Raw genomic sequence first — 72,089 nt, 5'->3', positions numbered from 1 at the left:
ATAGCGCAGTATTTTACTTTATGGTTTTACATCTCCTCGTTCTGCCTAGTGACAGTGTCACTGATCTCTGCTCCCTGTGATCAGGACAGTAATAAGGAGAGCTGGCAAAACTGTGATCCTTGAAGTGTCATTTATTGGTACATCAGAGTGACAATAAAACAATAAACTGACGGGTTTCAGCAATAGTCTTAGTGGTAGCTGCCAAAACGTGTCAGCTTTTTTGTTTTATTGTCACTATTGTACCCATAAACGACACTTCAAGGATCACATTTTTGCCGGCTCTCCTTATTACTGTTGCATTGGAGTGTGTTGGGACACATCGAGCCTTGGCACCTGTGAGTGGATCTGGTGTATGGATTGAGTTGTCCCTGCAGAGAACGCTGTTACCTTTTTTCTTTCCCTGTGATCGGGAGCAGAGATCAGTGACGTGTCACATGTAGCCACGCCCCCCCACAGTTAGAATCACTCCCCAGGACATACTTAACCCTTACACTGCCCCCTAGTGGTTAACCCCTTCACTGCCAGTGTCATTTACACAGGAATCAGTGCATTTGTATAGCACTAATTGCAATATAAATGACAATGGTCCCATAAATGTGACAAAAATATCCGATGTGTCCGCCATAATATCGCAGTCACGATAAAAATCGCTGATCGCCACCATTACTAGTAAAAAAAAGACATATTAATAAAAATGCCATAAAACTATCCCATATTTTGTAAACGCAATAACTTCTGTGCAAACCAATCAATAAACGCTTATTGCAATTTTTTTTTTTACCAAAAATATGTAGAAGAATACGTATCGGCCTAAACTGAGGGAAAAAAAATTTTTTTATATATTCCACAGGGGTAATCACATACCACCAAAAGAAAGCTATATTTGTGGGAAAAAATGGACGTCATTTTTTTTTGGGAGCCACTTCGCACAACCGCGCAATTGTCAGTTAAAGCAACACAGTGCCGAATCGCAAAAAGTGCTCTGGTCTTTAGCCAGCAAAATGGCCCGGGGCTTAAGTGGTTAATATTGATATCTGTATGTGAATAGGTTTAGTAGAGTAGGTAAGAGCTAGAACCTCTCTCTGTCACCTTCTTGTTGTCATCCGTATGCCTATTGCAGATTTTACCTTATGTCTTGTCCACTGAAATATTGTCACTGAGACAGTAAAGCCAGGTTAGTTTGTACTTCTCTCTGTTCAACAGAAGCTGGTCTAATGACTGACTTCTGTCGAACAGTCCTGCTGGTAAACCAGCATTCAATAAGTGCTTGAAGCCAATGGCTGCAACTCTGATCTGTGTATTCTGATGGGGAGAGGTCCCTGCTGTCTGAATACAGTATCACAGTGGGGGAGATCTGTGGTGTTCTATGATGTCACATCCTTTTTCACTTGTAAACCAACTGCAGAGGCTATTGGCAGTCGAACAGAGCTCAAGCCAGACCAAGTATGTTCCTTGCTAGACCTTTGTCTTAACACCGCCTATTTAAAATGGAATTACACTGCATCTAAGCACCACAAACCAAAAAAACGCTGTTTAACCTCCCTAGCGGTAATCCCAAGTGTGGCTCGGGGGGGAATTTTCATTACCAAAAGCGGTAACCCCAAGCCACGCTCGGGATTGCATCCCAGGATCCAGGCAAAGTTACTTACCTTGTCCCCAGGATCCTGCGATGTCACCCCACTGTGTGTGCGAGCCGTCCTTCGCTTGATCTATCACAGTGCCAGGCTCCGTTTCCTGCGAGCGTCGCAACGCACGGGGACGGAGCCCGGTGCCAAATTCAAAAAGTAAAAAACGCAGAACACATATAGTACACTGTAATCTTACAGATTACATTACTGTATCAAATTATTTCACCTCCCCTTTGTCCCTAATGCTTTATCCAGTGCCCTGCATGTAGTTTTATATTATATATACTGTTCTTTCTGCCTGGAAACTTGAGAACTAGGCATGAACTCGAACATCAGGACAACATTTGTTTGCCAAATAGCGAACAATTTGGGGTGTTCGCGCCAAATTCGAAAGCCTAAAAGTCTATGGGAGAAATCAAAAGTGCTCATTTTAAAGGCTTGTATGCATGGTATTGTCAAAAAAAGTGTTTGGGGACCCGGGTCCTGCCCCAGGGGACATGTATCAATGCAAAAAAAAGTTTTAAAACGGCTGTTTTTTCGGGAGCAGTGATTTTAATAATGCTTAAAGTGAAACAATAAAAGTGAAATAGCTCCCCCCCCTGTTTGAAATGGTAACGGGTACATTGTACCCGTACCATTTTGCAAAAAAAGTGTCAAAATGTTAAAAAAACACAAGACACACCTTGGGACAAAGTCCTTTATTAAAAAATAAAAATATCCCACAAAGTCCATTCATTTTCTTCTATGGCTCCGCCGACAGACCGAAAAATAAAATAAAAAAGATCCGCCTCCATGGGAGGCACACGCCTTATGACGCTTCAGCGCGATGACAGTTCTTTTATAACTGAGGGCAGCGCCACACGGTGACGTACCCGGGTGACCCTGTCCCCCTCTGACACACGGGGACCTCCCAATGGCTTCTCGTGGCGTCAGAGGGGGCGGGGCCACCCAGGTACGTCAGTACGTCGGTGGAGCCATAGACGAAGATGAATGGACTTCGTGGGACATTTTTATTTTTTTGTTTTTTTAATAAAGGACTTGTCCCAAGGCGTGTCTTGTGGTTTTTTAACATTTTGACACTATTTTTGTGAAATGGTACGGGTACAATGTACCCGTTACCATTTCAAACAGGGGGGGGCCGGGGTCTGGGGGTCCCCTTGTTAACCTCCCTGAGGGTATTCCCGAGTGTGGCTCAGGGTTAAATTTCAGTCCCATTAGCGGCAACCCCGAGCCACACTCGGGATTACATTGCAGGATCCTGGTGTGGTGTTACTTACCTTGTCCCCAGGATCCTGCGATGTCCCCCGCTGTGTCTGAGGGCTCTGTCTCCTCCGAAGCCTCTCCGTGCCAGGCTCCGTTCACTGCGAGCATCGCGACGCAAGGGGGCGGAGCCTGGCGGCAAATTCAAAAAAATGTACAAACCATAACACATACAGTACTGTAATCTGTAAGATTACAGTACTGTATGAAATTATTTCACATCCCTTTTATCCCCAGTGCTTTCTCCAGTGCCCTGCATGCAGTTTTATGTTATATATACTGTTCTTTCTGCCTGGAAACTGGAGATTGTTCATAGCAACCAAAAAGTGTCCCTTTACGTCAAAAGTGGCTTTAGACCAGCTAGAAAACAGCGATAGTAAATTAGAACACTTGCAGAATTGAGCGATAGTGAATCGTGGGGAAATTTATTTTATTATTATTATATTATTTTTTTTTTTAATTATTTATTTTTATTTAATATATTATATTTTATGTTTTTGTGTTTCAAACTTCATCATACCCGGGATATCTACTAGACTCTTGTTTGGACAGATTTAAGTGTGTTATTGTTAAGAATTACAGGCCTACAATATAAAACGCCAAATTTCCATGCAAAATAATTGTACCGCTTTCAGCATCTAAAATCCGAAATAATCATACCGCCAGGGAGGTTAAAGGGGGCTTCCAGATTCCGACAAGCCCCCCGCCCGCAGACCCCCCCAACCACCGAGCAAGGGTTGTGGGAATGAGGCCCTTGTCCCCATCAACATGGGGACAAGGTGCTTTGGGGGGCTACCCCAAAGCACCCTCCCCATGTTGAGGGCATGTGGCCTGGTACGGTTCAGGGGGGGTGCTCTCTCGTCCCCCCCTCTTTTCCTGCGGCCTACCAGGTTGCGTGCTCGGATAAGGGTCTGGTATGGATTTTTGGGGGGACCCCAATGCCATTTTTTTTTTTTTTTTTGGCACGGGGTTCCCCTTAAAATCCATACCAGACCTGAAGGGTCTGGTATGGATTTTGAGGGGGACCCCTACGCCATTAAAAAAAAAAATTGGCGCAGGGTTCCCCTTAATATCCATACCAGACCTGAAGGGCCTGGTAATGGACGGGGGGATCCCATGCCGTTTTTTTCAATGACTTTTATCTGTATTGCCGAGACCTGACAATTCATTACAGCCACAAGTATTTTTAAATGACTTTTTTTCCTTTAGAAATGTCATTTTGTGCAGGGACTAATCACGGGAAAAATGCGCCACTTTACAGGCATACTATAGACACCCCCCAGGTACGAAATTTAAAGGAATATTTCACTTTTATTGTTTCACTTTAAGCATTATTAAAATCACTGCTCCCGAAAAAAAGTCAATTTTTAAAACTTTTTTTTGCATTGATACATGTCCCCTGGGGCAGGACCCGGGTCCCCAAACACTTTTTATGACAATAACTTGCATATTAACTCCTAAAATTAGCACTTTTGATTTTTTACGTTAGTGTCCCATAGACTTTAACACATTTTTTGCCTGTTCGCATGTTCTGCTGTGAACCGAACCGGGGGGTGTTCGACTCATCCCTAATAGCAACCAAAAAGTGTCCCTTTACGTCAAAAGCGGTTTTAGACCAGCGATAATAAATTAGAATCACTTGCAGAATTGAGCGATAGTGATTTGTGGGGAAATTCGTCATCAAACACTGAAAGTAATGACAGCAACAATTCTTCAACGGAGCAAATTTCTTTTTGATTTGATTACATTATTGAATAAATTGTATTATTGTTATATTATTATTTGTTATAATTATTTATAGTTATTTATTATATTATAATTTATGATTTCATTATCATACCCAGGATGTACTAGACTCTTGTTTTGACAGATTTAAGTGTGTTATTCCTAAGAATTACAGGCCTACAATATCAAAAGCCAAATTTCCATGCGAAACATTGTACCGCTTTGAGCATCAAAAATCTGACACAATCATACCGCCAGGGACGTTAATCATTTTTAATATTCAGAGCAAACTCCCCCATCCATCCATTTCTCCATGTTTTATTTTGCTAAGAAATCTGTTTGAAAAATCCCCCCTAGCATTTCAGGCCAAAGCCGTCTTGAGTAAGGGCAGATGATTCATATAGCATTTACTTCCTGAAATTCGTCTGCCCAGGTGTTCCGTCAGATTAGGCGACCCGTCAGAATGTGTAACAGAAGTGACGTCTTGTCGCCCCCATCATGCAACATCCAGCACTGCTCCTCAGTAACGATACACAAGAAGGGGGCAAGCTGACATCTTGTTACTCCCACCAGAGTTTTGCACTTCACAGTTATTTTTAACAGAAAACGGAGCATATATGGTGAAATACAGTATTTGGAAATCCATCAGACTGTTTACATGTTAAATTATAAAAGCAGCGCTGTTCTGTCACATTAGCAAACCTGTGAGATCAGAAGGTTTGCCGCTGCTTTTAAAATTCAACATCTAAACAGTCCGTTGGATTTTTAAATACTGTATTTCACCTTATAAGCCATGTTTCCTGTTAAAAATAACTGTGGGATGCAAAAGAAACAAAGGAAAAGAATGGGACTTTAAATGAGGCTTATTGCTGCAAAAATGAGTGTATGGAGTGAATATATGATAAAACCTTTATTGTATCAAAAGCAATTCCTTGGTCTAAAAATTCATGATAATGTTTTCAAAACATACATAACCATATACAAAGGCTGACATTTTGGTAAAAATATACCATGAACACATACGCTGTATACAATGATGATGCATAATTATACTTTTATTTATAACTGAGTACATGCTGTATAAAAGCTGAACTGCCTTGGCATCACATGAATAGAAAAACTCTACGCGTTTCGTGAATCACGTTCACTCATCAGGAGTATGGATGCAAAAATTCATTCACTGCAAGTACAGAAAAATCATATATATATAAATATAATAAACCCTTCATAAAAATGAGGGAGGGAAAACTTTCTGAACAATACAAAAAAGTTCCTTTGGGGAGTATTTAGAAATTCTAATGCTTACAGATCAGCCAAAGAACTAAACTGGCTCATGTGAGGATGAAGGGAGTGGAAGAGGGGGTCCCCATCACATGCCTGGCCCAGAGTTGAGGCAGGAAACCCAAACCAAGTCAGGGGGTCAGCTCCTAGGCAGGTCAGGTTATCACAATGCAATCCCAGAGAGGATAGATGATCTAATAACAATCCGCACCAGTCTGGAAGATTATGATTGTATGGTGAGTGCTGTGTGAAATTGATAAATAATGAAAAAGTGGAAAAAAGGTGAAAATTATATGCAAAAAATATGAAAAAAGTATGCGAATGTATAAATTTAAAAAAGGTTATTGTAAAGATGTGTGTGTTGTGTAAGTGAAATATATATATATATATATATATATATAATATAAAAGAAAATCATAAATGTAAAAAAAAATCCTAAACAGGAAATGAGAAAAAAGTGTCAATGGAGTCACAAAGGACTCCTGCCTACCTTGCATGCATAAAGAACAATGTGAAACCAGTGATGTGGTGTTTCTCTCATGGTGAAGGATTGAAGAGTGATTTCCCGGCCAAACCCCAGCTGATAAAGATCAGGGACGTGTCCCCACCTGCGTCATACTACACTCTGTTGGCTAGATTGGGCAAAGATACGGATCACATGTCCCGCTGGACACGGATTCCTACCCACCCGTCCTAAAGTGTAAGGTGGATACAAAGTATCCATGCCTCCCAGGGCAACTAGGACGCAGCTGGGAGGGCGCTGTGCATGGCACCGATGTGCAGGAGGACACCCCCCCGCCTGTGAGATGCAAAACTTCAGTGGGTGTAACAAGATGTCCGCTTGCCCCCTTCTCCGTATATCTTTACTGTGGAGGAGTGCGGGGTGTAGCAAGATGGCGGCAACGAAAAGTCACTTCCGTTACCAATTCTGACGGGTCGCCATATCTGATGGAACACAGGCAAGAAAGTGTACTTAACTGAGAAAACCCCCCTCCCCTCCTGAAGATTTATAGGATGTATGCCATCATTTACCTAGGCCTGCAAACCAGGAAGTAACTGAAGAAGCATAAAAAAAAAGTTTAAAACAAGTAGATATGATACTTTCCTGCCAATTTACTAATGGTAGCAGCATAAGGATTAAAAATAGTCAATGTTGATGGAGTGAAGTTCTGCTACTATAAATTCTATAGAAAGGAACATGGCTGTGTTTTGGGATCACCTGTAGCTAACCTGTACATGGAGGAGGTGAAGAAGAGAGCCTTGAAATCTTTCAGTGGAATAACCCCAAGCCATTGGTTCAGGTATGTAAATAATAAGTGGGTCAAGCTTAGAAAATCATAGTTGCTAACATTTCCCAAAAAATTTTAAGGACGCTTTTTTGCAGAAAGGCAGTGTAGGCAGAGCAGTATGTTAATTGGGGCGGGGCATCTTTTTTGTGGGCGTACCCGGTATTTAAAATGTTTGTGGCGCGCAAAGCATGGTTTAAATTACGCTAAATATTGGGTATGGCTTAAAGGGGGTGTGGTTAAATAGAGTCTGTTTATATCCACCTATCTACAGTATAGGGATGCATGGACCTTCCCATTAGGTCCGCCTGTAAAACTGACAGGCAGACCTGATCCGGCCTTCTGTGTGAAAGGGCCCTTAGTGATGGTGTCAGCAAGGAGTGACTGTGAGAATTTGGGTTTAAAATAGCACTGGCCAATTTCTCACAGTCAGGACAGTGCTGCATGAAAACAGGAGATACCATCTTTGTCAGCTAACAGAATTTTTTTTACTTCTAAAAGATAAAAGTAAAAGAGTGCTGTTACAATGCCTTGAAAAAGTATTCACACCCCTTGAAATTTTGCACATTTTGTCATGTTACACCCAAAAACGTAAATGTATTTTATTGGGATTTTTTGTGATAGACCAACACAAAGTGGAGCATAATTGTGATGTGGAAGGGAAATGATAAATGGGTTTCAAACTTTTTTACAAATAAATATGTTACAAATAAATATGTGAAAAGGGTGGTGTGCATTTGTATTCAGCGCCCCTGAGTTAATACTTTGTACAACCACCTTTCTCTGCAATTACAGCTGCAAGTCTTTTTGGGGATGTCTCTATCAGCTTTGCACATCTAGAGAGTGACATTTTTGCCCATTCTTCTTTGCAAAATAGCTCAAGCTCTGTCATATTGGATGGAGAGCGTCTGAACAGCAATTTTTAAGTCTTGCCACAGATTCTCAATTGGATTTAGGTCTGGACTTTGACTGGGCCATTCTAACACATTAATATGCTTTGATCTAAACCATTCCATTGTAGCTCTGGCTGTATGTTTAGGGTCGTTCTCCTGCTGGAATGTGAAACTCCACCTCAGTCTCAAGTCTTTTGCAGATTCTAATAGGTTTTCTTCTAAGATTGCCCTGTATTCAGCTCCATCCATCTTCCCATCAACTCTGACCAGCTTCCCTATCCCTGCTGAAGAAAAGCATTTCCACAACATGATTCTGCCACGACCATCTTGCTTTTAGGCCAAAATGTTCAATTCTGACCAGAGCACCTTCTTCCACATGTTTGCTGTGTCCCCCATATGGCTTCTCGCAAACTGCAAATGGGACTTTTTATGGCTTTTTTTCAACAATGGCTTTCTTCTTGCCACTCTTCCATAAAGGGCAGATTTGTGGAGTGAACAACTAATAGTTGTCCCGTGGACAGATTCTCCCACCTGAGCTGTGGATCTCTGCAGCTACTCCAGAGTTACCATGGACCTCTTGCCTGCTTCTCTGATTAATGCTCTCCTTGCCCGGCCTGTCAGTTTAGGTTGACGGCCTTGGTAGGTTTGCAGTTGTGCCATACTCATTTCATTTTCGGATGATGGATTGAACAGTGCTCCGTGAAATGTTCAAAGCTTGGGATATTTTTTTATAACCTAACCCTGCTTTAAACTTCTGCACACCTTTATCCCTGACCTGTCTGGTGTTTTCTTCAGCCTTCATGACGCTGTATTTTCACTAAGGTTCTCTAACACAGAGGTCTCCAATCTGTGGGCCGCGGCCCAACACTGGGCCATGGTGCCTCTGCTGCCAGGCCGGAGGAGACAAGTAATGTCAGCGGTGCGGCAGTGGGGGAGAGAGATGACATCATCTCTTATTGCCGCACCGATGTTCCGCCCTTACTTACAGGGCCGCGAAGGCTGCTCTACACAGAGGTGCAGCCGCGACCCAGGAGAGGGAATGACGTTATCTCTCACCACCTGCCCTCACTCTCATCTCTCCCTCACATGTGCCTGTGTTTCACCTGCAGCTCAGCTAGTTTACCCACGCTGAGGAGAGGCTGACAGCATTGTACCTGGCTGTAAGTACTCTGCAATGCTGGGGGGGGCTTGATTTTACATGTAAATGAATTAATGACAAACTGCTATTTTTTGGGTGGCAGACAGGTAACTGTGGCAATCCCCATGATGCTAGCAGGCAGCATGACAAGTGACATCTCCATCTGGTGGCAGTCTTAGTGGCAAGTTACATCCCCATCTGGTGGCAGGCATAGTGGCAAGTGACATCCCCATCTGGTGGCAGGCATAGTGGCAAGTGACATCCCCATCTGGTGGCAGGCTTAGTGGCAAGTGACATCCCCATCTGGTGGCAGGCATAGTGGCAAGTGACATCCCCATCTGGTGGCAGGCTTAGTGGCAAGTGACATCCCCATCTGGTGGCAGGCAGCGAGACAAGTGACATCCCCATCTGGTGGCAGGCATAGTGGCAAGTGACATCCCCATCTGGTAGCAGGCAGCGTGGCAAGTGACATCTCCATCTGGTGGCAGGCATAGTGTTAAGTGACATCCCCATCTGGTGGCAGGCATAGTGGCAAGTGACATCTCCATCGTGTGACAGGCATAGTGGCAAGTGACATCCCCATCTGGTAGCAGGCAGCATGGCAAGTGACATCCCCATCTGGTAGCAGGCAGCATGGCAAGTGACATCTCCATCTGGTGGCAGGCAGCATGGCAAGTTACATCCCCATCTGGTAGCAGGCAGTGTGGCAAGTGACATCTCCATCTGGTGGCAGGCATAGTGTTAAGTGACATCCCCATCTGGTGGCAGGCATAGTGGCAAGTGACATCTCCATCGTGTGACAGGCATAGTGGCAAGTGACATCCCCATCTGGTAGCAGGCAGCATGGCAAGTGACATCCCCATCTGGTAGCAGGCAGTGTGGCAAGTGACATCCCCATCTGGTAGCAGGCAGCGTGGCAGGTGACATCTCCATCTGGAGGCAGGCAGCGTGGCAAGTGACATCCCCATCTGGTAGCAGGCAGCGTGGCAAGTGACATCCCCATTTGGTGGCAGCATAGTGGCAAGTGACATCCCCATCGGTTGGCAGCCATAGTAGCAAGTGACATCCCCATCTAGTGGCAGGTGACGTGGCAAGTGACATCCCCATCTGGTAGCAGGCAGCATGGCAAGTGACATCCCCATCTGGTAGCAGGCAGTGTGGCAAGTGACATCCCCATCTGGTAGCAGGCAGCGTGGCAGGTGACATCTCCATCTGGAGGCAGGCAGCGTGGCAAGTGACATCCCCATCTGGTAGCAGGCAGCGTGGCAAGTGACATCCCCATTTGGTGGCAGGCATAGTGGCAAGTGACATCCCCATCGGTTGGCAGCCATAGTAGCAAGTGACATCCCCATCTAGTGGCAGGTGACGTGGCAAGTGACATCCCCATCTAGTGGCAGGTAACGTGGCAAGTGACAAGCGATGGTGGCAAGTGACACGCTCAAGGCTCCCACTGATTCTGCATTATGATGAGTTAACTATTTCATTTTATATTACAATGTAATGATAGAAATAATGCATTTCAATCATCCTGAGACCATACCAACCATGGTGGCGGGATGATTGAAGCACTAACACCAGCCATTGCCCTGACAAATTGCCAGCAAAAAAACGCTTACCCCCCCCTCCACCACCACCACGCGTGCCCCATGCCCCTTCCCAGGCCTTGGCACAATTTTCTTGCACACAGCCAGTCCCTGGTGCCAAAAAGGTTAGGAACTGCTGCTCTAACAAACCTCTAAAGGCTTCACAGAACAGCTGTATTAATACTAAGATTAAATTACACACAGGTGGACTCTATTTACTAATTAAGTGACTTCTGAAGGCAATTGGTTCCACTAGATTTTAGTTAGGGGTATCAGAGTAAATGGGGCTAAATACAAATGCACGCCACACTTTTCAAATATTTATTTGTAAAAAAAATTGAAAACCATTTATCGTTTTCCTTCCACTTTACAATTATGTGCCACTCTGTGTTGGTCAATAACTTAAAACCCTACTAAAATACATTTACGTTTTTGGTTGTAACATGACAAAATGTGGACAATTTCAAGGGGTATGAATACTTTTTAAAGGCACTGTAGCATTGTCCTGACTGTGAGAAATTGGCCAATGCAGTTTGAAACCCAATTTCACACAGTCCAGTGACCGCTGGATAAAAAAAAAAAACTTTACCGTTAAAGTCCCCCTGTAACATCAGAGCCCTCCTTTACCATGAGTACAGTCTTATCAGTGTCCATCATTGCAGCCTATCAGAGCAGCCTCATCACTGCAGTCTAATCGGTGCCCATCAGTGCAGCATCATCTCTGCAGTCTCATTAGTGCCCATTAGTGCAGTCCCATCAGAGCTATCCCATCAATGCAGTCTCATCAGTGCAGTCTCATCAGTGCCCATCAATGCAGCCTCATCTCTGCAGTCTCATCAGTGCCCATCAGTGCCGTCTCATCAGTGCCGTCTCATCAGTGCTGTCTCATCAGAGCCATCTCATCAGAGCAGTCTCATCAGAGCCATCTCATCAGAGCAGTCTCATCAGAGCTATCCCATCAATGCAGTTTCCTCAGTGCAGTCTCATCAGATCAGTAGCATTAGTGCAGTCTTTCAGAGCAGGCTCATCAGTACAGTCTCCTCAGAGCAGTCTCATCAGTGCAGTCTCATCAGAGCAGTCTCATCAGAGCAGTCCCATCAGTGCAGTCTATCAGAGCAATCAGTCCAGTGCAGTCTCGTCAGTGCCGTCTCATCAGTGCAGTCACTGACCTACTGAGAAAGACCTACCTGGTCCTAGCCACACTGTGCAGGGAGGTCAGCAGGCTGAAACTGGAACAGACTGGAGCAGCAGACTGGAACTGGAACAGCAGATTGCGGGGAGCTTCCCACTGGACGGGAACTCAGGAGGGTCAGACAAGCCAGGTCATACACAGACAGGAGTATCAGAGCAAGGCAGAGGCAAGGTCACTGGAACAAGCCAGGTTGGTATCAGGCGGGCAGCAGGACCAGAGAAGCAGGTAGAAGCAACGTCAAGACAGGCCGGGGTCAGATGCAGGCAGATAACTGGGATAGTCAGAGGCAAGCCGGGTAATATACAGGAACAGGTTCAGATGTCAAGGAATACATGGGAATGCTGTAGAGCAGACAGCAAAGTTCCTGTGTGTCAGTCTGGTTTAAATAGCCGAACTGGCGTTAGTGGGCATGTGCGTGTTCACTCGCTCCCGTGCACATGCGTGCATGTGTGTGTTCACGCATGGGGATTGGCGCCCACGATCGTGCACCAGCAAGTCTAGATCACCTGTTTTTGGCAGGATTCTACTGACACAGAGGCAGCTTTATGGGATTTTGCCCAGGATATGCTCAGACCCGGACATTGCTCTTTTTTCTGGGAATTTCTTGGGCAAATCAGGACTGTTGGCAACTATGAAACATCAGAAATACAAGATTTAGTGAACACATAAACTCAATGGACCAATACTTAAAGTTTACACAGAATAACGAATTACTATTTTTGGACTTTGTGTCATGGAGGGGTGTGACTTGGACATTGAGATCTATAGGAAACCTACCCACACAGACCAGAATTTGTTTTTGATTCCCACTGCCCACTGAAACACAAACTGTAGGTTTTTAGGGCTCTGCAACAGGGGGCTGAGATGATACCAAACAAAGAGAGAGTCTAAAGAGAAAGAGCACAAATATCTCAGGAGTGATTTGAAAGGTTGTGGCTGTTAAGACTGGGCCTTCAGTAAGACATCCACAAGGTCAAATAAAAACACAGGATCTTCAAACAAAGGGTAGACGCAGAACACATGGAGTATTATAGCCATCCTATAGGTAGCTGGAGTCTCAGAAAAACTCAGAAGGATCTTTAAGAAATCACTGTGTCCTTCAAGCCCAATAATACACTTAACACAGCAATAGATGGATCGAAATTCAGGCCAAATTTGGATTGATCTGTGAGCAGTCTGGTTGTACAGAAGTCGATCTCTCTTTCAATCAACTTCTGTACAGCCAGCCTGTTGGAAAATGTTTGCTTGATCAGTACCGCTGGATTTAGCTGGCAATGCTGATGAGTGTATTCTGACAGCGGGAAGCCTCCATGCTGTCAAAATACAATAACTTCTTGAAAGGAATTCCCACATCCAATTCGAGTGTGTCGATGGGGGAATCAAATCTTTTTTTTCTCGCCAACCCACTGGTTGAACGAAAAAAAATGAATTATGGCCTTAGACATCCTAAAGACCCAACACCCAAACACAAGAAAAGTAACTTGGTGTATGCAGAGCAGTGTAGTGAGGATTGCAAAGAACTATACATTGCAGAGATAGAACAACCTCTCTACAAATTAATGTCCAAATATAGGAATGCAAATTCTACAGGTCAAGATTCAGCAATCTTCAAGCGCCTTGAAAAGGAAAAGAGACATTTTTTTGAGGACAATGAAGTGCACATTTTGGACAGAGAGGGCAACTGGTTCGCAAAAGGTGTGAAATAAGCCATTTAAGTGAAAATGGAACAACCACCTCAGAATAGGGGTAAGGGGCCTTTGACACCATCTGTAATTCCACATCTAAAACCATTTTAACATCTCTACCCCAGTGATTTGAAAATATTTTACACCTTTAGCCATGTATATCGAGGAACTAACACCTATGAACCCTTTCCTGACATCAACAGTGGGGTTATATAACTAGAACAAGGTGATTGCACAACTTTCACACCTACCATCCTGTTCTTGGACAACAAACATCTACACATTCCATGGTGATTTGATTAAGACTCTTTAAGATGTGGATTTAAATGTCTGTGTTTCTTTTTGACTCTCATTGCAACCAAAGAAGTGCTTGGATTAGCTACGAAATGTCTTCAACTTTACAGAACAAATCTAGTTGAACGCAACTAACTGCTACTAGCTATAGACATTTAACATGTATGTAAAGCCTAACAATTTACGTTTTTTTCTTGCTTTTGGCCTGTTAAATATACAACTAGAACCATTTGTTTTATCTGTTTGATGTGTGCAAAAAAAACCTGTTGATCATGTCAAAAATTCAGGGCTGTCCTGTGTCCCACTGCACGTTTCCTATGCTATCTCAAACATTCCTACTTGTTCATATCTTGGACTACAGAATGATTAGGCTTTATGTTGTAGAAATCTGAGAGTGGGCGTGGCTAACGGGTTGATTTACTAAAGGCAAATAGGCTGTTCACTTTGCAAGGGAAGTTGCACTTTGTACAGGAATTATCCTCAGAGCTTAGTGAATGGGATGAAGTTTTGGTTTTTGAAGAATACCCAATCACTTGCAAAGAAAATGTTTAAAAAAAGCAATTTATCTTGCAAGAGATTGGGCGTTGGAAGTCAGCAGAGCTTCATCTCATTCTCTTACATTCTTTCATTCTCTTAAATATATGCCTCTAATTACTTTCTTTCAGATCATTTCTGGTCAGTCAATTGGACTCCGGCCGCTCTCCTCCCCCAATCTAAGGGCTGCAGTGGGAGGGGCTGGGATCTCCCTCTGACGTCAGCCAGGAGGTTACCGCCCCTCCTGCTGTAGCCCCTGCATATAACCTGACCAGAGTATCATGGATCAGCAGCCATGATTGACGTGGTCAGTTTACATAGGGGGAAACAGGAACATGCAGGATCAACCAGGTTTTTTACAGCACAGAAAGGGACAGATTAGACAGCACTGTGCTGTTTAACCTGCATTAAGCTTCGGGGCTATTTCTCTGCTAAAGGTACAAGCTGACTTTGCAGCATTGAGGGGACAATGGATGGGGCCATGTATTGTAAAATCTTGCATGAGAGCCTTCTTCCCTCAGCCAGAACACTAAAGATGGGTTGTGGATGGGTCTTCCAGCATGATAACGACCCAAAACATACTGCTAAGACAACAAAGGATTGGCTCAAGAATAGGCACATTAAGCTCATGGAGTGGCCTAGCCAGTCTCCAGAACTTAATTCTAAAGAAAATTATGGAGGGGGCTGAAAATTTGGGTTGCCAAACGACAGCCAAGAAACCTTAAGGATTTAGAGAAGATCTGTAAAGAAGAGTGGACCAAAATTCTGAGATGTGTGCAAACCTGATCACCACCTACAAGAAACGTCTTACCTCTGTGTTTGTGAACAAGGCTTTCTCCACCAACTACTAAGTCATGTTTCGCTTGGGGATCGAATACTTATTTTACTCACTGAACTGCAACTCAATTTATAACATTTGTATCATGTGTTTTTTCTGGATTTTTGGTTAATATTCTGTCTCTATCATTTAAAATACACCCATGATAAAAAAATGATAGACCCTTCATTTCTTTGTAATTGGGCAAGGTTGCAAAATCTGCAGGGGTATTTATCGGAGTAAAACACGCAATTTTTTCCCCTTAAAATCAGGGGAAAATCATGGTTGCGTGTTATACACCAATCCCTGCTGTCTCTGAGTGAAGAGGAGCGAGCGCTGCTGAATTACATAGAGCCGCGATCTCCTGTGTACCCAGAGCTCCGTCACTCACAGCCACGCCTCCTGGCCCCGTATTGGGACACTGTTCTGTCTATCATATGAACAGGGCCAGGAGGCGTGGCTGTGAGTGACGGAGCTCTGGGTACACAGGAGATCGCGGCTCTGTGTAATTCAGCTGCGCTCGATCTTCCTCTTCCCTCAGAGACAGCAGGGATAATCCAAAACTGGTGAGGCTGCAATGACGGGAAAGGTGAGGCTGCAGATGGGCACTGAACAGGTTGCATTGTTGGTCAATTTATAGGCTGCAGATGGGCACTGAACAGGCTGCATTGATGGGCAATTTATAGGCTGCAGATGGGCACTGAACAGGGTGCATTGTTGGTCAATTTATAGGCTGCAGATGGGCACTGAACAGGGTGCATTGTTGGTCAATTTATAGGCTGCAGATGGGCACTGAACAGGGTGCATTGATGGACAATTTATAGGCTGCAGATGGGCACTGAACAGGCTGCATTGTTGGTCAATTTATAGGCTGCAGATGGGCACTGAACATGTTGCATTGTTGGGCAATTTATTGGCTGCAGATGGGCACTGAACTGGGTGCATTGTTGGGCAATTTAATGGCTGCAGATGGTCACTGAGCAGGGTGCATTGATGGGCAATTTAGAGGCTGCAGATGGGCACTGAGCAGGGTGCATTGATGGACAATTTAGAGGCTGCAGATGGTCACTGAGCAGGGTGCATTGATGGACAATTTAGAGGCTGCAGATGGGCACTGAGCAGCAGGGTGCATTTATGAGCTATGACTCTAATTTTGCTTCAAAGTTCTTTATTTAAAGTGTAAGTTTTTTCCGTAGCCTCCCTGGTGGTATGATTTTGTCAGATTTTTGCGTCTCAAAGTGGTACAATTATTTTGCATAGAAATTTGGCATTTTATATTGTAGTCCTGTAATTCTTAGCAATAACACACTTAAATCTGTCCAAACAAGAGTCTAGTAGACATCCCAGGTATGATAAAGTTTGAAACACAAAATCATAAATTATGATATAATAAATAAATATAAATAATTATAAAAAATAATACTATAATAATAACAAAATGAATTTCCCCACGATTCACTATCACTCAATTCTGCAAGTGTTCTAATTTACTATCGCAGTTTTCTAGCTGGTCTAAAACCACTTTTGACATAAAGGGACACTTTTTGGTTGCTATGGACAATCTCCAGTTTCCAGGCAGAAAGAACAGTATTTATAATATAAAACTGCATGCAGGACACTGGAGAAAGCACTGGGGACAAAAGGGTGGTGAAATGATTTCATACAGTAATGTAATCTGTAAGATTACAGTGTACTGTATGTGTTATGGTTTGTACATTTTTTGAATTTGCCGCCAGGCTCCGCCCCCGTGCGTCTCAACGCTCACAGGGAACAGAGCCCGGCACAGAGAGGCTTCGGGCGGAGGACAGAGCCCACGGACACAGCGGGGGGACATCGCAGGATCCTGGGGACAAGGTAAGTACACCGCACCAGGATCCTGCATTGCAATCCCGAGTGTGGCTCGGGGTTACCGCTAATGGTACTGAAACTTAACCCCGAGCCACACTCGGGAAAACCGCCAGGGAGGTTGAACTCCTAAAATTGGGGTGCGTGTTATACGCCAATAAATATGGTAATTATTTTCAGAGTATTATCAGTAGTTTAAAGATTAAACACTGAAGCTGTTTATTTCAGATGGTCTCTTTCTGATTGAAACTCTGTAGGGCCTTATCTGAACGCAGTAGCGAGGCGGATACTGATCTGACTCGTTCAGCTGTGTGCGCAGACTTGGTACTAAGCTATGCAACTCTGTAAAAAAAATGTATTTTCTATGTTTCCTTTGAGCAGTGCCTAATAAATACTGCTGGACAGAAAAGAACATTCAAATTCATATGCAATATTTCACTTTACAATAGACACAGTGCACAACCAAGTGTAGTTCATGCTTATTTATTTAAAATATTTTATTATACAAATAATTTATGTACACAGTATTTGTAACTCAGGTATGTACACAGATTGTGGAGAAAGTAGAGTAGTGCAGAGGAAGCACCGTCCTGTCTGTATCCCTGTGGTCCTGTAGGTGATTCCATGCATTGGCATTAAGTGAGAACTAGGGGTGCAGTGCACCGACACTGACCTCGGAGATCCCATGTTTATTGCAGAGGGAAAGCTAAAGCACACATGATGCCCAGCTTCAGGCATGAGGTAAACATTGTGACAGAAGAGTGTGTGTACACATGCGCACACAATGTACAGGGCCACCAACCCTGCAATTTTGATCTTTACACACTAGGTAGGGATGTTTTATGGCACCAGCATTCTACTCCCGTATACAAACCTTATTCTATAGATTGCATATACAGAGCCTTCCATAGGTTCCTATGCTGTGTACAGCATATGTCTTTGTATTGTCAATCCTGATTGTGCTTCCAAATCCAGAGAGGTGCAGGGATTGTCCGAAATAGAAGCAATGTCAGCAAATGTGGGTGTAGTTTAAGTAGTTTAAGTGGATCAAAGAATTCCTTAGTGGGCCACATTTTTTTTTTTTTTTTAATTTTGAAAGTCAGGGAAGTATGGAAAAAGAAAAAAATAAGAGGGAACTCCAGACAAAACCCAACAAGCAGTAAATGCATATACTGTGTCAATAATGATATACTCTTTTCTTTGCAGACTTGCTGTTTGACAGGAACTCAACCTTTGGTAACAGTTATGAGCAAACAACTGCTCCAAAAGCTTTCACTGACACCGACTCCCCTGTACTTGTCCTTGTGCACAGTGTAATGTAGGATTTTAAAGCATACATGATGAACAATGGAAAGTATGGCTCTGGTGACGGGTCCTGCTGTGCAACTTTGACAGCCATCTTTCTAAAAGTGTGTTTGTTTGTTTTTTTTCTCAGGAGTAGTATTAATGGATGACTGATAACTGAAGATTTGTCCATAGTATCATTGTCACTGTGCCTCCATGTTGGCATCTTTTTTTGGTCACTTTCCCAGGGCCTGGCTATGGTGGTAGACGTGATCTTTATCAAACTACAGGAGGTCGTATGCTCCAGCAGTGGCTGAGGTGGGTGCAGTTCTTGCAGCAGAGCTGTAGTAATAGGGAGAACCTAGAAAGTATCATAAGGGGAGAAATTTGTTATTTAGTGCAATATTGCTTTGTAAACCATCTACACATAGTATGAAGACCACGTGACTAAAAGTCCAAAGCACATAAAAATGGGTCAGTCAAAGTTATCGATCTGGACATTGCTAGACATAACCTGACTGGTGTTTTGTTTTTCCAAGGCTACGTTCGCCTTTAAGAAAAAAAAGAATAAATGCGCATATGTTTACATGAAAAAAATGGGCATTTATTATTTTTTTTGCACAGGAGCCTGCAAAGCATTGCACCCACGATCAGTGGATCATAAGTGAATGTCAGGCAGTCACTTCCAGCTTTCTGCCCCTCTGTACTGACTTTCAGATAGTAAGCTGGAGGAAGTGTCCATGGACTACGAGTGTGCTGATCAGTGCACTTGTAGTCCAAGCTGAATGGCATGGTAGGCTCTGTGAATGAATGACATGGCTGTGCAGGTGGGCAATTTTCAATATGATGGCAGCTGTGGGTAAAAACGGGGACTCAAGGGGGGACGGGGTTGCTGGGACATGTTACATGTTACATCCTAAATACAGGTTCTAAAGGTGATCTTATCCTTTAATCCCAAACTGAATTGTAGAGAAGGGCCTTTTCTCGCTGAAGGAAAGCAGTGGTCTTTTGGCAGTGGTCCGAACCCCCCTTGCCCTCCGAGTCAGAGCTAGACCCCTGTAATCAACAGGGAGCATTGGATTTGCTAAACACAGAGCTATAGGTCTGACTCTGCAGAGAGATCGCTGCTTCCACAGAGAACTGTGTCTGCACAATATGCTGTCAGGGGGAAAGCTTCACTAATCAGGCTATGGCTGCTTTCTGAAGATAATTAACAGTAAGACTTAGGGTGGCCATACAGTATACAATTTTCTTTTTCAATTTCCTTCACATTTACCTATGCAGTGAAAGGGCCTGCCTGATTGCATACAAATTGAAAGTGTTTAGGTTTGAACTCATATTATATGGTTTTGGTAAATCTAAAGGAAAATTGTACAAGAAAATTGTATAACGTATGGCCAGCCTTACTCAAATTATTTTTTTTACTGAAAATATAGATTTAATAAATTGTAGCACAAATATTATGTGACAAAAACATTTGCAACTACCACCATTTTATTCTACAAGGTCCCTGCTTTCAGAACATACATATTGTTTTGGGATTTTAAATGCATTTTCATGTACAACATGTTTTGTATGTTTGTGCAAAATGAAAAATATAATGTAGCTTGGGCAGCAATGAGTTAAAGAACCAGAATTGGTCTTTGAGTTATACATAGAACCTGGTGGCATAAGTAGCATCACAGGCATTAATATATATCAGTCACTTCAGTGGTAAGATCTTGCTGGTTCTGGTTCTGGTTCTCTACATTAAAATGCTGGGCACTTGGCCCACTTTTGGCATGTTCCCAGACCTGGGGCATTCTTCACAATATGAAATAGAATATAAATACAAATACAGCAGGGAAACTATAACTTTCCTATACCTTTCCTTTTTATTTAAAGGTGTGGAACCTGGAAACTTAAATACAGAAAGTCTTGCCACTGAAGTCCCTAAGAGATTTGAAGCTGCTAGGTGATAAAATCTTCCAGACACCATCTACCACAAACTTTGCAGTGTACCGACTGTTAAGGCTGGGTTCACACTTATGCGAATTGGATGTGGGGAAATTATGCGAATTGGATGTGGATTTCCCCACATCCGATTCGCATGACAGGAGAGTGTGCCCGTCTTTCAATGGAGCTCGTTCACCCATCTCCGGGGCAGCCGTGGTCTGCACTGGAAAAGGGTCCTGTGCGTCTTTGGCTCTGTTTCAGGTCCGAACTCAGGCAAAAATTCAGACCTGATTCATACCTGATTTGCAGATGAAACAGAGAAGAGAGATGCACCGGACTGACCCCTGCTTCAAACCGCGGCTGGGGCTAGTGTGAAGGTACTTTTTGTGATGATCAGAGCAAAGTCTATTAAAAAATGCCATTTTATAAGTGTCAGTTCTGTGGCCCTGTGACACACAACAGACACTTTTCTTGCTGGAGTGAAAGTACTAGTAGTATTAGCAGGCTTGTTTATTTTTTTTAATGATTATTTTATGATAGTGAGACCTTTGACTTCTGTCTGAAATAGGGAAAATTTGATGAATAAAATAATGGGTGGGAATATATTTCTGTACCTGTGAAGCATTTTGCGACCATTTACCAGTCTATCTAATGTTGAGTTAGTAGATAGAGCTGTGTAAACTGTAATACTTATAACACCAAATCACGTTTCAGTACTGTTAACAGAAGATTAAAACATGATTATTGGTTGCTTTGGGGTACCACATATTGTCTTCCTGAATAAGCCTGTATATAGTCTAGCCAACATATACCTGGATTTTAGGAACAGTCAGTGCTGAGAAGTGAGGAAAGCATGTAGAAAGAGCATTGTGCTTGAAAAATAATGTCACTGCTTCTCCTTTTTTTTTTCTAATAACTGTGCTACAAAACCTATTATTTCCAATGTACTTACTTAGCAGGCTGGAACCAGGGAACCGCCAGCTGTCTCCGTATGCGGCGTAAGCCCCGTGGCTATATGCATTACCAGTGTAATCGCTTCCTGCTGGGAAAACAAGAGCTGTCAGGTCACACAGAACAGCGGGCAGAAGACCTTACCTTAACAGTGTGACTGTGCAATGCGGCTGATATCTCACTCATAGGACAACCTGCCCACCCATCTGCAGACCCCTGAAAAAGTCTATTAGGAACTATTTTTAAGATACAGGAATCCACCTGATGGCAGGAGCAAGGCTTAAATTGTATCCAAGCCCAAGAACACAAAATGTAATACATTGCAGCTTATCAGTCCTTTAAATCGATGGCTGCATTCGTTTTCCTTTTTTTCAGGATTTTTTCTCCCATATTTTCATATGGCAATCCTGCCAGTAACACACCTGTTGTAGGTTGACTATTTTCATTCACTGTACTGTATTTGTGTAGGAGCACTGTTGTCACCCTAGACTGCTTGGATATTGAAAGACACGCTGTTCCAGGTGAGATGGACTAGCCTAATACACTCCACACATGGGTGCCCGGCCTGGCTCGCCTCCGTAATGCATACAATCCAAGAAGAAACGGCTGCACACCACAGCAAGTCCTTATACCATTAATTGTATGATCTCCAAAATAAAGTGACACAACCAGGACACAAATAGGCTTCTGCTAGTTGTCGTGTTTCACACAAACACTGCTTAACTGTATTTATGATTAAGGACAGTGTTTGTGTGAAACGCGTAAACTATCAGCAGCCTATATGTGTCCTGGTTGTGTCACTTTATCTGGCGATCATACAATAAATGGTGTAAGAACTTGCCGTGGTGTGCAGCTGTTTCTTCTTGGATTGTATGCATTACGGAGGTGAGCCAGGCCAGGCACCCATGTGTGGAGTGTATTAGGCTAGTCCATCTCACCTGGAACAGCGTGTCTTTCAATGTCTTTCAGTGTCTCCTATACTAGAATCCCAAGGTCTGAACATCTACCATAGCTATTACTATAACGTTCTACTCTCCCTGGTTGGGTTTCTAATGTGTTTAACATGCAACAGGAGGGTCGGGAATGCCAAAATGTGGATGGGTTCACCATGTACTGCGGTTCCATTACTAAAGCCCTTTGGCACCAAACATTTGATTTCCTATGCAACACTCTGCTGAAACCACTTCATTTTCCAGGAACATTTTCTTGTCACACTAATCCTAACTTGTCTTAGAATGTTGAGATGTGTAAATAAGCTTATGTGAGATGAGTGAATATCTACTGAAGATAAGGGAAAAAATTGTAAATTTAATCTTAGAAACACCTAAAACTGTAAAATGTGTAGTAACAGAGCCAAAAACTAGACGTGGGAAAATCTTTTTTGTCCAGTAGATGTGAAAAGCCAGTAGGTGGAACAGCCCAATAGACAGCAATGCTATCCCTGTCAAATACTTCATATGAAATATTGGTGAATTTGTCAGGGGACACAGCATACATAAAAGCATGAATTATTGTTTTGGGTTGGAACTTAGAACCAAAAATCCTAGCGGGATTCAAATGATGTAAAAAACGCTGCTATCAATTGAAGGTGGTTTGTTATTTCAAAATACAAACATGAGTAATCATGGACATTCCTGCTGATGATAGACAGTTTGCAACTCTTATGCCCTGTACACACGATCGGACATTGATCGGACATTCCGACAACAAAACCTATGGATTTTTTTCCGATGGATGTTGGCTCAAACTTGTCTTGCATACACACAGTCGCACAAAGTTGTCAGAAAATCCAATCGTTCTGAACACGGTGACATAAAACACGTACGTCAGGACTATAAACGGGGCAGTAGCCAATAGCTTTCGGCTCTTAATTTATTCTGAGCATGCGTGTGTACACACGATCGGAATTTAACCGATCGGATTTTGTTGTCGGAAAATTTTATATCCTGCTCTCAAACTTTGTGTGTCGGAAATTCCGACGGAAAAAGTCCGATGGAGCCCACACACGATCGGAATTTCCAACAACACAATCCGATCGCACTTTTTCCGGCGGAAAATCTGACCATGTGTACAGGGCATAAAGGTGAAGCATCTATACTTTAAAATGATTCTACCCAACACTGAAAATGTCATTGTTCATGTTGCCAGACCAATACATAAGTAGTATAACATACAGAAGACCCTATATGAATGTAGATTATTACAATATATGACCCTTACTAAATCTTTGTACAAAAGAGTGGTATATTAAAACGATTAAATAAAATATTAATTATTTTTCCCAAAGCAACCTGCACTCTAAGTAAACTAATCAAACATGCCTACGTGAAGGATAAATGGATAACATTTCTCCAAAGTAAAGGAATTCCCCTTTTAGACATTTGTCACCAGAAAAAGTGACCCCGTTGGAAGACTTCATATTCCACATTCAAGTTCTCAGTTAATTTAAGAACTACCACATCCCATAGTTGAGTGTGGACATGGTGGGAAGTGGTGTGCGTGTGTTGGTACTTGACATTCTGAAAAGTCAAGTCTTGCTTACTAGGGGGCCAAGCAACTCCTAGGTCGCTCTAGGAATAGAAGAACGGGACAACATGATTAATTAAATATAATGGACATTCCTGCTGATGATAGACAGCTTGCAACTCGGCGAGACACCTATACTTTAAATTAATTCTACCCAACAATGAAATTACATTGTTTATGTTGCCAGATCAGTACATAAGCAGTATAACATAGTTGATCTTATATTCGTTGTAGATTATTACAATATATGACCCTTACTAAATCTTTGTACAAAAGAGTTGTATATTAAAACTGTTAAATAAAATATTCATTATTTTTTCCAAAGCATCCTGCACCCTAAGTAGATTAACCTAACATGCCTATGTGAAGGATAAATGGGCATGCAGATTACTGGGAGCTGAGAACAGTTCTGTCTCATATACACACAGAGTTAAACTATAACTGCTTCTCTTTATTTATCTTGACCAATCTCATTTCACGCTCCAGGAGAGGAAGGAGTGTGTGCGTGCGGGTGTGTGTGGCTGGGGAGGGGGCATAAGTACTTTATATTTTTAACGCTGCATTAAGCGCATCTCCGTGGTAACACAGTAACACGCTGGCTCAGCAGGTTCCGGAGCTGTGAGTTGTGTGGGTGGGGGGAAATCGGCATTCTGCATTTCTCTTTCATTTAAATATACCTGTAGAGGTCACCTGGGGTCAGTCATATTCTCAATGGCTCTTTATCATATTATATATATGCGCTAGATGACATTTGGCAACTAGATACCCCCACGAATATAAACCCCCGTTAAATGTGGTGGCATTTAATAACAGTAAAGGAATTCAGTACCAGTGAGACAAAGCTTAAATATAAAAGGATAAATACTGCCAAACAATATTATTTTTGCTAAGTAATGTGTCCATGTACAGGCATGTTAGTATCACCTGAGCATCTACGGGGTTCAGTCATTGTAAAGGAAGTGTGTAGATGTCTCCAGTGCCAGTTTAATCTTGAGAAAAAAACAATAGCGACTGGCTGGAGAAAATCTAACCCAGCTAAATTGTTCCCTAGGGCACATTTTGTCAGGAGTGCCTGCTGGTATTCCTTGATAGAGCAATTATTTTCTAGTCTGGCTGAAAATGGCTGATTTGGGTAGATATCATCATCATATGTCTATGGATACATTTACATGTACATATGGTAGTTGTATATTAGGAAAAATATCGAACTGCACATAATTCCCCCACTCCAATATTCTCATGAGCATGTTCATGTTCACACCATCAGAGCTAATCTTAGAGTTCGGTCTTTGTATATGGACTTTTATTTGCACTGGAACCGCTTTTTCTCTTCATACGGAAGTCAAGGGAAACGCCAATGCAATGCGATGCAGCATGGAGGGAGGACAACTGAATGTCAAAAAATGGTCAGCTATGGGTCAGAAGGAAACTAACTGCAGACCAGAAGGAGGTCAACTGCAGGCCAGAGGCACCTGTAAAGGAACGTTGATGGTTCTCAGAAATATCTCAAACTGATCTCTAAAGCAAACTGAGCATTTGAGAGCAAGCTGCCCATCTACACAAGCCCTAATTCTCCCTAGAGCTGTTCCTCTAGCAGGATAGAACCATTGGCAGCTGCTGAAGTCACTGGTCCTCAGAACTGCAGGTATGGAGCAACAATCACCAATGTTTCTTTCAATGTGGATCTCTTGTACATACAGTTTGACCAGACTGATGGGCAAAGGTCTAACAATATTACTTCTCACCATACTGAATAGAGATATCTGGTCTAAATTACTAATACTGTTTCAGCTGTCAAAGAGATTTTAGGCACAAAAAATTCCAAATGTTAGTAAATGGAACTTTTACAAGAACTTGGATTGTATTCTGTATGGAGGGGCATTACTTTTTACATAGTCTATTTGGCACAGACATTACATTCTCCATTTTGAAAAGCATTAGCTTGAGAGGAAAGTGAAACCAGAGAAACCTGTAAGAATGGCATCCATAACATACCTGCAACCATTCCAGCAATGGCAGATGAAGCATAGTTTCCTTGACCACTAGGTATATGTGGTGGATACCCTGGCAGAGTTGGCCCCACAACATCACGCCCTATAAAAGATTAAAAGATTAAAGAGGCAATATTGATGTTCCTTGTAGCAACCCAGATTAACATTATAAGACAAAGTATACCTGTCATGGGAAGAATCATGGGGTTGTCATTGTTTGTGATTTTCTAGAACTGCTAGTTGACTGGCTGTGTCTGGTTGGTCGTAGACCAGGAGCAAACATGCAGCAAATGAGCTCCAAAGAAATGTCAGAAATACTATTTTTACTTGTTTAGGTCAGTGACTCAATGTATTGAAGCCAAAGGATCTTTATGACAACCAGGGACCTAGCATTTTCAGGAGAGGCCAGCAATGGAAGGCAGTTTTTTTGTTTCTTCTAACATGGACAAAGGTGATAAGATGTACAACCTTGTTTCTTCATAATAAAACCAACTTTTTATCCTTCTTAATAGTCCTAATTCATACATAGGTATATGCCCAAAGTTTATTTCAGCTTTGGATAAAATATGAATTAGTTACAACCCCTGTCATCTGTGTCCCATTACAGAGATTTCTCCTGTCTTGCTGCCTGCTAGACACAAGAAGAAATTTCTCCAAAGTAAAGCTGGCCATAGATAAAAGGGCATTTCATCACTCAAAACTTTTCAAAGGGCTAGTTCACTGTCTTTCAGACATTAGGGGGCCAGGTTGTGGCCAGTGAGGGTACAGAATATGCAGGGCCCAGCATTAGTAGGAATACACATGGCCTCAGGGTTTGTGGTCAGTAGGAGGACAAGTAGTGTCCCATCATTGGTATTAATGGGACTAATAGTACCCCATCATTTGTATCAGTGGAAGAAATAGTGCCCAATTGTTGGTGTCATTGGGAGGAAAATTGCCTCATATCATTGGCAGGAATAGCACCCCAAGGGCCAGATAGAGGTTAGCAAAGCGCAGCATCAGACCCTCAGACCACAATTTGGAGACCTCTGCCTTAGTCTAAAGCTATAATAATTTTGAATCCATTGATCATTCCAACCTGCCACAGTTATTCTTGGCATACATATTCTTGCTATTATTCTTCCCAAAGCTTAGAATGAACCAAACATGAGCCATTAATAGCTATGCTGCTAATATATTTTTGCCAGAGAGAGACACAAAAAGTATTGTCCACACGTGAATGAACTGGCCTGTCTAAAGCTGGACATACACCAGTAGTATTTCGTTTAAAAATTATTGTTTTCAGAAGATTTGTTGGATTTTCTAATGGTTAGTGGGGTCAAAATGACAAACATTTTCAAACCAAAAAAATTTGAAATAACAGGATGGAAATTTTTTTCTTGAATGAAGAAAATTCTAAGTGCGAATCTGGTTATTGTTTGAGAACATTAAGCATATTATACACATGCTAACAAACCTACTTATTAAGTCTGGGATTTCATACAAGGATCAGGTCTGGATGAAATCTGAAGGGCTTTCAAACTTAGTTGACTCGGTACTATATATGGGGCGGCACAGTGGTGTAGTGGGTAGCACTCTCGCCTAGCAGTAAGAAGGGTCACTGGTTCGAATCCCAACCACACTACCTGCTTGAAGTTTGCATGTTCTCCCTGTGCCTGCATGGGTTTCCTCCGGGTACTCCGGTTTCCTCCCACACTCCAAAGACATGCTGGTAGGTTAATTGGATCCTGTCTAAATTGTCCCTAGTATGTATGAATGTGAGTTAGGGACCTTAGATTGTAAGCTCCTTGAGGGTAGGGACTGATGTGAATGTACAATGTATGTGTAAAGCGCTGCGTAAATTGACAGCGCTATATAAGTACCTGAAATAAATAAAATAAATAAAATAAAATATAAGGACTTCCACACAAAGGGCATCCAATTGCTCTCTAAGGATGACAATAATGTAGTGATGGCAAAAAAGGCTGATATTTTAAAACCTATCATGTAATGTATATATCCAGATTCTCCCTAGCTCCCTATCTGATGACAAATTTCTGCACCACCAGACTGGGAATTCATGCCCCCTGTTGGAGTGCTCCCATATTCACCGGGATAGACTTATACTGTGACACCACATCCACAGCCACATTGAGGGCAAGATCTTGCACAGCCTTTTGTCATGCTGGTATCATAATTATTATTTTCTTTTCTGTAGAAACACATTTCTGTGCTTGGGCTTTAAAAACTCCCGAAGAAGTGGAACTTTATACACGAAACATGTCGAGAAGAATCTGGATATATACAATCAGCCTTTTTTGCCATCACTACATTATTGTCCAGTCCATAGAGAGCAATTGGATGTCCTTTGTTGCATAATCTGTCTGTGTATATGTTTTTTTTTTTTTAAATGCTGTAATAAATACTACCTTTTAAATATTTACCCATGTGTGGAAGTCCTTATACAGTACCATTAAAGTCCATGATAGCCTCAAACAAATGGTTTCCCCTTAAATTAATATAGGACCTAAACGATCTGGAGGATGGGATAAACAGTTCAATCTCTGTATTTGCAGACGATACTAAGCTAAGCAGGGCAAACACTTCTCCGCAGGATGTGGAAACCTTGCAAAAAGACCTGAACAAATTAATGGGGTGGGCGACTACATGGCAAATGAGGTTCAATGTAGAAAAATCTAAAATAATGCATTTGGGTGGCAAAAATATGAATGCAATCTATACACTGGGGGGAGAACCTCTGGGGGAATCTAGGATGGAAAAGGACCTGGGGGTCCTAGTAGATGATAGGCTCAGCAATGGCAGGCAATGCCAAGCTGCTACTAACAAAGCAAACAGAATATTGGCATGCATTAAAAGGGGGATCAACTCCAGAGATAAAACGATAATTCTCCCGCTCTACAAGACTCTGGTCCGGCCACACCTAGAGTATGCGGTCCAGTTCTGGGCACCAGTCCTCAGGAAGGATGTACTGGAAATGGAGCGAGTACAAAGAAGGGCAACAAAGCTAATAAAGGGTCTGGAGGATCTTAGTTATGAGGAAAGGTTGCGAGCACTGAACTTATTCTCTCTGGAGAAGAGACGCTTGAGAGGGGATATGATTTCAATTTACAAATACCAGACTGGTGACCCCACAATAGGGATAAAACTTTTTCGCAGAAGAGAGTTTACCAAGACTCGTGGCCACTCATTAAAATTAGAAGAAAAGAGGTTTAACCTTAAACTACGTAGAGGGTTCTTTACTGTAAGAGCGGCAAGGATGTGGAATTCCCTTCCACAGGCGGTGGTCTCAGCGGGGAGCATTGATAGCTTCAAGAAACTATTAGATAAGCACCTGAATGACCACAACATACAGGGATATACAATGCAATACTGACACATAATCACACACATAGGTTGGACTTGATGGACTTGTGTCTTTTTTCAACCTCACCTACTATGTAACTATGTAACTACTATGTAACTATGTAACTACTATGTACCTACTATGTAACTATGACCTAGGTACTCTTAACAAATAAATACTTTGTATGGCACATATTCTATTTAGTTGACTCTGTAATGGCAAGATGGAATGCTCTGACAAATAATTTTTTGAAAATTCCAGTATGAACATTCAAATGAAATTTTACGGGTGTTTGGCCAGCTTAAACTGTTACTAAACCAAGTAATATGAAAATAGTTCATCTCCCCCCACAGTGCCCACAGCTTATAAATCTTCTTTTTACATTAAAATACTGCCACTATATACCTTTTTGGCTGATCTGTATACCACGGTCACGTGATAAACTGCAGGGTCTGCCCGAGTGCTGAGTGTTCAGGTAGGTGGAGATTTTCACCATAGCTTGTGTTCTCATGCTGTTATGGGAAGCGGATCATCCATCCATCAATCAAGATGTGCCATCCCACCCACTGTGTTCTGTTTTATTTACTGGGCATGGAGGAGGAGGGAGGGACTGGGCTGTCATTGAGGATCTGTATACACGCCCAAATGTGTAATGTCAATATCATGTGACCTGGCTATCTCTGATCAACAAGGAAATGTTCTCTCCAGCAAGATAGACCAAACTGAGCATGTGCAGCAGTACTACCCTCACTGTGTCTTATCTGGCCTTACCAAGAAAGACCCTGCAGGGGGGGGGGGGATTGGTCCATATAGGATCAAAGAGCCTTTTTACACAATGCAAAGGATTAACCCCTTAAGTTCCACAGTGAGTATAACAAGCATGCTATTATGCATATACAGACAGATGTTACTGTTGTGAGTTTAGTAACACTTTAACTCCCTGCAGAAGAACACGGCTTTTTTCTTCCCCTTGTGTACTGTATGTTGCAGAGGGAGTGCTGTGTGTACTTGCCATGATGCTCCAACAAGGGACATGGCTTCATAGCAAGGGGACAGGACTTTGCCGTATTATGAATTTGGAACATTCTTAGCTCTTGTCATGTAAAGTAGACCTATTTCCTTCAAGCACAACCTTTCCTAGGTTCTTAAGAAATAAAGTACTGTATGTTTGTATTTTATTTGGGAAGGTATTATTCTGATTTTAGAAGCATATATTTTAGTGGTTTGTCTTTGGCCATTTTGCCTTCAAGCAAATAGTAACTAAGAAAAGTCAACAAACTATTTTTTCAGAAACACCATTAAGCATGGGTTAGAAAAACAACAACTAGGTTTTCAACATCAGTCATCAATCATTTATTTTCCTCTGAGATTTGAGTTGCCATTACATTTTATGAATGGTTAAAAATCACAATTGTCAATATCAAGTTTTCTTAGAAGGCATGAATAATAGTCCATTTTTTTTTAATTACTTCCCAATTTTCATTACTGTTTGACTATAGTTTTTCTGAGTTGCAGTTTTTTTTAGATGTGTAGGAATATTAAAAATATTTTTAGCAGAAATATTTTTGCATTAAAAAAAAAAAAAAAGATTAACAAAAGGAACATAAGCTATGCAGAAGTGTACTTTCTAGATTTCAGGATTTGCATGGAAATGCACATACCCATTCTGAACCAATTCAGCCATGTTGTATGTGTTGTATGACTAAGCAGGATAAGTACGTTACCGAGACTTTTCAGAGTTCAATAGTTCTAAACTCTGTCCTACCTACTGTTTTACTGGTGAAAATATGGTGAAATGGTGGCAAGATATTACGTTTCAAAAAATGTCACCAGCTAATTTAAAAAACAATTTTTTGAATTTTGAGGAGAAGCATAAGAGTTATTAGGTAAAGTGTTGTGTGGTGTTGGCATGACAGCTGAAGTTCTGGTTTTATGACTTGAATGTTTCATATCCAAGGACCACTAAGTCTGTCATTAATGTAGTGAGGATATATGATACTGTGGATGGCTACATGTCTAAACCCAGATAGCAAGAAATTGAGCTGTAAGTTTGAAAATGACTTGCTAAGCTATTGCTAGACTTGCCAGGCTTTACAAGTTTGTTTACACAATTGCAGCAAGTCCGCATTGCGTGACTCCAGATCAAATTTCTTTGCAAACATTCTGCAAGTCTGCTGCAAGTTCTGGTTAAGTTAAGTTGTGCAATAGTCATCCCACCACAGGGGTCACTGTGACTTGCAGAGCTCTTGCTGTAGACTCACCACTGCAACTTTTCTCTTGCTAGAGACTTGCCATGCAAATTTGCTACAGATTGGAAAGTGTCACCTAGAATTTGTGCGTCAAGTGCTCTGCAAGTGGACAACTTGCCAATGAAAATGTGCAGCAAATTAGCAGACTTACAATTCAACACTGGCACAAATTTGTGGCAAGTTTTCCTTGCTATCTGGGAAGGACCATAGACAATTAAATTTTGGACATTTTTGGATTTTTACTGAAAGGTGTGAGAAAGGACTTATGTCCCGTACACACGGTCGGACATTGGTTGGACATTCCAACAACAAAATCCATGGATTTTTTCCTACGGATGTTGGCTCAAACTTGTCTTGCATACACACGGTCACACAAAGTTGTCGGAAAATCCGATCGTTCTAAACGCGGTGACATAAAACACGTACGTCGGGACTATAAACGGGGCAGTGGCCAATAGCTTTCATCTCTTTATTTATTCTGAGCATGCGTGGCACTTTGTGCATCGGATTTGTGTACACACGATCGGAATTTCCGACAACAGATTTTGTTGTCGGAAAATTTTATATCCTGCTCTCAAATTTTGTGTGTCGGAAATTCCGATGGAAAATGTGTGATGGAGCCTACACACGGTCGGAATTTCCGACAACAAGGTCCTATCACACATTTTCCGTCGGAAAATCCGACCGTGTGTATGGGGCATTAGTCTGTGGCCACGGGATAATCATACTTATAAATTATAGACTGCCATCCAACATTCTATTGTCCAATTACTGTTTCTATTGAGCTCAATGAGACAATTGTAACATGTTTTTTGCATCATGTGCCTACAAAATGTAACTAAAAACATGGCAACATGTTTAGCACTGTGCATAGTTTGCTAAAGAGATTTCCTTAACGTGGAAGAAAAGCCTAACTATATCTATTCCTAAAAATGTTCCCACCCTCCTCCTCCTGCCTAATCTGTATACTTACTTAAGAAATGTAAATTTGGGTTCCGTCATGTGATCCCGCAGCTCCTGCTCCCCTGTGTCAGTGAGTGGCTGCTGCAGGGGAGAGAGGGAGCTCTGACAACAGCTGGGCTATGGGAGTCTATGAATGACATCACAGCTCCCGGAATTATTATTATTTTATTATTATTATACAGGATTTATATAGCGCCAACAGTTTTTGCAGGACTTTAAAACATTTGGGCAAACAGTATGGTTCAGAGCTGCAGAATTATATGACTGGACCAGAGCTGATTAAAAATAGATAAGTATACAGATCATTTTAATACAGATTAGGCAGGACAGGTGGGAGGAGGGGGGGGTGGAGAATATTTTAAAAAATAGATATAGTTACTCAGATAGCAAAGATAACTTGCCACAAATTTGTGGCAGTGTCTGAAGTATGTTAACTTGCTGCACATTTTCACTGGCAAGTTGTCCACTTGCAGAGCACTTGAAGCACAAGTTCTAGTTAATACTTTTCCAATTTGTAGCAAAGTTGCATGGCAAGTCTCTAGCTAAAGCAAAGTTGCAGTGGTGAGTCTACAGCAAGAGCTCTGCAAGTTACAGTGCTCCCTGTGGTGGGATAACTATTGCACAACATAATTAAAGCAGAATTTGCAGCAGACTTGCAGAATGTTTGCAAAGAATATTGATCTAGAGTCATGCAATGCGGACTTGCTGCAATTGTGCAACACACTTGTGAAGCCTAGCAAGTCTAGCTATAACTTAGCAAGTCATTTTTAAACTTGCAGCTCAATTGCTTGCTATCTGGGGGGTATCTTTTACTTTAACTGTATTACAAAAGAATGGTAAAATATCTTTCAGGTAACATACTGCAGCATTTGTGAATACTGTAGCGTCTATCAATCATCCATACCTGTAACTGCCTGACAGGTGAAATGTCCATACATAGAAGCTGCAGGAGAAAATGCGCTGAAGGGTGTGGCTGCAGCTGTTGAACCAATTGACTGCAGATCCAAAAAGGCAGGACTATATATTGATGGAGGGGTGGAGCCTGCACTGGAACTTTCAGATGGCTCTTGTTTAATGCTATATGATGACAGCTCTGTAATGATGAAATGAGATGAAAACGGAAACTTAAAATAACAAAACAAAATAAGAGTGAGGTACATGATTGGTTAATGGAGCCGTGTGTAAAATAACAAATCCCACTGTGAATATAATGACATTGTATTTCCTAATGACTTATAATGGTTCTGCAAAATTAATTTTCTGTGCTGAATTTATAAGAATCCAAATCAGAGAAAAATAATGTTTTTCTCAGTTTAATTTAGTGTATTTTGCCGTATACAGTAAACCACATGCAAATCTGTCTACATTTAAATTATATGTGCAAATGAATGAAGATTTTTCCAGTTGAATTTTGGCAGTTTCATGGCTTTGGGCATCCAGTAATATGTAACCAATCAAAAGTCATCTCTCTTTTTTTTTGTCATGGTGTAAAAATTATAGAAAGTGAAGCAGAATCCCTCCCGTGAAGTCAATGAAAATCCTGACAGAAATTTTAACCATTCCAAAAGTTATGGCTGAAGTTGAGCCTATAAGAGTTAGACCCTGGCTTAGATAGCCCAACAGTGAGATCTCCCTACCATCATTGGGTGTTTGGGTGTGTCAAAGACTCCTGCTGCATTCCTTACAAAATAAATAAAAAAATCCTACACATATAATGGAAGCCTCTGGTGATGGTCACTTCAGGTGTGCAGACCCAGAAACACATGTACAGATCTCATCAATATCGTCATCAAGAGATATCAAAAATTTGAAGGTGGTTTCCCCTCCTAAACTTATCGAAACGGAAATAAAATTTTTTTTGTGTGAATTGACCTTTTACCATCTTGGGTATTATTGTGTACAGTTTGCTTTATATACTTATCTAATTATAAACATTATTTTTATAAACCTATTATATACTTTAAGTCTTTGCTTTCCTTTTATTATAATTTGGTAATGCTGAAGCTTACCTCTGGGTAAACCACTAAATATACAGTTGATATACATATTGGGGATCATACCAAATAGTTGTATATCTGGCTATCTATTCATGAGATTGAAATATCCTTACAAGATGACAAGAGACAAGTTGGTGACCTGAATTTTCTTTTCTGCAGTAAATAAAACAGTGTGGTCACCTCCCTGCCTGATTGGACAGAGAAGGAGCAGTAGCAGACTGGTGATTTGTCCCTCTCCTCTCTCCTCAAGTACTTACATGAGCTACTTAAATAAATTTAAATATTTTTAATGAATATGTAACTGCATTATTGGATTTTTTTAATCCCTGTCTGGAGTTCAGCTTTAGTTCAAGAATGAAAAGACAAGAGGACTTTATTATGAACATGACAAGCTCCAGCCTTGGCCAGAGTACTTACCTGAGAGAGTGGAGTACCCCTGGTGTGAGGACAGGGTCCTGCTGAGAGTGGCATTAGAAGAGGCCAATGCTGATTTCCCATCATCTATTGCATTGTTGAGTAGGGGTAGAGGATAGTGAGCCTTTAAATGTGAAGACAGTTAGTTAACCTGCAGTGAAGAGTGTATAAGATGACAGCAATGGCATAATCTTTGGCTGCACTCACTTGCTCTGCCTTGCTGTGACTAGCTGAGGGGTAGGAGTCAGGAAAGTGTTGCCTCTGGAAGGGACACTCCAATCCATCTAAAGGGTGCTGAATGTAGCCTTCTGTCCGCAGATGTTTCCGGCTCAGTCCTCCACTACCCTGAGAGTCAATGCTGAGCCTGCAGCTGTCCTGATCACCTTAGAGCAACAAACAAAATAAAGGTTACTTAATCATTTTGTGTAGAAAAAAGGATGGATATCATCTTAATGGTAGCGATTTGAAAATTAGTAGAAGTTTGGATCTAGGGTGATTCCATTTTTTGGCTAACCAAATAGATAGTATAGTGCAAGCATTTGAAGCAAGCAAGTCTTTTTCTTCTACTTTTGTTGATGGCTAACATGGTACAACACTCTGTTACTAAATTTGAAAATTACAAAAGGGATGTTTATGTCTAGCAATGGAAGCAGAAATTAAAATTTAACTTGTGAAACGGCCCAAAACTAGTGGCTATTGGCTCATAATACAAATCTGCTTTAGAAAGAGGATGATTTTTGAAAAGCATGAGCTATTATGCATTCCAACCAATCAGAGTCCTTGTTTTCCAGTGATTAATAGCTGAAACCGGATTGGTTGGTATAGGGCTTGTTGAGAGATGCTTTGATTTCCATTTCATTTGCTCATGGAGTTATGGTACTTCAAGTTTCCTCTGAGCTGCATCAAGCTGCTTTGAGTTTTTGCATTCACTTTAACCAAAACCTCTTTATTGGCTTCAGATTTTCTTAAATCCATCCATGGGTGTTTATTCAGCATGTTCCAAATAACGTCTCATTTTATCTAACTGTTTTTTAGCGATAAGTGCTGAATTATGAAAGCTGCAGCAAAGTAGAGCTGCTGCTCATAGCAGGAAGTTAGGACCCACCTCTCATTCTTACCAAGGAATATGGTTGGCTGGTTGCTATTGTCAGTGGGCTCCATTCACAAAAGCACCTCACTTGCGATATGTAGGTGTCCGGATACATTTTGTCTAAATATCGCATGCGTTCCTGAAACTGTCAATTCACTATAACGTGTTGCGGTATTTACCACAAAACATTCAGAATGCTCGGTAAATACCGCATGAAAAGGTGTAAAACTCAAGTCACAGAAGCAAATAAATAATTAAATGTGTACAGTAATTAAGTAGTATGCAGTATTTAAAGGATAAGTTCACCTTTGTTCACCTTTTTGTTTTCTAAATTCCAGCTCCCCATGTACCAATATAGCATTTATGTACTTTTTTTGCATAAATATCAAAGCTTTCCATTAAATCTACAGACCACTTACCTTACTGTCCTCATTCATGTTTCCAAAGGTATCTATTGCTTCTGCCTTACTTCCTGAATAGACTATAGGAAGGAGTTGACCAGCTGACCTCATAGCACACACCCTGCATCATCCACCTGCCTACCTACCCACCCATTCCCAGCTGTGCGTTTTTAAAATTAGATGTAATCAGTGATCACCCTCCTCACTAAATACACAATATACAATTAGATTGCATAGTGTATGGCCATCTTTATACAAGTACATAGGAGGGAGTGGACAGAAACACTCAGCTGTCAAGCCCCGTTCATATGACGTCCAGCAGGATAAGCCGCGCCCGTGGGGGCACGCAGCGATCGGTGGTGTGGTGTGTCAGTCTGACACACTGCACCCCAATCTAGGTAAAGAGCCTCTGTCATCAGCTGTGTATAATTACAGCTGATCACAGTGTAAACAGGAAAAGCCATGGCCAGCAAGGATGCCCACCCATGGCCACCAGGGATACCCACCCATGACCACCAGGTAAGCCCACTAGAGCCCACCAGGGATGGGAATCATTGCCCATTAGGGATGGCACTCTGTACCCATCAGTGATGCCTGCCAGTGCCTCTGATCAGTGCTGCCTATCAGTGCCATCTATCAGTGCCGCCCTTCAGTGCCCACCAGTGCCACCTATACGTGCCTTCCAGTGCCACCTATGAGTGCCCATCACTGCCACCTATCAGTGCCCATCAGTGCCGCCTATCAGTGGTGCCTCATCAGTGCCCGTCAGTGCAGCCTCATCACATCAGTGAAAGAGAAAACTTACTTATTTACAAAGATTTGTAACAGAAACAAAGAAAATCTTTTTTCTCTCTAAATTTTTGTTCTTTTTTTAATTTGTAGCGCAAAAAGTAAAAATCCCAGAGGCCATCAAATACCACCAAAAGAAAGCTCTATTTTGTTTTGGTACAGGGTCGCATGACCACGCAATTGTCATTCAAAATGTGAGAGCACTGAAAGCTGAAATGTGGCCTGGGCAGGAAGGTGTACCCTGTATTGAAGTGGTTAAGGAATGTAAAAATATAATAGCCAATTTTGAGTAGTTTCTGCCTTTTTGGATCAGTTCTCTCAACAGCATAATGCATAGAAACCTAAATATGGAAATATGGAAATTATTGGGTTTGATTTACATAAACGATAACTAAAGGATTTTTTTAAAACTTTTGGATAGAGTGGAGTTGGATTAGAATACCTGTCAGGCTTTTATAGCTGTCTGTGTCCCCGTTAGGGAGATTCATCCTCTCTGTTTGTCCTGTTTACCATTATTATTGAAAGTAAAAGTAAAAGAAAATCCCAAATTTTGGGTCGTCCCCAGAAAAGTAATAGAGGGGATATCTTCGAATGGGGACACAGATGGCAAACAAATAAAAACAAAAAACTGACAGTGGTTATAACGCTCCCTTACTTTACCCAAAATGAAAAAAAAAATGTTTTTTTCAGCAATTAAACTCTGTAAATCATTAACACCAATTAGAAATGTGTTTTTTTACAATTTAGTACAGCCAAATGGAATCAGGTTTTTGATTGATGATATTGATTATTGCAGTGGTGTTTTTTAATCAGTATACCACATATAATAGAACAAGTCATAGAGAATATGGAAGGAATCAGTCCTTGAACTCACTGTCATCCAGTTTGTGTTTTCCATCAGAGCTTGGCTGTGTTATCCCCAACAATCCACTGATTGAGTATGTAGAACCAAGAGAGTCAGAATGGGGTGACTGCGGAGGAGTCACAGCCGAACTGGGGACTGTCAAAAAGAATACAAATGATAAATTCATGTATATTAAACCTTTTACCTCAATCGTGGATAAGAAAAAAAAAAAAAAAACTTTCCAAAAAAATTAACTTTCAGAACAGATCCCTGCGTTGGTTTTTGGTGTTGCGTCCCTACTGCAGAAATCCATCCCAAGTGTTATGGCCTTTAACCTGAATTTTGAGTGCGAGCTCCCTGCAGTGTTACACAGGAACCACTACTTGTTTCCTGGTCTAGATGTAATACCTGCCAAAAACAACTACCACCCTGAAAAAACAAATTGCGTGCCCAGGTCCAAGGAACTATTGCAGAAAATGAGGAGGTGGGGTGGGTGCTTACCAGACACTCTACTGGTGCCTATTTAGTTAACTGATTTGGGCTTAGGTTTCACAAACTTACTATACAAATGTAAACACTGGGAGATTTACTAAAACTGGAGAGTGCAAAATCTGGTGCAGCTGTGCATGGTAGCCAATCAGCTTCTAACTTCAGCTTCTTTAATTAAGCTTTGACAAAAAAAAACCCCTGGAAGCTGATTGGTTTCTATGCAGAGCTGCAGCAGATTTTGCACTCTTCAGTTTTAGTAAATCAACCTCTAATAGTCTAAGAACTGAATATGAGCATTATATTTGTACTCTCTGTAGAAACTACACCTACGTATTCTATATGGAAGTAGGATACTACATCACTACATCTCCCATTGTGACCTCCCCATCAGACGTGATCATTACACAGTTCTACTACAAGGTAGGCTGACTTACTCAAAGATTGTCCTGGACTTAAGGATTTCACACAGGTCTCCATGGGTAAGTTAAATAATTGCTGAACTTTGGTGCGTATTATTCTGTAGAGACAGAAGCAGACATTAGTTAATAGCAATGTTATTACCAAATATGTCATTATCATCTCTTCCTTCAACACAATCTTCCTGATCATTAACACTGTGGGGGAGATTAACTAAAACTGGTGCAGAATCTGGTGCAGCTGTGCATAGTAACCAATCAGCTTCTAAATCCAGCTTGTTCAATTAAGCTTTGACAATAAAACCTAGAAGCTACTATGCACAGCTGCACCAGACTCTGTGCACACCAGTTTTAGTAAATCTCTTCCTGTATCCAGAGCTTTTATTTTAATTTAAAGCAATAATACAGTTGTCATATGCAGATACAAAGCAAATAAGGGCAGATTTTAAATGATTTTTAACACATTTTCTAAGTGGACAGTGCTCACAAAATTTTAGGCTTTATGTACTTTATGTAAATTTTAGGCTTTATTCCATTCAACACCATTATAATACTGTGTCAACATTACGGCTTGTCTGTTAATGTTTCTATGAATTTCAGTGAGATACGTGTAATTCAAAGATAATCAAGGCCTATTTGTACATTACCAATGACCAGTTGGCTCAAACTGCTGTGACTAGAAACCCTCACTTCTAGATCCTCATTTTAGTGTTCCATAACTAAAACCTGCCACTAAAACCTGCCCCACTTTGGTCCTAGATATTACTTATTTCATGTAATATCCAACCCCATTACTTAATAAAAATTTAAAATAGAAACTTCCACTATATGTGTATATTGCCAGCTTAACAGTACTTAAAAGCAACTCTGTCCAATTAAAAAAAAATAAAGCTATCCCTACAAAGAAAGGAATTTATATCTAGCTGCCACACACTGATCATGCTGCCATTATGGGCGGCACAGTGGTGCAGTGGATAGCACTTTCGCCTAGCAGTAAGAAGGGTCGCTGGTTCGAATCCCACCCACGACACTACCTGCCTGGAGTTTGCATGTTCTCCCTGTGCCTGCGTGGGTTTCCTCCGGGTACTCCGGTTTCCTCCCACACTCCAAAGACATGCTGGTAGGTTAATTGGATCCTGTCTAAATTGTCCCTAGTATGTATGAATGTGAGTTAGGGACCGTAGATTGTAAGCTCCTTGAGGGTAGGGACTGATGTGAATGTACAATGTATATGTAAAGCGCTGCGTAAATTGACGGTGCTATATAAGTACCTGAAATAAATAAATAAATAAATTATGTGCTGCATCAAAGACCCAAGATTTCTGAAGAATGTTCATCATCTGACACTTCCTGGAGTGTCGGATGCCAGTGCACCAGTGTGGACAATGGAACAGGTAGGTATCAATTGCTTTCTTTGTAGGGATGTTTTTGTTTTTTTGTTTTTTTTTAAAGGGATGGAGTCACTTTAAGCTGACCATGCATGTTACAATATGACTGTACTTTTTACTCTACTACAATGACTTTGCTTAGGTAGGCCCTCTCATTACGTTATTTTGATAAATCTAAAGGAAACTGCATAATTAAATTGTAACATGCATGGCCAGTTTAAAGTGTATGTATAGTCAAATTTTTTGGTTAAAATCCCTATCAGTTTATTGTTTGCTTCTGTGTCCCGGTGTGTAGATTTCCCTTTACCGCCTGTCAAGAAGATGCAACAGGAAGTGAAGAAAAGTTATTTTCTTGTGCCAACTGTGAAATTTTTAATTTCCTAGCTTTTAAATAGAGAGAGAAAATCTACCCACCAGGGACATAGACAGCATTAAAATATTACCAGGGTTCTCACCCACTCTAAAAAAATAAAATAAAAAAAGAAATTTTTGGTACACATACACTTTCATAAGAAAGAACAGAAGCAGCGACACTAGCACTTGTGTGCATTGTATAGAATTGCAATTTAAAGTAAAATAATGACAGCAAGGAATATATATCATTACTACTCCATCAATCAAACGTTCACTACTTCCCAAACAGATATATACAGTGACATTAAGTCTACAGTGTAACCTTATTATACCTGTTGATGGAGCTGACACTGGGTACGGTGTCATTGTCACATACTCCCTCTGCCAGCAGCCGGTCCCTGATTTCCCAGGCAAACATGGTGGGGTTTTGTCTTTTATAATCACCGATCTTCTCCACCACTTTTGGGGTGGCAACTTTGGGCTTCGATCCACCAATGACTCCTGGACGGATACTGCCCGTTTCATAGTACCTACTCCAATGCAAAATAAGGTATAATTATCCCAAATCATCAGTCTCCCCCTACCCCAACACTGCAATAGTTAAGACTTGTATGCATAATCACATTAACCGTATATAGGGGTAAATGTAAAATGTAGAGCGTATTAAAATTATGCCATGAGTGCTCACCATATTTCTTCTAATATTGTAAATTGAAACCCAAGTTTTCTTTTTTAAGTTTGGATGAACTTGGGGAGGATCAGAGCATCTGATCATTTTTTATTACTACTCATTCATGAATAAATATGTTTTTACCAATGTCATTTATTTTGAAGCAGTTTGTATGACAGCACTGTTCTAGCTCATTGCTTCAAGTACTGTCCAAGTATATTTAGACAAGGACATAGAGTAACTATGTGGGATGTGTATGTGTGTGGGAGACAATTTGTTTGTCTTATCTAGTAAAGGGAATATTAAAAAAACATCCGATTCCCTGGCTGCATTGTAATTAGCGATGTACAATCGTCTGACTTCTTAGGCGGCAAATAATTTCTTATTTATTAAAAGCTTTCTATATTGCTACAAACTAACCAATCAGATTTATGTCTACAGTGGACAGTGGGAGTTGGAAGAAGGTTCACTAAGAGACAGCACAAATAGTTCTTATTTAAAACATTTTAAAAAATAAAATCCCTCATAAGGCCTTACATATTATATCATTATAATAAAATTATCTTGTTAAATTATTACCGGTAATTATATTAATAAAGTCATTTCATTTAATAAATATAATAAAATAATAAATTATAACATTCAATTTTCTTGTGGCAAAATTTACTTGTTTAACTAATAATTAAATGAATGCAATACATTGAAAAACATAATCAATTAATAATTTAATTCATGAATTAATTTACTGGGAGTAAAAGTCTAGGAACTCCATTGATTATATTTTATAGATGTTACCCAATGTTTCCCAGTAAACTAATTGTCAACATGGGATAAATATCATGCTACTTAGTAATAGACAATAACTTCCTTAGCTAAATCCCAATCCCAGCTGTAAAAAAATAGACATTTTTGGCTCACCTTGAAGTTTTGTAGCCAAACAGGAGGAAATCTTTTCTTTCATAGAGCAAAACATCAAAGTAATAGCTACTATATTTGTTTTTGTTGTAAAAGGGTGGGGGGCACATTTTAAGAAAAAGATTGTGATCTTTTTTTATAGATTATTTAAAGTATAACTAAACGGCAAACCTTTCTTTTAGATTTAGATGGAGTGGTGGGGATTTAGGACTACTGTAAATTTTTTATTGCTGTCTGTGTTCTCATTAAAATTTCTCTCTCTAATTGTCCTCAGCACCAATGTCACCAGAAATGAAAGTGTGGGTAAATCTAGAATTCTGAATTGTCACCAGAACAGGAATAGAGTGGAAATCTTTCAATGGGAACACCCATTCCCATAACAATTAGGAGGGGATTTCCTTCAGATTTAAAAGATATCCTCTCACCCAGGACAGGACTTAGGGTGGTGGGGGCCCCTGGGCTTGAGTCACTTTCGGGCCCTACCTTCTATACATTACTTTAAATAGAACAAAATGCTGACTGGTACCGTAGACAGTGTTACATGTTAAAAAACATAATAATCTATTTGTATGACCACTGACTGAAGCTTGAAAAACTTTTTTCCAATAAATAAATAATGATTAAAAAAGTTCAAAGTGATCATGTGTTTATTGCAATGCACAAATGTCTTGGTCAGAATGAGAATAAAACACTTATTTACCTGGAAAACATATTGAAAAACAAACAAATACCTTGTAAGGCAGCCCGGGAAAGACAGATACTACACTTAGGCAGGCTCCTCTGCTCCAGGCAGCTCCTGTCATGGTCACGTCGGCTCCGAGTCTGAGACTCCGAGTCCGAGACTCCGAGTCCGAGACTCCGAGTCCGACATGACTGACTCAATGACGTCACTCATGCTAGACGCCAGGCGGCCCAGGCGCTAGCAACGAGTGCAGGGTTGCCAAGCCAACGGCGCAGCTCCACCCACCTCCAGGCTCCTCCTGGTCCGTCCTGCATAATTACACATTAGAGTCTTTCTTTCTGCGCTGCTGATTGGCTGATGAGACAGAGGGAGAGACTTGGGCAGAGCATCGCTGCAGCCAAGCGAGGACCAGTGTGAGTTACCGCTGTTTCATCCGCTCTAGCGGAAGATATATGAAGATATTTAAAACGTAAACGGGCGGGGCCCGCTGGGCCCCCTATTGGACGGTGCCCATGGGCTTGAGCCCAGTCAAGCCCAATGGTAAGTCAGGCCCTGCTCTCACCTGTTGAGTCTATAGGACAGGAAGTGAAGGGAAATCTCCCTAATGAGATACAGATGGCTTTAACCTTCTTCTACTGTATCCAAAATAAAATAAAAATAATTTAACCACTTGCTGACCGCCGCACGACGATGTACGTCCAAACTTTGAAGGGGTATATCGTTGTTATGGCAGCAGCTAGCTGCCATAACCCCGGTATCCCTGTTTTCGCGCGGCGGCCGGCTTTCAGATAAAAGTGGTCCCTGCAGCCGATTTGCCGCGAGATCACTTTTATCAGTGGCGGGAGAGGGCCCCCCCCTTCCGCCGCGATCCAGTGCCCTCCGTGCTGTGCCTGGAGACGAGTGAGGCTAAGACGGCGCCCACTCTTCTCCATGACACTGCTGGGCGGAAGCGACGTCAAAACATCACTCCCGTCCAAGCCTCTTAAAGGCACATTTTTTCAAATGTAATTTTTTTAATGACTTTTTTTTTTTTATGGCATTTTAGTGTAGATATGAGATCTGAGGTCTTTTTGACCCCAGATCTCATATTTAAGAGTCCTGTCATGCTTTTTTCTATTACAAGGGATGTTTACATTCCTTGTAATAGGAATAAAAGTGACACAATTTTTTTTTTTTTAAAACAGTGTAAAAATAAATAAAATAATGTAAAATAAATAATAAAAATTTTAAAAAATTTTTAAAACCCCCCCGTCCCAACAAGCTCGCACACAGAAGCGGACGCATACGCACGTAGCGCCCGCATATGAAAACGGTGGTCAAACCACACATGTGAGGTATCGCCGTGACCGGTAGAGCGAGAGCAATAATTCTAGCCCTAGACCTCCTCTGTACTGCAAAATATGCAACCTGTAGAAATTTTTAAACGTCGCCTATGGAGATTTTTGAGGGTAAAAGTTTGACGCCATTCCACGAGCGGGCGCAATTTTGAAGCGTGACATGTTGGGTATCAATTTACTTGGCATAACATTATATTTCACAATATAGAAAAAAAATTGGGCTAACTTTACTGTTGTCTTATTTTTTTATTCAAAAAAGTGAATTTTTTCCAAAAAAAGTGCGCTTTTAAGACCGCTGCGCAAATACGGTGCAAAAAAAAAAAAAAGTATTGCAACGACCGCTATTTTATTCTCTAGGGTATTTGAAGAAAAATCATATATAATGTTTGGGGGTTCTAAGTAATTTTCTAGCAAAAAAACCTGTTTTAAACATGTAAACACCTAAAATCCAAAACGAGGCTGGTCCTTAAGTGGTTAATATCCAAAAGCATTTTACCTTTACTGAAAATCATAATTTGTTTTTACTTAAAAAAGCTATTGCATTGGGTGAATGCCATCTCTTGGATGTATGCCAAAACGTTTTTTCATTGCCAGAGCACTGGGACAGTCTTTCCTTAGTTTAATCAATGTGTAGATGTAGCACAAATGCAATGAGAGGCCTGTTCTCTTTTTCCATATAGCTGGAGAATTTTTCTCTGTGATCATTGTAACTCTCTACACAGTCTGATCCTCTTCGAGCCATCACAATTGATGCTCACATCATCACACTACTTACTGAGCCATGTATGGGGATTGAACACACATAAGATACAATTACTCTAAATGAAAATTACTGTATGAAGTCAAGATGTGTGTGGTCAATATGTTTTGTTTAAGCTATTACAAAGAAAAAAAACACTCAACTTATCACCATATTGGTTGCGTAGTGAGGGCTCTTCTACCATATCACTAGTATAGACATTATCAACGTATGAGGTTTAAAGTATTATAGTGGGAATACTCTCCTATACAAAGGGGGAATTAGGTGAACACTCCACTCTGCTTCCAATAGATGACTTACTCCCTGGCTCCTTACCTGCCAAGAATCTTGCTGACACATCCATGACTGACCCTCAGCTGCCGAGAGATGTCACAGGGGCGCACGCCTTGGTGGGCCAAGTCCACAATGCGCTGTCTCACCACTTCTGGGAGGGGACGCCCATTCACAAATGCTCCTCCTAGTTGATTTAGACCACCATGACCTGGAAGAAAATGAAGGGTGATATTAGGATCATTCTTCACATATAGAAAGGAATACCATTTTGTGTCTTAATAAATATTAGTCTGCTGCCTAGACACTGTTAAGACACCTAATGATAATGTGTGTACTAGGCATTAAAAAGATGGCCGAATAATTCCAATTTATAGATGTGCTTTAATTAGTCTCCCTCAGCAAGACTAGAGCGTGTAATTTGGCTGGAAAATCATGTGGCCCCAGAAATTGTTTTCTCTAGTACGGCCAATAAATGGGACTACCTGACACTCACAAAGGATCTTTTATTGATTGCACAATAAAATGACTAGGTAAACAAATATATATGGAGAGGATGGGAAAGGAAGGAAATAAGAAGATCAGGTATGGGCAATTGAAAACTGATCAAATAAGATGTCCCTCTACATCATAACAGGTAATAGAAGCCATGAAAGGCCTTCACGGTAGAACCTGATGATCCTGGAACCCACAGTACCCAAGAATGTGACTAAGTATCTACACAATCTACACACCTTGTCACATGATCTTTGGCCAACCTGAGATCTAAAACCTAATTTCATTATTGATCATGTGACTAAATTCCTAGAAACATATGACTAGCTGCCATGGGATCCAAGAGATTTTGTTTCTAGACGTGTTTTTGCTTTGGACTGTCCAGTCACTGGGTGGGGGAATTACTATAGCTCAACCTAAATGGGGACATGAGCTTTTGTTGACAAGAATTCGGGGAAGGCTCAGGAAACTTTTTAGTGGCTGCTTCACTCCTGAAGTCTATCCAGCCCCAAAAGATCATACAAATGTCCTATTTGTATAATTATACTTCATTTTAAGTCTTTGCCAATTACCAAGTACCTTCCCATAAATTCTACATGATAGCAAATGCTTCCTATAATCTTCATTGTGAATGGATGGGAGGTACTGTACAGAACATTTGTAAAGATCAATCTACATGTGAGCCACCAGTGTTGTAGGTTGGTAACCCTGTATAATGCACACAGCAATAAGAGATGTAACTGCTGACCTATATGCAGTGAGCTGACAGGTCCTGTACGGCCTCCTTCTGTGATGAGCTCTGTGGACAAATGAAGTGTTTAGATACAATAAAAATCAACCTAAAAAAGTTACTGTGGGGTAATAGGAGACTGGGATTTCTTGATAAAATTCTTAGGATATATACACAACTATCCAAAGGAAGCACTTAGTCCATATTCCTGTGACACTCTCCACAGTCACCAAAGTTCAGTCTAGAACATGAATTTAGTCATCAGTACATGATGATGGGATTCTTAAAGACATGACCTGTTGGGGGTACTTGGAACTGAAAAATACTGCTCCTGATGATTAATATTCAGCCTGATGGCTCAGTGTAAATGAGTGCTCAGTGAAGAATATCCTTTTTATTATGTATTGCATAAGAAAGGGCTGGAAGCCTTTGTCAGAGTTTTATTGCTGTCCATGATCCTGCTTAGATTTGCCCTTACTTCCTGTCCAGGTAACAACCTTGTTACCGGAACTGGAATTGAGGTGAATTCCCTGTAATGGGGACACAAGACAGCAATTAAAACCCAATAGAAGTTCAAAAATGTATTCACCACAGCTACAGAAAAATAGAAAAATATTTTGGCAAAAGTTCCACCTTGCAAAGTTTGGCTTTGGATGCCTCCCAGTGGGGCACTGAAGTGTAGAAGTTTGCAGCAAGGCACTGGATGTGCACCTGTTTCCAGCACCTGTGTGTACATGGCCTTAGGGTTTATTTTTCTACCCACTATCACATATCTGATTCCTAAGCCCTCTCATATATAATGAACTTAGAGGTACTGTACGCCACAGTATTATGATACCCTTTAGCAACTGTAACAGAATTACGTAAATTTTTGACATTCTAAATTCCAGTTCTGAAAATCTTTTACCACATCACTACCTCTTGAAGAACATTATTGTCTTTGCAGTGTACAAAAAAAGTACAGGAATCGTCTTTTGAAGACAATAGTTAGAGAGGCCATAATGGTGTTTTCTGTCCCCAATGTGACATCCTTTTCTGATGCCCAAACAGAAATATCTGTGCAATGGGGCCAATCTTTTCTTGGCATTTTAATACAAGATCTCATTTCAGAGAGCAGCCCGTCATCGGCATATAAGCTCCATGGAGTCAAAGCACTCAGTACTATTCCTGGTAGATCATTTTATCAAGGGTAACTATCACAATCTTTCATATTTTTATCCAATTCTTTTACAAATTACAAGGATTAACATATTGTAATAGCCACTTAAATGTTGGGAAGGTCCTACCTGCAAGTGTTCACAATTACGAAGATATAAAGATGATGACAGTGAAAACTAATAACAATAAAAAAGCAGCCCCACAGATCTTGCCAGTTAGAAACGTGTGACGGGGATGTCTTATTATTTTGCACAGATAATAGTTAAAGCATTGTTTAGGATTTTCATGATGCAGCTCCAGATGTTATACACAAACTAATGGTGTGTAGGGTACATAAAACAGACTGGTTCAAACATTTCATTAGTAGGTGGATCATTGCAAGCTTCCATTGTATAAGACCCCGAGGATGAAGTCCAGAGAGGACTGCATTACTGATTTTTATTTTTTTTGCTTTTTGAATTAACAATATGAGTGCATGCAGTATTAGACTACATGCACCCATAGACATTAGCTGCAATTACCAGACATACTGTTATTCTTGGCTCAATAATTAATGGATCATCAATGGATCAATAAGTCCTCAAATCTACAGCTCCTCTAACAGTAGCGAAAAAAAGTAATTTCTACATTATAGCACCCCATAATACCCCTTCCCCCCATATAAACACTTAACCATCAACTAAAATGAAACCTTAACATTTAACTGACCCCACCCACTCTAATCCTAATATGAGATCCCTAAAATGCTGAACCCCTAAGCTTAACAAAAAACCACCCCCTAAGTTAAGCCCTAACATTAAGTTAACCCCTATTCTGATGCATAAACAATCTTCACCCAAGACTGGGATTCTCTGTAATGACAGCATGCAAGTCTAATGTTAAAATCACTGAGATTACAGATATCCTACTTCACTGCCAGTGCCAGGTAGGATTCATCATGTGAAATAGTGATCAGGTTGTAAACACTATGGACATCTATTGTTTTTCTTCTAAAAGGTTGCCTACCCCGGTGTTTCTACAACTAGCTTTGGAGTAATTGAGTTGATTATGTTATTTTTTTGGAATCCAATTTATCATGTTACCATATGTGTTTAAGTGGGCCACAGATGACAAACAGCAGCTATGCCCCTAATAACCATTCAATTAACTTGCATTTGTTTTATAACCAGAACTATACGGAAATCAGATGGAGACCATCTGGGTTACATGAACACTTTAATTTAGCCATAAAATGACTCATTTTTTGAACCCATTCCCATTGTTTCTGCACATTTCTGTATCTATTGACGATAACAGAACTGCATGCATTTTCCAGCATGCTGCAAGTCTCCTGTAATATATGATACTGTGTTTCATTCGGCATAATCCATACACTCACCTAAATAGCCCAAGAAATGTTCCATGATCACAGTCAGGAAATGCTAAAAATTCTGAGTAACCCTTGAAAGTAGTGGGCAATAAAAAAATCAGATTTTAAAGTTTTATGGAAACAAAAAGACATTTTTATTTATGTAAAATTTGAAATTGATTTGTTTACCTTGAATCCTTGAAAGTTATAGGAAATGGACAAAGGTTAAACCTGATACTTCCTTTTACTGCCATTCACCTAATATCAGATTTTTCCAATCTTTCATTGTAAAAAACAGCTCATCTGCCATAGTTTTCCTTTTCCAAAATGTTTTATTATTTTTCCCAATAAAAAAAAAGGGTTATACAAAACATAGTGGGAATGGCACATAGGTACAGTTGTCTCCCATACATAGAAAGATCAAGGAATAAAGAAAACATCATAAAAAAGGGAAGAAAAAAGGGAATGCAAGTCAAATTTCACAACTTAGGTTGTAGGCAGTGACATACAAAGCAGTGTATGCGACTTCAAACGTTAGAGCCAGCGAGCACAAAATCTACAGGCAAACAATGCAACAACAAATGGATGAGACCCTACTGACCCCATTCAGTATGTGTGAAATGTTTTCTCCCCAAATCCAATGTGTCAATCTGAGAAACTGTAAACATGTGCAGATTGAGCAAACAGGGAGAATACCTCTAGATGGGGTCCCCTCCATCGCTCCATCCTAGTCCAAATCACAGGCTGCCATATTTTTCATAAAATGAATATTATACATTTGATTGTCCAATCGCTTTTCAGATTTCCCCCATTAAAAATGACCAATCGTTGATTTTATAAATTTACCACAGCCTTATTTTCCAAAAATACACATTCACTATTTATTCGCCCTGTAATTTATTTTCCATCAACTTGTTTCTTACTTTATTTTTCTGCTTCTTTGTAGCATTCTACATGAGCCCCCAACCCCCCCCCCGTATGTTTGGAACATGCTGTACAGGTAAGATGTGATCATGTGCACTGCTCTATGCACACTACAAATCCCATAGTCCATAGTCCTTCTCGGGATCGAGCAATAGAGGGTGGCTATTTTCCTACATACAGTGGGACCATGAGGGGCAAACGTAGCCACCTAACAGAAAGTCAGATCACACCAGGAGAAAACAGAATTTGGAGATTTGGAGGAGGCTGAGAGCAATATAAGCTACTTTTTGAGGTAAGAGTATATATTAAATAGAATATATTTTTTAAACCAGAGTTTGGTGTCACTTTAACACAATCAATGCACATTTCATGGCTGAATTCCTCCTAAGCATACCCAGACATTCATCAACCACCACAATTTAGAAGGAAACTTTAATTGATGCTATATACAGATAGTATCTTAACTATCTGTAATCTCTTAACTTGTTCACTTCCATTTCGCTTTCTCTCTTTCCTTTATCAATATTCCACAGTTTCTATACAGATTTCAATTTCCTCTTCAACTAAATTTTTTACCTGCCAAAAACCACACCCAACATGTTTCACCTGGTATTTTCATGGCTTCTTCGGGGCGTATAGTGATCTGTGTTTAAACATAGTAACAGTGCTCAAGGAGCCATTTTACAAACTTTAATATTCAAATATGTGCCAATAAGCAAAATTCATTCAATTTTTTTTTAAATTCCCTTGCACGTGATTGAGTAGTCAAAGTGTAAACGGGTTCACCTTGTTGGTTAAAATTCATGTTGCTAAGCAAACAGTCTCTGTAGATAAGTGTAGACTCCCGAACACGAGCCCTGTCTGCTCTAGGCTCCATTTAAAGCAGTGGATGTCTATGTTGGTGTCACAAATTGAAGGCTGATGCAAGTGATAAGGCAAATCACCCGTATGTGTGCCAAGAATGATCACAACAAGTAACATCAGGACACCAGAGCCAAATGAAAAGTTGAGGTTCAGGTGATATAGTTAATAAGGTCCTAAAAAAAACGCATCTATCAAGCTCAGCCTCTCCCAATGTTCATCAAGGGAAGGCAAAACAAATCCCCTATGCTGGAATAGTTCTGATTTTACATAGTTTATGAAGGATGGATCACGACACAAGAAACCCTTAAAGGAAGCTCACAACCTCACATATGTTATCAATGCAATAGGCATCATGGATGTTGCAGTGCAGAGCTAAAGGGCCACACTGAGAAAAACAGTCACATAATGGCACTCACACTGGTGTGACATGCAAAATCACCTGAAACACCATAAATAAACCATAATGGACTGATGCAATCAATCAAAATCCTTCTCATGATGTTCTGCTTCAGTAAAGTTAAATCTGATTGGTTGCTCTAGATGACTAAACTTGGCTTCTGCAATGGACATAACACTTGCCTGTCAATGGCCCATCTTTAATATATTTCCTGTGTCTATAGAATGTTCACCCTTTATCTTCTACTGATTCCCTGACAAAGCTGATAATAACTGCCCAACTGGAAATACCAACAACTGCAATTAATATATCTGCTAAAAATCTACAAGTTTCAGCATGCTGATGAGGCCCTGGCTAGCTGGCCATGTTGCAACTATAATGAGCCGTCTTGATGATCTATGAAAGGGCCTGCTATTTCCAACTGGCCCTGATTTCCTGGCGCCTCCCTAAGGTTTAATTTATTTATTTATTTTGCAAGGGTTAAATGTTTATATAAAATATAGTGTACTGCCGCTGACTCCATATTTAATGTTAAAATGAAAGAGCTTAGAGTAAAGTGACCCCCTGATTTACCCCATGTAGGGAAAAGTAACAGTTTCAGTTAATTCCCCCTCTCTGTAGGATCCCAGTAGGATAGACAAAGATCACACAGAGGAATGGACACAGGTAAGTATGACAATTGGGGTGTTGCTGGGGAGGGAGGTTTACCTATTTACAAGCTTACTCACCTATATTTCATGTTATTGTATTACATACACTATATTACCAAACGTATTGGTATACCTGCGTTTACACGCACATGAACTTTAATGGCATCCCAGTCTTAGTCCATAGGGTTCAATTTTGAGTTGGCCCACCCTTTGCAGCCATAACAGCTTCAACTCTTCTGGGAAGGCTGTCCACAAGGTTTAGGAGTGTGTCTATGGGAGAGTTTGACCATTCTTCCAGAAGCGCATTTGGGAGGTCAGGCACTGATGTGGACGAGAAGGCCTGGCTTGCAGTCTCCACCCTAATTCATCCCAAAGGTGTTCTATCTGGTTGAGTTCAGGACTGTGCAGGCCAGTCAGGTTCCTCCACCCCAGCTCTCTCATCCATGTCTTTATGGACCTTGCTTTGTGCACTGGTCCAAATCATTTGATGGAGGGGGGATTATGGTGTGGGATTGTTTTTCAGGAGTTGGGCTTGGCCCCTTAGTTCCAGTTAGGTGAACTCTTAAGGCATCAGCATACCAAGACATTTTGGACAATTTCATGCTCCCAACTTTGTGGGAACGGTTTGAGGGTGGCCCCTTCCTGTTCTAACATGACTTCGCACCAGTGCACAAAGCAAGGTCCATAAAGACATGGATGAGTTTGGGGTGGAGGAACTTGACTGACCTGCACAGAGTCCTGACCTCAACCCCATAGAACCCCTCGCGGAGACTGCGAGCCAGGCCTTCTCGTCCAACATTAGTGCCTGACCTTACAAATGCGCTTCTGGAAGAATGGTCAAACATTCTCATACACACACTCCTAAACCTTGTGGACAGCCTTCCCAGAAGAGCTGAAGCTGTTATAATTGCAAAGGGTGGGCCAACTCAATATTAAACCCTACGGACTAAGACTAGGATGCCATTAACCCTCCTGGCAGTATTCCAGAGTGTGGCTCAGGGTTAAATTTCAGTACCATTAGCGGTAATCCCGAGCAACACTCTGGATTGCATTGCAGAATCCTGGTCCAGGTTACTTACCTTGTCACCTGGATCCTGCGATGTCCCCCTGCTGTGTCCCCCGCCAGATGCTCTGTGTGCTGGGCCCTGTTCCCTGCAAGCGCCGCGACGCATGGGGGTGGACCCTGGTGGCAAATTCAAAAAATACAAAAAACATAACACATACAGTACACTGTAATCTGTAAGATTACATTACTGTATGAAATCATTTCACGTCTCTTTTGTCCCTAGTGCTTTGTCCAGTGCCCTGCATGCAGTTTTATATGATATATACTGTTCTTTCTGCCTGGAAACTTGAGATTGTCCATAGCAACCAAAAACTGGCCCTTTACGTCAAAAGTGGTTTTAGACCAGCTAGAAAACAGCGATAGTAAATTAGAACACTTACAAAATTGAGCGATAGTGATTTGTGGGGAAATTCATTTTATTATTATTATATTATTATTTTTTATAATTATTTATAGTTATTTATTGTATTATAATTTATGATTTTTGTGTTTCAAACTTTATCATGCCCAGAATGTCTACTAGATCCTTGTTTGGACAGATTTAAGTGTGTTAATATTAAGAATTACAGGCCTACAATATAAAACGCAAAATTTCAAAGCAAAACAATGTATCGCTTTGAGATTCAAAAATCTGACATAATCATACCACCAGGGAGGCTACAGTTCATGTGCGTGTATAGGCAGGCGTCCCAATACTTTTGGTAATATAGTGTATATAGAGATTTGTGGATTAGCCATTAGAGGGAGCTCTTAGTGGCTCATCAGCATAACTCTATTTTTCCTGAAGGAAGCTTGTATTGAGGCGGTATGGAGGCTGCCATTTCTGCAAAGAATTTTAAACTTAAGCTGACCATACATGGATTGAAGTTTTGATTCATGTATGGGCACTGTCGTTCTATATAAGACGATCTACTGATCAATTTCTGTACTACCACCCTGTTGGATTTTCCCTGCCCGATCAGCGCTGCTGGCTATAGCCGGAAATGCTGATCAGTGTATTCTGATGGAGGGGAAATCTCCCCACTGTCAGAATACAATACCTCAGCAGGAATATTCCCTCACCCAACTCAAGTGTGTGGATGGGGAAATTTGGTCAACCCCCTTGAACAAATAAAAAAGTGACTAATGCATGCTGCCTTAGCCCAGACTTTTTATTTCTGCATACTTTTTGCATGTCAGTGACAGAGAAAGTACTGCACCAAAGTCAGCCAGGCCATTAGCATTATCAGAGGACTATAACCAGTGGCAGACCCCATGTTTATCTCAGTACAGGTTTCCTTTGACAATTGATGAGATAAGATATCAGCCACACAGGGAATGCTTTGCTTCCAAAGGGTTGCCTGACTCACTGGGGTTGATTTACTAAAGGCAAATAGGCTGTTCACTTTACAAGGAAATTTTCCCCAGAGCTTAGTGAGTGTGGTGAAATTTTACTGTGTAAAGAATACCCAATCAGGTGCACAGAAAATAGAAAAACAGCATTTTTGTGTGGCACATGATCGGATGATGAATGTCAGCAGAGCTTCATCTCATTCTCTAAGCTCTTGGGAAAATTCCCTTGCAAGGTGCAACAGCCTTTTTGCCTTTAGTAAATCAAACCCAGTGATTTGCATTGTGAGAAGGAACAGTAAAGCACAACCATCGCGCAGCACTACAAATCAAGAAATAGAGACAGTTGGGGAGATTTACTAAAACTGGATAGTGTTTGCATGCGGCTCACAGCAGGGGTCCGGTGCGTGCTGGTTCACCATTTCAGGTCCGATTTCTGCCCGAATTTTGGGCTGGATTCGGACCTGAAACGGACCAAAATAAGCACATCATTTTTCCGCAAAACGCAATGGACCTGCTGCGGAGATATGTGGACCGGCTCCATAGAGAGCCGGTGAAAATCTCCTGCTATTGCGAATTGGATGCGGCGATTCCGCATCCAATTTGCATGAGCTCAGTCTAAAATCTGGTGCAGCTCTGCATAGAAACCAGTCAGCTTCCAGGTATTTTTGTCAAAGCTTAATTGAACAAGCTGAAGTTAGAAGCTGATTGGCTACCATCCCCAGCTCCACCAGATTGCTCCAGTTTTAGCATATCAACCCCTGTGTATATAAAGAACAAATATGGCTGTCCCTTGTATACATATATATTTACAAACTACATGCAGAAATACAGTTTTGAAAACAATAACACATATTGATGATATTATTTACATCAGGATCTTTACATGTTTATTCAAAATAATATTACAAGAACTATGCAAGCAATTTAATCCAGGGATTCCTAACTGGGGGTATCTATATCCCTGGGGGGAGGTGTGAACCAGATATTAAGGGTATGGGACTGGGTCCCTGAATTATTTTTAAAACCGGTTCAGGATTTTTTGCATTATTGAATGTGAAATTAAAATAGAACTATGGGTTTAGGGTTTATTTTTATTTTATTTTTTGCAGTTTTATACTTACTTAGGTGGATGCAGGATCTGTCCCCCGTCACCTCTGCACTGAAAATCGAGCGATCAAACAGCGCCGATCGCTTGGTTTTTACAGCTCCGTAAGCAGAGAGTTGCAGACTGTCAGTCACAGCTCTCTGCTCTGCCCCCTCCTCACTCATTGGAGCGCTGGGCTGGGGAGGGGCGGAGCAGGCCGTCTCAGGCTCTCAGTGGCTTTCTGAGAGGCTGAGAAGGGTGTCAGTCCAGGCACCAGGTGGATCCAGACTTCCATTGTCGCGATGACACAGTGCCTGGACTGATATCCGTGACGTCAGCAGAGAGCGGACTTCAGTCTGTGACTGGTCCCCTGAAACTACTCTGATGTCATCACATACAATGCAAGTCAGGCAGTCCTGCATTGTAAGTGAGAACGCCAAGGGATCATCCACAACCAAGACTGAAGAAGAGAGTACTGGCTTCCAGGAAGGCAAGGGATAAGGTAAGTAAAGCTGCTTTTCAATGGAATCCTAGACAAAAATGAGCATGTAACTCTTGCAGCGCGGAAGGAAAAGAGGAGTGTTTGGGGATCTACAAGGGTAGTTTTTAATTCTCCCTGAAGTTCAGCTTTAGCTGTTCACACCGGTGCAGCTTCGAAATCCTGCTACCTCAGCGTGATTTCAAAGCCACACATCAGTGCGATTTGCACTGCCGATTTCATTGCGGCTTGTGACTTCATACAACAGCAGTCATTGCAAGTCACAATGAAATCCACAAAAAGCAGTACAGGAACCTTTTTTCAAAGTCGCTGCGACATGAGTCCTGGCACCTTGAACGGTTTCATTGCCGATTATGGGGTGCGACTTGTCATGCGATTTGGAACTGTCCAATCACACCGATGTGAATGGGGGGCTAAAAATCTAGATGATGTTCCATATCACATGTATGTAACATTGTTAATAATTGTATCTCCATTCCATGTAAGGCTGTACAAAAGCAGCAAACACCCTCACTAGTTGTAGCTAGCCTGTGTATTTGTGATTGGTCATTTTTGTATGAAAAAAATGATGAAATCTTCATGATTTATTTTTTTTTTTTCATTTGTTGTGTTATATATAAAGAAAAGTTATTTACACCTTTTAAAACTATATAGGTTTCTTATAAGACTGATGATAATGATTTTTACAGTCTGGCTAAGGGAATGGGGCCATATTAAGCTATTTATTTATGAAAACTGTCAAAAGTTCATAAATCCATTAGGATTTATGAAGCGGATTTATGAAGCACAACGCCTCCCCAGAATGGATGTGCCTTTGTTATTATGTTTATGCTGAATCTGTATTTTTTTTTTTGACGGTATTTATGTATAATCTGTAATCTGTAGTAGTATGTTTATATAGGATGTGTCATTGTAATTATATTGTGTATAGACAGTAGAGATCCTGGAAAGGGTGGATTATCATTCTGTGACCTGCACAAGACTGCCTGTGTAATAATCCTGCCTGCTGCCATTATTACCCACTCTGCCATCAATGGGGGAATAAGTGACCATTTATATTTTTGTGTTATTATTATCTTTATTAATATGATTATTATTATTAGCCTAAATATTATTGTTTTTGTCATGATGATCATTCTTAGTATTATTATTTGTTATGATGATAATATTAATAATAATAATTTATTATTAGCGGCAAAATGTGTTAAATAATTATGTAAACATACAGGGCCCGGTTTACTGTATTCATAAGCTTGGTTGCTAGGTATTTGACCTCTCTGACAATGCAATGGGAATGCCCTCTCTCTTATTTACTAAATGGGAAAAGCAATGTGTATGAATGTTTGTATGTGAAATTTGAGCAAACAACTGGCTGAATTTAGATACCCCCCAAAGTCAGAGCAGCATATTTCCGAGCACAGGTCCACAGAAACACACCAGCAAGATTTTTACAATTAGGGCCCATTCACACTTGTTTGCTTCTGTGCATGCATTCTAACATGCATTGTCTCATTCCTCAATGTCTGTGGCATTAAGGCAGGGCTGCCAATGCATAAGAACAGACCAAAAAAATGGGCATTCAGCATTTTTTTCAACACAGTGCACCATGATGCATGTGGTGTGTTAACATGCATTGTGGTGCACTTTAATGCATGTGTGTTGGTGCTGCATTGCCTCAGTGTATTGTGGTGCCATTCAGAATCAATTTAACTTCAATGCACTGGCGCATGTAACTTGTGTTTACACACCATGTGATAATGTGCGTTACTATAACGCGCTGCAGCGCAAAGTTGTGTTTCAGGTCTCAGATATATAGATATTTTTCTACTGTTTTTTTTTTTTCAGCAATATTTCCTGTATTGCATTCATCTATTACATTTTAAATAAATAAATAAATTAATAATGAAATAAATCTGATTCCTCCAGCATTGAATTGTATTGTATTGTATTATATTGTATTGTATTGAATTGTATTAATTGTACTGTCTGCCCTCATGTTGTAAAGCGCTGCGTAAACTGTTGGTGCTATATAAATCCTGTATAATAATAATACATAAAGTATTTAAAATAAATAAATATTGATTATATTTATGTATTGTTTCTGTATTTAATAGTTAGGAGTAGAAATGTGTCATTGCAATGATTACAAAAAAATATATATATACCAGTAGCATAAGTGTTAATATTTATCAAATAAAACAATATCTATCTTATACATTGCATTCCTGTTCTCAGAACAGAGAAAACCTGAAACCTGTCAGTCATGCCACCATGTGATAATAGAAAAATAAATTATTGTATCATGGAATCTAGATTTTTATGTCAGTGTTTTGAATAATAATAATAATAATAATAATAATAATAATAATAATAATAATAATAATAATAATAACCATTCATTAAAACGTATGGTGAAACGTATGGTGCTTGCATACCACCAAACTTGAACTATTTCTATGATCATGACCTCCTTGTATCTAACCTTCCTCTCTAATGCACATGTGCACAGTCCTGCTTGCAGGCATTTTTGTTGATGGGCATATTGAAAAATAACGAATGGGAGAGGATGTGTATGGGTACACATGCAGCTTAAGTGCCTTGTCCTATTAAAATCGATTGGTAGTGGATAGTTCAGCACCATATAAAAAAAAATGAAAATTATTTTTACTATGACTATTATAATCTTAGTTTATAAGATAATAAATATATATTTTTTTTATTGTCCAATATGGTAAATGGGTTTAATTGACTTCTGATTTATTATTGTATTTGTAAACCATTTTAAAACATTGATGTTCTGCAAGATTTTGCATTTTCTTTTTTTTCTTTATTTTTGGAATTCTAAAAGAAGCTATGTAGAATGGATGATCCTTCACTGAGGCATTTGTGAATCCTTCCCCTGAAGTCGGTGTGAAATCGCATGTGTGTTTATGTGTTGTGTATAGTGTGGGGGAAGACGCAGAAAAGGATAGTTTGCCTTCACTGCCTGCAGAAGGTTCTCTTTAGTAATACTATAAGTATTGGTATTCACGGTTGGAAAAAAAAGAGCAAAACGTTTAGTTATATTCACATCATCCTGATGAAGTTCGTACACCACCATTGTAATGTCGTATACAATACATTGTCCAGTATTATATCGATAGATAGATAGATAGATAGATAGATAGATAGATAGATAGATAGATAGATAGATAGATAGATAGATAGATAGATAGATAGATAGATAGATAATGTGTACAGCAATGCGCTATAATGTATAATCTATCTATAAGAAAAAATAAATAATAATGTAGTTTTATAGAGCATCAAATCTATATCTTCTGTATGTTAAATAATATGAAATAAAGTAACCGATCCTAAAGCATACTAACGAATATATGTAAATAACACAACGTACAATGATAAACAACATGAAACATAATGGCGGATGTAATAAATTGTATGATGACATATACAATGATACAGACAGATTCATGAATTCTTAGATATGCCTGGTAGCGGTGTACAAGTAGGTGGAATATAACTATGTTATAAACATGACGCTTTTTGTTACATAGATAACATTATGTATTTTCTCTGTGATTTTTTTTTTTTTTTGGTTTAGGATTGTGAAAAGCTGACACAATTTGTATCACTTAGCAATAAAGACCATTACACATAAATGGATCTGGGATGCAACTAAACAGATTCATTGCCGATTACTGGGAATGGGGCCCCAGAGATAGATAGATAGATAGATAGATAGATAGATAGATAGATAGATAGATAGATAGATAGATAGATAGATAGATAGATAGATAAAGATGTATATATCTATCTATCTATCTATCTATCTATCTATCTATAGATAGATAGATAGATAGATCTATAATTTTCTATATATATATATATATTATATATATATATATATATATATATATATATATATATATATATATATATATATATATATATGTGTGTGTATATATATATATATATATATATATATATATATATATATATATATATATATAAATATATATATATAAATAAAGATATATATTAGCATGTTATAATTTCAGTAAAATTCGAGAAATTGGAAAACAGAATACAATCAGGTATTATAGAATACAAATAATGTATATATATATATATATATATATATATATATATATATATATATATATATATATATATATATATATATGTAAATGTCTTGCTAATTATTTACAGATAAACTATGGATACATCGGGAAGGATGCCTATCTCTTGGCATACACAGGGAGATGGGCATAGCTGTGCCATGGCTGGTCTGTGAATTATGACCCTCCTCCACCTCCCCACACAAAATAATACAAATATCCTCTTTAAAAGGGAGAAACCAAATCCACGAAGCTGAAATGACATAAAAACAAAGCGGCCCTCCCTGTCTGATCTCCCCCTGAGCTGCATCCATCAGGAGGGCTGTTAAAGTGTCATTGTCAGGGGACACAACAAGGCTCGTCCCCTCCCGGCCACCCGGGCAAATTATCTGCTAATTAACTTGTGTTCTAATGGAGATCGCCAACCACTGTCCCCGCCGGGTTGCCCGCATGGAATTTCTAATAATAATAAAACAATATAAATATATATATTCTTTTCTTTTTTTTTTAAATAGAGTGCACCTAGTTACACTACCTGTATTCTGTGATTTTAGATGATATTATTGAATGATCATGCAGCTATACAATTCTCTGACAGTCAGGGGTGTCAGTACGATCTGGTCTTTATGTGTGTGTTTATTACAGCACAGTGGTAGAGATTGAGCAGATCATAATAATTTTGTACTAATCGGAAATGGCTGTGCCTGGTATACAGGGGGATATAGAGACACTGGAAATAATTGTAGATTTATTGATGATGTGTACAGGGGAGGGGGCAGTGGATAAATGAGGACAATGCAGTTGATAGGAATAAACAGAAGTGAATGGTGATAATTGAACAAGCACGGGGCAGATGCTCCTCATCACCCACACACCAGCCCCTGGGTACACTCACCCCCTGCTCTCCTGCCACCTCTACATAGGATAACACTCCTATCGGTAGGTCCACCTGCAGGTGGGTGGCACTCCTACTGTCTAATCTGATGGACACAAATCGTTTGATGTTCAATAGGATTGTAATTTAAGATCATTCTATATCATCCAGCCATTCAAATGCCTTTCCTTATTTCTGAGGACATCATATCGCCTGGATCTATCAAACATCGCTGGATATCTACACATTAGTCGGTGAACAGACAACAGCATTTGGTACGATTCGATTGGATAGAGCAAATCGTCCGATCTGAATTGTATATTAGATGAGCCAACATCCAGATTACATCCACAGATATTGTGGTCATCAGACAGAGAACATTAAACCAGAAACAGGAAATCCTTCCCCTAAACAGATAGAGATAGATAGATAGATAGATAGATAGATAGATAGATAGATAGATAGATAGATAGATAGATGATAGATAGATACAAATGTTTTACATTTCCTATAGAGAGATCGCTGTACAGTCACACTTCTTGCGATCTGAGCATACAAGAGCCGATCAGCAGTCGGTGATCCCTATCACTCCTCATCCCTTGTATCTATAATTATAAATAGATATCTACACAGATCCAGTGGTGACACGGGTAGTAGGGTTTCCCCAGCACAGTGCCACCCATATATGACATCTACACCAAATAGACTGTCAGCTCTTCAGTACAGGCTGCTCCAATATTGTTCAAATGGGTCCAATCTAGCTGTTCAGTTCATTTGCTTCCTCTGATACAATAGACGTTATATACACCATAATCTATACATTATTATTACAGAGAGGTCTATGTATGGAGAGTGTACAGCACCATAGACAGGGCTCTACTCACCGGATCGGAGGCTGGTATGAGGCATAGTCCTGAGCTGTCCTATGGACGATGTCCTGCTCAGATAAGTCCAATAGGGAGAGTGGAGGAGATCCACCGTGCCAGGCGACCTGCGGAGGAGACACCATTCACTCATTGTATAGGGCACAAAGGTCTGGGGGTGCAGGAATCACCTGGAGGCTAGGGGACATAGAAGACCCATGGGGGTTAAGGGGTACAGGAATCACACTGAGGGTAGGAGACATTGAAGACCCATGGAGGTTAGGGGGAACAGGAACTGCATGGAGGGTAGGGGGCATAGGAGTAGGAGACACATGGAGGTAAGGGGGTACAGGAACCAGATGGAGGGTAGGGGGCATAGGAGATCCATTGAGCTTAGGGGGTACAGGAACCACTTGGAGGGAAGGGGGTATAGCAGACCCACTGGAGTTTAGGGGAAACATGAATCACATGGAAGGGATGAAGCAGAGGAACCCCATGGAGAGGGAGGGGGAGTAACCCCTCTGGGAACAAGGGGCACGGAAAATCCAACGAGGGTAGAGTACATAGGAACTTCGTTGAGGGAGAAGGCAAAAGAACCCCAGTGTAGGGTATGGAGCACAGGAACCCCATAGAGGGCACGGGGCACAGAAACCCCTGGGAGGGTAGAGTGCATAGGAACCCACTGGATGGCAGGGGGCACAGAAACATTATAAAGGACAAGGAACAGAGGGGCCCCATAGATAGAAGAGGGCAGATGAACCCTATGTAAGGCAAAGGGCACAGAACCATCATGTAGGTTAGGGAGCAGAGGTACCCCAAAGCAGGAAGAAGGCCGAGGAACTCCATGGGGGGGCAGGCGTAGAGGAGCCCCATGAATTACAGGGGGCAAAGGAAACCTATAAAACACAGAGCGTACAGGGAACTCATAAAAGACAGGGGACACCTAGAAGTCCTAAGGAGGGCAGGGGGCACAGGAACCCCAAAGAGTGCAGAGCGTACAGAAACTCTGCAAAGAACTGGGGTCAAAGATAGACTGAGTGGCCAAAGCACTCTATGGGGTGCAAGGGCACTGGTACATAGGTTAGGATGAATAGCCACTCAGTGAAGGGTAAAGGGCATAAACACCCCAATAAATGGCACATATACTAAAAACCAGAGTTGGTGGTTACAATATTCAGATAGTGGTAACAACTCCATGTATCATTTGGAAATCAACTACAGGGTGAGATCATAGAAAACCTCCTCCTCCCCACCAAAGAATCCCACCTGCCTGCTCTTCTGCAGCATAAAAAGGTACATTCTAAATTCAATACATACCAGCTATAGATAATTACAACACGGAAACATTTAGATAAACTGGCAAGAGATCAAACGAAATACCAATAGAAAGAAAGAAGGCATGCAATAAATACAGCTAGCCATATAGATAGAAAAATAAATAAATAGATCAAACAGACAGACACATAGATAGTATATAAAGGCAGAACATACAGATGATGAAGACAGAGGATGCTCCCAGCTGTGTCTTGTCTCTGGAGGACCTCTCACCCTCACACTTTACACGAAGTTTGTCCACCAAGCAAAGGGTCTGGGGGAGGATTTATCCCATGGAGGGGGTCTCAGGGCTGCCTGGTACAGCACACACAGCACTGATTGGCTGCAGGTGCTTCAGGGGGGCTGGAAGGAGGGAACTGCACATGGATGGCTGATTTCAAAAGATTCCACATCCTACACTACAAGGTTCTCAGAGACTACAATATGCTAGATGACATATGATTCCCAGATAAAAGATAAATAGATAGATAGATAAAAGGATAGATATATAGATGGATAGAAGGATAGATAGATAGATAGATAGATAGATAGATAGATAGATAGATAGATAGATAGATAGATAGATAGATAGATAGATAGATAGATAGATAGATAGATAGATAGATAGATAGATAGATAGAGAATTTTGAAGGTGGGATCACTGTTATGTTGAACATATACCTCTTGAAATGTGTCCATCTATGATGTGTGGCACATGATAGATATAGATAGAAAAAAAGAAAGATGGATACATTATCATTGTATGCTTGTTAGGTAAATTACTATTTCTGCCCCATCATATATTTTCCCAGTCTTAGGATTTTTGTATCCAGAAAAAAAATAACCAACCATCTGGAGAAATATATAATCATAGAGATATTGGGTAAATTACTAAAGGAGTAGAGATATTTCACTTTGCAAAGTATGTGTTCAGGGCTCTTAGTAATTATGGTGGGGCTGTGTACACTTCAGACATTTAATCATGTCCAAAAAGAATTCTGTATTTTGTATTTCCCTATATAGAATGAACACAGCTTCACCTTATTTACTGAGTCCAATGCACATGCACTTTGTTAAGTGGACAGTCACTATTCCTTTGATAGATCAACCCCAGTGAGGTTGGATTTCTAATGGGGCAGAGAATGTTTGCTGAGTTTAGCTACTATAGTTCATTATATTGATTCAGGTCTGTAGAGAGCCCAACAGCCAACTGAAAGAGGTTGTACAACAGACTGACAACATGACTTCACTTGAAATTGCAGAATTTCAAAGCCGCATGTCTGTGCGACTTCAGGTGTGACTTGGCTGACATCTGTGCGACGTAATGTACAGATGTTTATGCAAGTCACACCTGAAATTGCTAAAAATAGTGCAGGAACTTCTTTTTCAAATCAGTGCAGCACCGCAAAGTTGGCGTTGCGCTGATTTTAACAGTTCCATTGTTGACAATAGGCTGCGACTTATCATGCGATTTGGACTGTCGCTCCAGTGTGAACGAGGGCTTAGGCTCAGTTCACACTTGTGTAACTTGTCATGTGACTTGCGACACATTAAACATTCTGAATGAACCCTCTGCTATATACCCTTTCTGCATAGGTGTGCACAGCCTATTGCATTAGGGTGTACACCCCAAACACACGGAGCTTTCTCTACAGCCTCAGCTGCACTGGTCAGTGATGAATGGGAAGTGCTCTGTGCTGAGCAGCTTCCTGTTCATTCAGAAATGGAAGCATAGTAAACATGGTTTACCATGCTTCAGTTATGATTAAACACAGCGAGTGTGTTCACTGTGTTCATTAAGAAAAGGAAGAAGCTGGGGGGGGGGGGGTTGGAAGAGAAGTGGAGGAAAGCCAGCAGCACTGCTGTGGTGGGAGTGGGGGGGGGTTGGAAGAGGAGAGGAGGAAAGCCAGCAGCACTGCTGTGGTGGGGGGGGGGGGGTGCAACACGGAGGGGAAGCCAGGCAGTAGGGGGAATCAGCTCTGCTCAGGGTGATTAGGGTGTGTCTGGCACACCACCTGCACACGCCTATGCCTTTCTGGCAAACTTTACAATGAAAAACAGGGATTTTTAGTTTGCATATATTGCAATACATGTTTAAGCTGACATACTGCGTCAAAGTAATCCCTCTTATGGCCAGTCCTACTCTGCTCTGCCATTGCAAATGCCACGGTGGACACAATGCCAACATGGGGCAAACAGACACAAAGTGGGGGAGAGCTTCTTGCTTCAGGCCTGGTCACTGACCTGTATTGCAACTTCTAGAAACAAGATGTGCTCAAATCCCGTTAGCTTGTACATGTACTGTATATAATCTATCAAGTGCTAAAGGGGTATGACCACATGTTAACACTAGAAATTCTGGATGAACCCTCTGCACGCTGCTATGTACCCTTTCTGACAAACTTTGCAATAAAAAACAGGGACTTTTTGTTCTTGTTTCTGTTGCGACACATAAAGTCACATGACAAGTAAAAACGTATTTATTTAAATGGTACCTGCTTCAATCTATGTAACTAAAGTTGCAGCGCCTTAAAAAAAAAGGTTCCTGCACTACCTTAATGTGACTTTCTTGTGACTTGAGAGCCATAAAGTGTAATAAGTTGCATGAAAGTTGCACTGGAAATCACACAACTTTAGAGTCACATTAGTGTGAACCGAGCCTTAGCATTGTCAGCATGCAACAGGATGTGTGTTACTGGCAGGATCTCCATTTAAGAAACTGAAGCTGATTAAGTAAAGTCAATTTACTTAAAGGCATAGTCCACCTTTCATACCATGTTTCATGATACCATGTTTCATGATATTGATATATGTATTAGGGTGTAACGTGAAACATGGTCGCATGGTTTCATGTGATTGGAGCCTCCGGCTCTAATGACGTGCTTAAAAAAAAAAAATGCCCATTGAAATCCATGTGTCCGGCGCCCTCCATGGAGATTAGGGGGTCAGATGCATGGATAAGGAGGGGCGGCCCCTGCGCCCCTTATGGACGGACCGCCACTGCTTATACCTCTAAATATTTCTTACTAAAGGTGGACACTGCATAAATATTCACTATATCATATACTCAGTTTATAATTCATAGGTTTGCAGAAGGTTGGATGAATACTGGTAATCTGAAGAAATTATTTAAATTGGTAGGATACCAGGGAATAAAGAGATTTAGTACCATTGATATAAGATGAAAAGTTATGTAGTTGTGTAGACCAAATTTGTCTTAGCACATTAGATCAATCTGTGCATTACATTTTGATGATTCAACTCTGAAATGGGTACCAAATGCAACCTTGATACATACCAAGAAGTATAACAGATTTACTGGACTACGAGAAACCTTCTGAATACACAGACTGAACACACTTATCCCAGATGGCCTTAATGAGGCCAGGGTTGTCTTTAAGGCAGGGCAAAAGGGGTACATGCCCTGGGCCCTGCCATTGTTGTGAGGCCCAAAGCTGCTGCCTCATACTTGTCAGCTATCCTGGTTTAAATCCATTGTCCCTTACAGTTTTAGTCCTGTGCTGTGTCCCGATATCTCAGTGTGAAGTGCTGCTACTAATGCTGCTTAGCTCTGCCCTATTGCCGTGTACAGATGACTCACCTGCAGACCCTGTGTTTACCTGCATCGATATGCATTGATATGTAAATAGCGGTGGACTGGCGGCATTGGTATGCAAAAAGAGACGGCATTCATATGTATATCATGCCCCCCTGAGGTCATGTGCTTGCAACTGTGGCCATTAAACCTACCATCATCCTGTTCTGCAAAGGCAAGGACATTAGTGGGGGGAGGGTAGTGTGGGGGTGTGCAGAGGTAGGCAGAGAAGGAATTACATTTTGGGGTGCACAGGTGAGCAAGGAGGGGATGTATAGAGGTAAGGAAGGTGGGTGCAAAGATGAGCAGAGGAGGAAGGTAGAGTTAAAGGGGGGGGGGGGTGGAGTGGAGGAGATAGGGGAGGTTTGGGGTGCAGAGGTTAGCAGGGGTTTTATGATGCAAAGGTGTGCTGACAGGGTGGATAAAGATGTAGGTCCCCTGTAGGGTAGCCCATAAATTTCAATGGGCTGCTCTATGCATTAGCAATGCGCATGAAAGTCGCCAACCCTTTTTTAAAATCACACGGCACACAGCCCATCTTAGCAGATGCGTAAGGGTGTAATTAACAATGAATGGCACTGCTATGTATCTGCTAAAGGGCAGCACGTTTCTGTGGTGTCAGGAAAGCAATTTTGCATGCGTTCCCGACGCACACAAATGTGAACGCAGGCTAAATGTCTGTTACATTGGTAGTCAGTGTAAATCTTCTCATTACATTGGGACTTGGTGTATAATCTGTTCATTCACACTAGTGGCCAGTGTGAAGGACCCCCTTACATTGGTGGTCAGTGTAAATCCTTCCTGATATTAGTGGTTACTGTGAATGCTCCTATTACATTAGTGGTAAGTGTAAACCCCTATTACATTGGTGACCAGTGTAGAAACTCCACTTTATATTGGTAGTCAGTAAAAAAAAATCAGCATTGCCATGGATCACACCTTCCCCTCTCCCCAGCATTGCCACTGATCCCAGGAGTTCTAGAATCCCTAGGAGTTTTCTGTCTATTGATGGGTCACTTCACCTTCCCAGTCCATGGTGAGCAGGCAGTGAGGAGATGATGTGCTGTAACCTCTAGCAACCAATCAATGAGCAGTAATGATGTACAGTAATCTCTAGCAACCAATCAACAAGCAGAAATCATGTGCTGTAACCTCTATCAACTAATCAGTGAACCATAATGCGTGCTGTAACCTCTAGCAACCAGTCAGTAAGTGGTAGTGATACGCTGTAACCTCTGGCAACCAATCGCAATCGCTGCCTGATCTGATTCAGTAAAATGATTTTGAGTCTAGCTGCTATTTATTTTATGTCTCAGAGCAGGTGGAGAGCGAAAATCCATGGGGGGGGGGGGGCGCTCAAGAAAATGTTTGCCCAGGGTCCAATCAATATTAAAGACGGCCCTGAATGAGGCCATCAAAACTTTCTAATAAACACACATTGTCATTGTTCATCTAGCAGATACCCAACTAAAATACTGCATCCCCACTTGAATCTCATGTGTATAAGCCCTGATAAAGGCAGCACTTAGACCCCCGAAACATGTTGGCTACTTTTAACTTTTTTACTTTTTACTTTTAAATTGCACCCCTGACCTTTAATGAAATAAAGTTGTATCTGGACCTCTTAGCAGTGGTGTGGCGCTTCAATTTCAACTCTTTTTACTGCAGCTTCAAAGTGGGATCCTTGCTCTGAAATCAGTGATCTCTCTGGAGAGGTGCAACATGCTCCTTCTAAGTCTGACCTATAGTTATGCAATCAGTGAAGCTCGTGCTGTTTGGAAATCTCTGACTCATCAGGGGTGTGCATGACCTCTGCAGAGAGATCACTGCTTTAACACAGAAACAAGGGTCCTATGTAGCATGGTGGCAGTGTACAAGCTTCTCTGCTCAGGTTGTGGTTGCATATGAAAGAAAATAAAGTATATGATTTTGAACACGTTTTGTTTTGATACACCTGGAATGGATTTAGCTGATTTAAACTGAATATTCAGTTGGGCTTTAAAGGCTACATTTGTCTTTTTCAGAAAATAGCCAAAGCAGTCAAGGGGCTCCAGTAGATATTAAAAAAACTGTGTAGCTTTGTAAAATGTTCCTTAATTTTATTTTCATACTTGGACGCCATCTGGGTCTGGCCGAAAAACTCCCTGTTAGTAATCCACACATCCTGACTTGTTGCTAGAATGTCAAAACCTTTGGACACTCACAATACAGGAGTGAAAGCCAACAGTTTTCCTGTCCTAGCAACAAGGCAGGACATTGGGATTGCTAACTGGGAGTTCTTCTGCCCTGTGTTTGCATAGGCTATTTTCTGAAAAACCTGAACGTAGCCAGCATGTAGAGCGTTTTTAGCTAGTTTTTGACACGTTTTGTGTTAATTAATCTGCCCAACAACGAACTGGCCAAATAAAAAGAAAAAAAGCTTTAAAAATGCAGAACGTGGCAAAAACGCATGTCCGAGAACGTGGAAAGCACAGCAAAAAGCACTGCAGAAATGCTCAAAAGCAACATGCATAGGTGTGAATGGAGCCTTAAGTCTAGGTTCACACTGGTGCGATCGCATGTGATTCACACCGCATTCCTGTGCACATCTAATGTGATGTCTGTGAGGTGCGATTTCAGTCATACAGTTTTTATGGCTGAAATCGCATCGCATTCACATCGCATTGCATTCACACAAAAATAGTGCCAGGCCCTTTTTTTCCTCGCACCTGAATCGCATCGCTTGGGTGTTCACACCCATGTGATGCAACTCTGGCAATCTCACTGCATTTTGCTATCTGTTGCGGGGTGTCGTTGAGATGACAGTGACACTGCCGCAGATTGCATAGATGCTTTGTGATTGCAATGCAATGTGGTAAACACACAGGATTCGCTGCGTTTCCTGCATAACATAAGTGTGCACCTGAAGCGTCTCCATTGAAGTCTATTGAACAAAAAAAGCAAAAAAAAGCAGCGTTTAGCATTTAAAAAAGACCCAGACCCTTTCCAAAAACACAGAGGCAAAAAATACATTGATGTTAAAAAACATTTCCTGAGTTTCTGCAAAAAGCAAAAAGTATTTAAAAAACACATTGGTGTGAACCAAGCCTAATGCCGCGTACACACGGTCAGAATTTTCGACGGGAAATGTTCGATGTGAGCTTGTTGTCGGAAAGTCCGACCGTGTGTATGCTCCATCGAACATTTGCTGTCGGAATTTCCGCACACAAATGTTTGAGAGCAGGTTCTCAAATTTTCCGCCAACTTCACTTTGTTGTTGGAAAGTCTGATCAAGTGTACACAAGTCCGTCACACAAAAGTTCATGCTCGGAATCAAGCAGAAGGAGCTGCACTGGCTATTGAACTTCCTTTTTCTTGGCTCATAGTACGTCTTGTACGTCACCACGTTCTCAGGTTCGGAATTTTGGCCAACATTTGTGTGACCGTGTGTATTCAGGACGAGTTTGAGCCAACATCCTTCGGAAAAAAATCCACGGTTTTGTTGTCAGAAATTCCGATCGTGTGTACGCGGCATTAGAGTGAGAAGGAAGTATTGTACTTTATACAGTATTCAGCACCTGTTTAAAATGCAGCCAGCAACTTGCTTCCAAACCCAATAAGAAGTTTTCTTCTGGATGATGGGGGTGTTGGGGAAGTGTTAATGATGAACAGGACTGCAGTATCTAAAGAAACTGGTGAAATCCATGGTTGTTTTATTGTCACCCAACCAGTAGCGGGACAGGGTCATCCAGAGCCCAGGGCAAGGATGCAGAATGTCCCTTCTCCCTCCCCCACTATTAATACGTGTCCATTTTTTGCCCCTTTGCTTCACTGCGCCCAGGGCAACTGTCCCTCATGTCAATAATGAAAATACTGCGCTGTCTAGTAAGTTATTCTACTATGAGGTAGTATGATGAGTAGTAAGTCCTGCTGCAGCTTCAATGTGAGATACACACAATATAGCAATTACAAAAATGATAAGCTGCGCTAAGTGAAACTATAAAGGTATGGTAATATATGTCCACATATACTGAGTGTCTATATCAGATGGAGGATATAATCACTCCTAATCAGATCGTAGGATACAACAAAGTAAGTGGTTTCAAAATATAACCATATGGATTATACTAATTGAACATGAGTATAAAAATTGGATAAAACGAATGAGTCACACAATATACATCAAGGCTGAGGGTCCTCTGGGAAATTCAGCAGAAAATCAACAGAAAGTTCTTGAAAAACAGATTCCACACTCAAGTGGTATTCCCACTTGCATAGGATATTCTCAGTTCACTGATTAATGGTGACTTCAAACGAAGAACACCTAAGAAATAGTGGTAAATTTAGGATAGAAAGGTTCTCCTGCCGCTTACCAGCTGTATTGATCACTTTTTAGGGAAATCGCATCCGCCTTTGGCTTATACCCCAGCCAGGGTCTCTATGCTTCTCAGCCAGACACCTCCTCTCCTCCGCCAGAGTTATCCTTAAATAGCCCCCGGTCAGCAGTTCCCCATGTTGAAAAAGAAGGCTTCCATAGTGTAATTCAACAAACATTTAATAGTAAAAAAAAAAATTTTAAATTGCACTTACAATATCTCAAGAGTAAAAAGCAATTTATAAAGATATTCGAGCTGGCCGGCTCTCGATAATAGCCCGTTGCTTCCGGGACCTTGCGTTGTATGTGGTGACGTCGGCACGCCTCTCTTCCCAACTGTCCCTCCTGCTCACCCCTTGTCCTGGCCCTGCACCCAACATAAAGCTGATGTTTGCCAAGTCCTAGTACATATTAAATCATTGTAGTCAGTATCCCTTTCCTGCCCATTGGGAGATGTCAGGAGTAGGGATGAGCTAAAGTTAGAGTTTTCGCTTTACCAAATTCACCATGTAGGAGGCAAAATGAATGTGGTTTTGGTGGTGTTTAAAGGGGAACATCAGTTGCTCCTCTGATTTTTTTATTTTTTAGCTCCACTTACCTGTCATAAAGAGTTGTCCTGGACCCAGATATTCATCTGCCCAGCGGATCCAGCATTGTCCTGCTGTGATTCACTGGTCAAGTGGAGCAACCCAGGTCCACCATCTTGGTCTTCCTCAGACATTGGAAGCTAGCCGCCTGTTCATTGTTCAGGTAGTCAGCCACCGATGACAACCACAGCATATTCCCTACTTCTGCAGCCTTCTGGGGTATATAATGTGGAATCCCTAGAGGCTGAGGCTGCAGGGACACATCACTCTCTTCTAGGCGAGAATGGCGGCAGATAGGTGGGGGCCAAGCCTAAAGTTTATTTTAAAAAAATTGCTGATTCATATTGCAGAGGGCAGTGGCTGCGCACAGAGCCTCAGATGATCTGGGGGGTGAATGTCCACTTTAAAGGTACAGTGGGCCTTAAATGGCTCCTCAGGGTTATACAAGCTACTTTTAAAGTGGTTCTAAAGCTAAAACGTTATTTACCTTAATTCCCTGCATTAAGGTAAAACACATTTTAGGACTTGCTGTGCCCCCCTCCCCCTCTAAACACTTACCTCTCTCCTGGATCGATCCGGCGCTGTGCCAGCAGCATCTTCTCTCCTTTCTCCCAC

The 72,089-nt window shown here is 40.9% G+C and overlaps 1 protein-coding gene across 5 annotated transcripts; it reads right to left on the bottom strand.

Annotated features, from left to right (window-relative positions):
- Positions 1-17,688: 17,688 nt before the first annotated feature.
- On the bottom strand, positions 17,689-63,201 carry PAX8 (paired box 8). 5 transcript variants are annotated; one of them, XM_073622102.1, is made up of 13 exons: positions 63,116-63,201; positions 61,646-61,752; positions 46,463-46,513; positions 45,265-45,430; positions 40,918-41,115; positions 38,862-38,944; positions 37,969-38,094; positions 35,022-35,197; positions 34,818-34,938; positions 33,308-33,496; positions 25,853-25,951; positions 21,333-21,422; positions 17,689-18,806 (listed from the first exon to the last, which is right to left on the bottom strand). In XM_073622102.1, exons 2-13 carry the CDS (start codon positions 61,668-61,670, stop codon positions 18,730-18,732), a joined length of 1,401 nt encoding a protein of 466 aa, XP_073478203.1. In that variant the 5' UTR covers positions 61,671-61,752; positions 63,116-63,201; the 3' UTR covers positions 17,689-18,729. The 5 variants fall into 5 exon arrangements, with proteins under 5 accessions (XP_073478203.1, XP_073478199.1, XP_073478201.1 ...); XM_073622098.1 differs by lacking the exon at positions 33,308-33,496 and having other exon boundaries at positions 17,690-18,806; positions 40,918-41,118; XM_073622100.1 differs by lacking the exon at positions 33,308-33,496 and having other exon boundaries at positions 17,690-18,806; positions 21,333-21,419; positions 40,918-41,118.
- Positions 63,202-72,089: the final 8,888 nt, after the last annotated feature.

Source organism: Aquarana catesbeiana, linkage group LG03 (genome assembly GCF_042186555.1).
Source record: "Aquarana catesbeiana isolate 2022-GZ linkage group LG03, ASM4218655v1, whole genome shotgun sequence".
In the NCBI taxonomy this organism is placed as follows: Eukaryota; Metazoa; Chordata; class Amphibia; order Anura; family Ranidae; genus Aquarana; species Aquarana catesbeiana.
The sequence above is the reverse complement of the archived record's forward strand: the minus strand, read 5'-3'. Positions and strand labels throughout refer to the sequence as shown.

What these genes read in the sequence shown, in the direction of transcription:
- PAX8 (XM_073622102.1), bottom strand. Translation starts at nt 61,670, where the DNA reads ATGCCTCATACCAGCCTCCGATCCG. An exon ending in AGTGTCAGCTCCATCAACAG is followed by an intron (nt 38,945 to 40,917) that starts GTATAATAAGGT and finishes CTGTCTCTACAG; the next exon opens with AATAATACGCACCAAAGTTC. An exon ending in AAGTCCAGGACAATCTTTGA is followed by an intron (nt 38,095 to 38,861) that starts GTAAGTCAGCCT and finishes TCTTTTTGACAG; the next exon opens with TCCCCAGTTCGGCTGTGACT.